General features: G+C 38.2%; 1 protein-coding gene across 1 annotated transcript; it reads right to left on the bottom strand.

The window, feature by feature from the left end:
- Nucleotides 1-31412: 31412 nt before the first annotated feature.
- Nucleotides 31413-67930, bottom strand: CEP135 (centrosomal protein 135). Its single transcript, XM_050895946.1, has 25 exons — nucleotides 67818-67930; nucleotides 66423-66613; nucleotides 65740-65907; nucleotides 64188-64329; nucleotides 62368-62452; nucleotides 60683-60811; nucleotides 58761-58976; nucleotides 57487-57552; nucleotides 56325-56475; nucleotides 55134-55327; nucleotides 54507-54650; nucleotides 53838-53981; nucleotides 51501-51578; nucleotides 51183-51334; nucleotides 48962-49077; nucleotides 48737-48891; nucleotides 48185-48240; nucleotides 46970-47138; nucleotides 43692-43802; nucleotides 41667-41852; nucleotides 39881-40090; nucleotides 38692-38894; nucleotides 34406-34510; nucleotides 33852-33998; nucleotides 31413-32036 (listed from the first exon to the last, which is right to left on the bottom strand). The coding sequence occupies exons 1-25, from the start codon at nucleotides 67928-67930 to the stop codon at nucleotides 32015-32017; spliced, it is 3453 nt and encodes a 1150-aa protein (XP_050751903.1). The 3' UTR covers nucleotides 31413-32014.
- Nucleotides 67931-72089: the final 4159 nt, after the last annotated feature.

Raw genomic sequence — 72089 nt, 5'->3', positions numbered from 1 at the left:
AAGTTTATAACTTGGATCCTGCAAGCCGGAATACGAGACCATTCAAAGACTGTCACCAAGTAGGAACCGCAGATGGGCTTTGCTAGGGCCTCCAATTAGTCTCCTAACAATTTACCGTAATTAGATTATAAAAGACGCTAACTTAGACAGCCCGCCTGCACAACTTGCTTGGCTGCACGAACTGCATCTCCCTTTTGAGTCATCATTCTTTAACTGAAGACAGACATTTGGCGGAAAGAAAAAGCAACGTTAACTGTTCGTGAGCATGTAAACAACCTTCAAATCAGGACTTTGGAATATGGTCCAATAGATTGTTTTGTTTATATTCTGCATTTTGTACAAATAAAGGATAGTTTCTTTAAGCTGAACAGATTTCTGGGCAGTTAACTCATCTTCCTATAATTATTACTGTTATAAGTTTCTCCTTTCAGAAGAGGGAGCAACACTGCAACTCTAAACCATTTCAAAGTATAAACAGATAGATTCCCATGCATCCAGTCTAATAGCACCTCTGGATCGCTTAATCTGTGAGCTTCCAGATTTGTTCTGTATCCTACACAGTGTAGACATAAATGATGACTGCTGTTGCAGGTAATTGAAACTAACAGCGTGATACCACCAGGTAGCATGACATCCTGTATATACTTATTATCTTGGTGAGGACCCATCACTAATAAATACATTTCACATTTGGATACAAAATCAGATAAGACTTTGGACAAGATGATAATGACTTCATAAACCTTCCAAAGACAAACTTCCCTAGTGAATAGAAAATAATCTGCTTTTTCTAATCCAAAAGACAAAAATGCAACACAGCACTTGTTTACGTAAAGGATTTCCTACTTAGGACTGTTTGTGTGCGCAACGATGTAGTGCAATAATCAAAGGCAAAGAAGAGGCAGGAAGAATGATCAGCACAGAACAAGACACAAACTACATACTTCTGCTGCATGTTTGTATTCTTTAAGCAGGTTTTAAAGCTTTCATAAATTTTCAGTAGTTTATTATGCTGGAAGAGCATCATTCTGACACTTTGATTAACAAAATAAAGAAACAAAATACTCCTTTAAGGATTTGTTGTGGTTGTTTTATCATGCATTCGAAAAGGCTTCTATATGCACAGATGGTGTACCCTGGAGTTAGTACATCCTAGCATCCCTTAAGCATAAGAAAAAGCACGAAGTTGTTTCAAGAATAGTTCCAGTTTTGGAGCTAGGCATAATCTAAGTGCAGACATTGTCTCTTAATTATTAAACTTACTGAGCACTTTATTGAAAACTCTCCCACAGCAGACATGTGAACTCTGATGAAAAGAACACACTGCTTATGGAAAGGTAGGCACAGCAACATGCAGCAATATTCAGCAAGATGATCTGAAAGTATATGAAGCCTGTGGTCTGGAAAAGGACTCTCACGTCCTGATTGTACCACTGACTGCCTAATGACATTGGGCAAGTCTTATTTTTACGTTATTCCCTCTCATTTTTACTGATGGTTATGTGGATAAAAGTATTCGTGATGAAATATTCCCACCCACGATAATATACTAAGAACACGTTACTTATCACTTATGTAACACCAGGATTATTTTTTTTAAAGAGGATTGTGTAATATAAAGGATTAACGTTCTTCAAAACAGAAAGTATATGCAGTACAACAACAGTTAGAGGCAGAATGGTGGACTGATCGAACACTTGTTCTTCTGGTAAAAGTGCCATTATAAATCACTTTAACACAGTCAGCACTGAGTAAGCTGGGACTAAAGGAAAGTGCACGAGGCAACTGCTATGAAAGACTGAAAATCTACTTGCTCTGCTAAAATAAATGTTTAAATAATAACAATAATAACGATAATAATAAAACAATGAAACATTTAAACTTTTTTTTTTAACTGCCACTGATGCCACTAAATATTCTGCTGTGGAAACAGGGTTTGGTTAATAAAACATTATAAATTGACTTCTCCCCTCGCATTGTGTGTGGTTATTTCAACATCCTTCCCCTCTGCCAGGGCAGCTGGCAGCTCTGTGCCCATGTCTCACTGGAACTTCAGGAATTTCAGCGGACCAAGAGCGTTACAGTGAACAAGGCTTTATAACCTCTCTGAATTCTTCCACTTTCTAGCAAAAGCTTTGCACTCACTCACCTTTATTTTTGTCGCAGTTGCTAGGATGCCTTGGCGACAGACACTAGAAATATCCATGATTTGGAGACAAAGCTGGAGGCAGGTGTAATCCACGCCAGCCCAAAAGGCGGGCAGGAGGCTCATGCCACCGATCTCTGCACCAGTGCAGATCCCTTCCAGCAGTGCAAGTGCTACCTGGGACAAAGCAAATCCGCTTGCTGCCATCTCAGCCTCTTTGCATCTTACCTGCCTCCCCAGCTGGACGCAAAGAACAAATCTCAGCCTCCCACCACTGGGGAGGGAGGAAAAGTGCCTCTCTTAATTTGGGCACGCACCCCAGCCAAGTGTGAGGAGCACTGGATCTGCCCTGTAGGGAATTCCCCTCCTCGCTGTGGGTCAACGTACCGAAGCAGTAAAAATAGACACTGCACCTTTACTGCTCAGGACTGTGCTTGCTTCAACTGCAAAATCTGCCTCCTGCATGTGAACAGACACCACAAGTCTTTACAGAGGAGCAGAGGTGGCCAGAATCGGCCTCCGAACACCACAGCGATGCTTCCTTGGTGAAGCTCATGCAGATGCTGGCAGAGACTGTGCTAGAAACAAAGCACAAACCATGTATGCACTTGTTTAAAAAGCACACACAAAGAGGGCTTTTTCTTTTAAATGTTGCTTATAGACTTCTGCATTTTAAAAGGCAGTCACAGTAAGGCAATTATTTAGAATAAAATATTTTTCAGGGTGATAAATTAAAATAGTTTCATTAAGTATTAAACATCTGTTCTGAAGGAACTGCCCCTTATTTACATAAAATCTGTGTGTCATTCTACAAAATGAATGCTTTCTCTGCTAACAGTGTTGTGGAGGAAGAGCTTTGTCATGCTGGATTCATACAAACAACCTTACTTGCTTTACTTTCTTATTGAAAAAAGTTTCATTGCCAGACTGACTGTAGCAGCAAAATTACAATGTAGTGTTACAACATAGTTAAAAATCCTTTTGGCCTCTAACGTTTGATGGAAAAATTGTTCTGAGCATAAAAGAACAGATGCTGACAGCCATAGCAATTCTTAGTGTTCATGCCAGTGAGCCATATTTACTTGAAAAGGCTATTCATAATATGAATAGTGCTTCATCCGAAGAGAACTCTATTATACAAGCCTATATATATTTGCAGCAAAAGGGACCCCCACACACACCCCCACTGATTTTTTTTTTCCTTTATCCAGCTTTACTTGTTTTACAACTTCTTTTTGTTACATTAGCTGCTTCACTGCTCTGAACACTTCTTGTTTACATATGTTGCCTAAAACAACAAACACTAAGCAATTCATAATATAAATGGGGACATGTATTAGCAGACTGGTGTAAGAATCCACAAAATGTAAAGTTTTAGAAGATAAAATTCTAAGAAATCTGATCTGTATATCCTTTTACAATCTAGTTTTCTCCCTAAAAGCATGCACAGTTGCTGTCCCCCCATGTCCAGCGACAGCAGCATCAGTTGTAGCACTAGTGTAGATAGACTGCTGAAGCCTTGACATGGCGTTTTCAGTCATGGTGTTCAGCTAGACTAGACAGCAATGACAAAAACATCAGATTTGCCCAGTCTACAAAGAAAACAAACATTTCCAAGTACTTCTTATTAGACGGGGTATCCTGCACTCTGTGCAAAGTATGACCTTACTCTATTACCACGCTGTCATGCCACTGAAAGCATTCCTCCTGCCCGTGTCTGTGCTGTCTATGCTCCTGGCAGCAGAAGCAGCCATTCAAAACTTCTGACACCATCCAGCCGCTGACAACAGGATGGTACGGATCAGACAGCACACAGGCAGCAGTCCAGCCAAGTTCCCCACCCAGGCAGCAGCAGGAGGTTCACCCTCTCGCTGAAAGGAAGAGGGGACATCCCTGTTATGCTAACAGTGAAAATGTCCTGCAACCCTATATTCCCATCAGCTGGAAATCAGCATAGGTGGCCGTGGAGCAAACCAACTGGGCTTGGTCATCATTGCCACGCACACATTGGTTTACAGAAGTTTCAGCAGTTTAGGAGGGCAGCTCCAGGCCTGGTCTGCTCCAGCATCCCTTCCCTAGCCAAAGCAGAATGAACCCCCTTGTTTCCCATGGTCAAACAGCAGAGTGGAAGATCCTTTTCTCCTGCGCAGCCCTTGGAGATGCATCTGCAAGCTTCCACTCATGAGTGCTGCACAAGACTCATGCCTAAGATAATTGCTGAAAAAGGGCTCCTGTGTATAAAGTACTAACAACTTCATAAGGGCTGACTAATGACAGCTGAGACAGGATTAAAACGCATATTTAGAAGAAAGCAGTGTCATATTAAGGTGACATTTTCAAAGAGTCACGTATATGAACTGAGCTGAAATGTATACGATATTAAAAATTCACACATGAAGTCTTCCTCTCTTTTATCTTCTCCAGTAACTCTATGTTTCCTTCTTTACTTCCACACATAACTTTTCTTAGCAGTCGCTACAAACCTTCTGACATGTATAATGTAAATTACAGAATTAGATTTTACGTCATAGTATCCAGAAAAGAAAAAAACTCATCTTTAAAATCAAAGTTTAGAACTTATGTTCTAAATAACTATCAGCTAACAGGCTCCTGAATTAACTAAAAGTGGATTCCCAGGCTGGGTTCAGTTCTTCTGCTTCCTGAGTTTAAGAATCACTACAAAAGCTGAAAAGCACAGAATAACCTAATTAAATATTTGTTTCTCTGCACCTGTTGAAGATTTCTATCCCACTCCTTATGTAAGAAGTACACAGGAAGACTTATTAGAAGGATTTTCCCCAAGAGAAGTAAAGTTGTTTTCACAAACATTTATTATTTTCTTGCATTTTTATGTCTGTTTCACTGCATGTAAAAGGTGCAACATCGATGTTTTGGTTTTAAGAAGATTAGATTAGAAATTGGTCTTAAAATTTGACTAACAGCAATACATCATGGGTCTAGTCCATTCCATCACATGTGTAATACTCTGCTTTGATGCAGGTATGATGAAAGAAGGAACTAAGAGGCAGATTACAATATCAGCCCTAAAATACTGCTATAACACTATGTGGCTCTATTAAAGAACTTTTAAAAAGCTAGAAACTTCCACATGTGCTGAAGCATGTTACTGCTAGAAAAATACTTAACAGATATTTGATTTGCAATATAGGTATTGCCTTACTGCATCGCTACTGAAGGTTAATAGCTTGGCAATCAAGGACACAAAAGCAATTTTCTTTTCCTACTCCTGTCCTCATTCTACTCTTAAAACATGACTACCAGTACTCAAACTAACCATACTGCAATCAAGGCTGCAAAAAGCCCGGGTACATTTATCTTTGAAGTACCTGCTTCATGATAAATGACTTCCGTTACACACATGGTGAAAATTACGCAAATATCAACTCTAACATGAGGACTTTTCTCTGTCACATAAGCATGCATTTTCAACTGAACTCTGAGATACCATATGCACTGCAAAACAGACAGCATGCTTCCTTTTTTAAAAGTTCTTTTGTGGAAGAATAGCCATTTCAGTGTATTAATCCGCACTTGAATGTGATATTTTAAAAAGAATTGATGAAAATCGTCTCGTATTTACCTGGATAGAAAACTGACAATATTGGTAAATTGTTGAGTAAGGCTGATCACCTTTTAAAAAGCTTAGCCAAACACAAGGTTTGAACAACCTAATTGCCCACCAAGAGCAAAACAATCATTTTTACATCGTACATGTTTGATGCCTGTACCGGTATCCTACTCAAGTCCGCAGTCCGTATAAATGGCATAGTGACTTCTTCCTTGGGGTGACAGAATACATTTCTTTAGATCCCAGCTTGTCATACAGTGCAGAGTCTCGTACCCCAGAGTGACTTGATTTATTCTGTTGCCTAGTGTAGCACAATAGCCGCTTTCAACACCGACACTGGTTTCTGACATTCTATATTGTCAACTCCATTTGCAAACAGCCAACTCGAAATGATCGCTGTGGATGGGAAGTACACACAGCAAACTGGAGCTGCTTGACAGCAAGCCTACCTTTGAGAGCTGGGTCACACATTCACTGCCAGATTTTGTAGTTTGTCACGTCTAATCTGTAATGTGCATAGCAAATCACCTAAGCACAAAAAATGTCATAAAACCAGTAACAGCTTATGATGCAAGTTACAAAGTCTGCTGATTCCCCCCACCATTTTGAAAGCTCTTCAGGCAGACGAGCTTCTGTGACTCTGCTTGTTTGTTGTCTTGCACCATTTTCTTTTCATACCTTTGTCTTATTCATTACATACATTAGATGGTTGTCTTGGGCGTTAAAAAGCGAAAAGGAGTGTTTCACTAGTCCAGCAACGCTAGATGCATCATACCTGTGAAAAGTGTCTCTTTATACTAGACAGCAACACTGCTCCACTGAAGTCCTGGGGAGCATTGCAAACCATTTCAGAGCAGAAACAGGTCTTCATAGATCAAGCTAAAGCACAGACCTTTGAATTAATCTTCCAATGACTGGAAATTCTTGAGCAAAAAATAAATAAATCACTGTTATTACTGGTAAGAATCCAAGGCAAAGACTCACTGACCCTTAAAGTATGACAGAATATTGTAGAGACAGGAAAATATATCAGGCTTGTTAGGAAGATATGAAGAGGGGATGCCTGTTCCCACATGGAAATCAATGAATAAGTGAGCTAGGGATTAGTTTTCACAAATTCTGATGCTCTTCTGAGTTTAAGACCCAAAGCTGGTGCTCGAAGTTTTCTGCCTTAATCTAGACTTGTTTACTCAACTCATGAATCCTTCAGTAGGGCAAGAGAATAGTTTCTACAGAGTTGGCTCTTCTGTTTCCTCTTCATAGAGAGAAAGTCAGCTTGAGGTCAGCATAACTAAAACTGACTTCTTCCCAGGCATATCACTGTGACCTCTTATTTATTTTAGACAGTAAATTTAACATCTGTTTTGGACTGTTGTAACTAAGTCATGACTTCTTGCAAGCCCTAGCAAGGATCAGATACCTCTTCATCTACAAACACAGAACTCTTATCTGAGTCAAGCCTCGTTATCTTCCATACTGACCAGAGAAACCTGTGTTTTCCTGGCCTAGCACAATGCAGTTCCAGCCTCATTGCTATTAGTGGCCGTGCTGGTAGTTTTGGACACTACCAGAACAAATTTGTCATGCATATTAAACAAGTGCATGCACAGGCATATACAAATGTATAACCCAAGATGCAAGAACATCTTCAGGATCCTCTCTGCTTTTATGTGTGTCTTCAAGAGAAATTTATTCCTGTGGACTCCAGTTATACACCACCAACATATCGCTTTGTTTAGTCTAGAAGCACAGAGGCATTAAACAATGTAATCAAACTGCTGAGTTACCAGATGAAGTAGTACAGATGTTGCTGCATATACTTTCACGGATAATCAAGCAGAAGAACACAGTGGTTAACTGCTTAGCCTAAAGTTACACAAGTGTGTGAAAGCCAAAACTACAAAAAAAGCATTCAACTCTAACCCACAGTTCTCCATTTGTCAGTCTTTGGTCACGACCAACCTGGTATTCCTTATTTGCCAACTTAATGTCCTGAGTCATTTGCCATCCTCCACTGGGCATTAAGTCATTTGCATTGCTTTTCTTGAATCTACACATAGATAAGCTTTGTCTGCATGAAAAGGAAAAATGTAATAAACAGTGTATGGACTTTAATTTTGGTGTAACCTAGATCAGTTAAAAAACAACTTCAATAAGTTGAGCTAAAACAGAAATAAAAAATATTCATGATACCTTTCAATTAAATCAGCTTTAAAATATCTTCTCAGATCAAACTGTCACTGACTTTTCTGAAAGCCTTTTTCTAAAGCAAGAGAAGATAGATCTGGGTGAGCATTATTCTTCAGGGTGCTTCAGCAATTAGTAGTTGCAGAAAAAAATACAACTCTTGCCTGAGACAGCAGACCTATTTCATGTGATAACCATTTCACTTTTCCCTTTCTTAACGAGGGGAATTCAGCTTTTTCAAGAAGGCCACAGCTGTCAGGAGATCTACATCTCACTATTAAAAAACTAAATATTCTTCCTGGTTACGTTAATAAGAAGAAAGAAAAAGGGTAATGTTTCGAAAACAGCTCTTTATGCACACACACACAAGCACAGGAGGACTCCAGCTCTTCTGTTAATAGTATATAATAGAATTCTATACCATTTTGTATTTTCTAATGCACTGGAAAACTCTCTCCTTGACTCCAGATATCAACAACCTCCACGATTACTCTTCCTTACTCCAGTACCTGAATCACCAGCTCTTGCCAACAGGAGCTCTGCCAGTTCAGGGAGAGCAGAGTACTGCCTTACAATGCGCAACCTGAAGAAGAAGTGGTGCATGCTTTTCAGTAATGATGTGCACTGTAGTTCAGGCACACAGTGTGACCAGATCCCCTATGCCAATGAAATGCCCATTGCTTTCAGTCCAGAGGAGGTTAGTTACAAAAAGGACATACATGCTCATGCTCCTAAAAGTAAATGGCTGTTCCTGGGGTAAACTTTCCACACAAGAGGAAAGACTGCCATTTTGCAATGGATATCAGCCTGCACACAAACATCAAAGCCACCTCCAATGACTCAGAGAGGACGTGCAAATGAGAGAGACTGTGACCAGGAGGCTGGAGAGCCTGGCTAAGGGGCACATGGCATCCCTCTCACTGCCTCAGCCGACCTGCCCAGCCATCAGATAAGCAGAGAAAGATTCTCTTTTTTGGATAGATCAGGACAGCCCATTGTATTTCCTGTATTTGCTCTGCAGAACAAAGGTCTTCGATCAAGAGTGTTTAATCGGGCAGTGTGAATGACAGGTCCAAATTCTTCCACCTCCTGATGTAGTTTTTAAATGGATCCAACACTTCAGACAATTAGCAGAGTGCTACCCAAAAAATGTCTACATAGCCTTTAAGATCAGTCACCCGTAATCGGGGATGGCACAACGCCAGCCAGCTGCGAACCCAGAAATGTGTGCCCCCCTTAGCACAGCGCCCGCAGCCTGAAGCCGTAAGCCCAGATCCTCAGGAAGACTCTAAGGCAGTCACGCAATTTTTGGACTGGAGCTTTTTTCTGGTGTCCTGCCAACTTTAAGACCAGCTAGAGTTCACATCTACCTACAAGAAACTGCAAATAATCTGAAAGGTTTAATTATCATCTCCCCTTCGCTAGCAATGAAAACGTAGTTTATATTGCTGGGGAAAATATTCCTGTATTGTTTCTTATTTTGCATGATGACAATAACTGGTATGACACTAATGCTATACTCAACTGTTCACAGTTAAAAACAGACACAGATGTAGGAAGAATAAGCACAGAGCAAAAAACCATTTGTTACTTTTGGGAAATAGGGGGGAGAATCTGAATAGGTACAGTCTACTTGATTTTTGAATGAAGTTTATGAACCTTGGCAGGAAAGGTTTTCATACATTAAAAAAGAAAAAAGCTTTGAGAAACAGATGCACCTAAAAAGATGTAAATATATATTTATTTATTTTACAAGACACAGTAATAGTTTAGGTGATCAGGAAACTATTCACAGAAAGCAATGCTGACTAGTGCCTTTGGTGGGCAGGTCTATTATACGTTATCCTGACAATTATGTGGGACTACTAAAGCCAGGCCTGTGTCTTAAATAGCCTGTGTTGACCTGAGAATGCCCTTCGTGTACTTCAGATATGACAACAGTGTATCAAGGACTCACTGTAAATGGCTTTATGAATAGGAGATCTGTCACAGTACGTGAAATATTAAAATGTAGAGTTAGTATCCCCTTAACAGACATTAGAAGTTATAGAGGAAAAAATCTTATTCTCTATATTCTATATTGTTTTCTACATATATTCTATACATAGAATTTTCTCTATTCTAATGTCTCCCTAGCAGACATCAGAATTTATAGAGAAAAATTATTTTTCCTAAAGCAAAATATTCTTCTCTTCTAAACTGTTATCTGGTATAATATACTAGAGTTAGAAACATCAAATCACTGTAGCATGTATTAACCTACAAACCATTTCTTGTTATAATATTAAAAAGCCATGGTACCAGTGTATTAAGTATGGTATTAATGCATTAAGTAATAGTTGAGCAAAAATACAGGCACTAGACAGATAATCAATGAGAGTTAGACTTGCCTTTGCATTCCCCCTTTAGATGTGTTTTATGCAAAAAGAAAGAAAAAGTATCCACTTCGTAAACAGATGTGTATTTTTATTGGCCTTGATCCTTACTGTGAAGTTTGCTGTGAGGTGCAGTGCTTATTTACACTCTAAAGCACTGGAAAGAACCTGAGTTTCACAGAGTCAGTCCCAGTGTTTGCTCCATTAGAAAAACAATTTGGTTTTAAATCAACCCATCTCCCTAGGCATAGAACAGGTGTACACATCGACAATACAAAATACTAATGAACCAGTTTGTATGGCAGAATTAATGACTGTTGATGAACATAAGTTCTTTAAATATTTAGAAAATAAAGAATATTTTGCAAGGCAAATGAGGGACTGTTATTTGTCTGTTGCTAAATAAAAAAATATTAATAATGTTGAACATTACAACACTGGAATCCCAGGGAAGATGCAAAATATTAGTGCAGCTTGTAGAAGATAAAATAAAAACATGAATACCAATTATTTTTTGAGAAAACTCCATGCCAAATAAGGCTAGATTGTATGAAAACTGAAAGAATGAGATAGTATGTATTGCACATTAGCAAAATCTTAGGCATTCCCTCATCAGAAAAAGGAAAAAAAAGGAAATTAGGCACAAGTTACAAGAATAGCAGCAACTCAGAGAAAGAACAGAAGTACCATGGTCAGTCAGGTGGAGACAACACATGTGGCTGACAAGAAAGCAAATATATGTGCAGCACAGTGCCGCTTCTCCTTTTAATCTTTTATAAACTTAACAGAGCATTTTACAGGGAGGATAAAACCCGCTGACCGGTGGAGCCATCCCAGCAGTGGCCCTCCCTCACGCTTGGCAGGGCTTTACTGCCTTTTTATCAGACAGCATATCGGGGAACTGGGCCAGCAGCCGCCGGTGCCAGGACCAGGGGAGCTACGCAAGGACAGAAATGTATCCCACACTCTATATCAGAATTTTTGCCATTTAAGTGAGAAAGCTGTCATGGCATTTATTGCTAACTGCATGCATTTTGCCCGTGTTTAAAGTAAAGATACATTTATCAGGGGGATCCAGGTTCAGCAGTGCAGACTGAGAGGTTACCTTGAGAATCACCTAAAGTGGCAAACTGCTATTTTAAAAGCCCAGCCTCTGTGCCTGCACGCTGCTTTCTCCCTAGCCTGACCAGACACGCCAAATTCACATGGCTGATAGCCACTGCACAAGAAGGCCACATACTTCTCCCTCCATGGGAAGGATGAAGGAGCAGACAGAACATCCAGAATTCATAGCCTCTTTCTTGTACATCACCTTGCGCAGTGAGGTTGTCCTCCCTATTTTTTAAACCTACTAACCAGCTGCAAGTTCATTTATTTACTTTTGGCATTATTTTAACATAACTGACCGAGCAGACTTCCAGATCTTGGTGAAGGATAAAAAAGCCCAGCAAAAAATACCTAGGAGCCAGACCTCTACCCAAGTGCAAAATGCCCCTCTAACCAGGTTCATGAGGCACCTGACGAGGAGTTAAACTAAAGGTCACAGTTGCTGCCACCATCACCCATGTCTAGGATCTGTACATGCAAGCTGTCATACTTGACACCAGTATCAGCTCTGTTAGGTGATTTATGCAAAAGTAACTAAGAAATAATAAAACACTAGCAGAAGTAACTACAGGGAAAAAAAATCATTGCACAGCTTATGAGACATTCAAACTTCTTTAGAAAAGGATGAAAGGGTCAAAATGGAAGCTGGAAAGTGATGCTAAAATAAGTAAGGAACTGGCTAGTCTGAGTCTTCTCATATTATTAAGTTTAGCAATATTCTGCAAAATTCATATGACTCGAACATCCTTCCTGGCAATGTCATTGACAGGGCATGACAGTAGTGTTTTGCTTTCCTGAAGCTCCAAGTTGCCATAAGACATTAATTCCTCTACTAAAATCCAAAAACTCACGAAGTCAGAAAATGCAGCCACTTAACCTATGGATTCACTACGTAGCTATTTCAATGTATTGGTGTGACTCCATTCCTGCTCTAAAAACCTTCATCAGAAGTCAAGAGCTGACTACTGGATACCTGCAGTTGTTTGCAGCCATCTGTATCTGCTTCCCGCTTCACAGGGGATCTCCGGTAGTGTTTAACAGAAATATCAAAGGTAAACATCGCTGGAATGTTTTTGGAGGGCAACCTTTGAACAGTAAAAGAAGAAAAGAGCTCACTTTCTTCAGTTACCAACTCCAGAAGATTACAAGGTGCCAGCACATGGTGTAATCAGTCTGTATTTTCCTGATTTAAATCACCCAATGAAAAGCCTGAAAACAGCCATTGGGCTTTTTATTCCTCACGTTTTTATTGAAACAGACGACTGCTTCCCATCCCCATATACCAAGAGGTTAAAAAAAAATATATATTGATATAAGTTTCTCAAAGAAATGAATGTCTTCAGCTTCTTACCTCCCTAGGAAAAGTCTGACATCAGTTATTTGCTTACCCATCTCATGTTAACCACTACATAATACTAATCAATACAGCTTATCACTTGCCACGCAACACCACTAAATACTTGTTATTATATTATTATAAATTATTGAAATTTGATAGCTTAATTATTGAAATTTGATAGCTTAATTATTGAAATTTGATAATTTATTGTAAGAAGGAGTTTTTTCTGCAACTTTAAAAGACGGTTTGGAAAAAAAGCCCAAGCTGCCTTTTTTCTACTGACCAAGACCAACAATGCACGGTCCTACAAATGTAATTAACGGGGCTTAAAAAAATCACACTTGCAGTCAGGAAAGGGCATAAAACAGAAATCCAAAGGGCCTCTTTGTTTGCAAACTGACAGGTTAACAAAAACTTCTGGGCTCAAAATCACAGGAGAGAGGTGAAACTTTTAAGTGATAAGAGAACAATGGGTAATTGCAATTAATTGCTGAGAAGTGCAAAGCTGGCATTGCAGTCCCCGAGGGCGCGAAGGGCAGAAGCAGAATTCAGCACGAGCTCCATCCATACAGCCCTGAGACCAAAAGCAAACACATACAAAGCAGCACACATGAAGGTCACCAGATAACAGTTTGAATGATTAAACACTGCTAGAGACCTTCCCGGCACCAGTCCCGAAGCACACTTGTCTTGCCACCATTTGCAGGTCTACTTGTGACAGTACAGCTATATATTTCTTCAAATTCTGGCACCAGCAACCTTCCCCGCTGGACCAAATCTCTCAGATGTGAGACCACCAACGCTCTTCAAGAAGCAGCAATAAAAACATAGGTAGAAGAGTAACTCATGGTTCCCCAGGTGCCAAGCTGATCCCACCACCTCTTAGCAGACCTCACTTTTGAAGCACGTAACAGAAACAGATAATCCTTTTGCCTCTTCTCAAGCAAATCTGGCACAGCTCCTGCAAGCACCAGTGACCATGTAGCGAAACCTTGCGTGCGCTGCCTCTGCTCCCACGCCGGTGCGTCCCTCTCCCTGCCGAAATCCCCTGCAAACAGCACTTGCTGTTTGGGATGGCAGTGCAGCGAGGTGGCTTTTTAAGCAGGTGCTGTAAGGCTGATATTTGCACAGGGACTGCAGAACTCAGATTAGGCAGGCTAGTGCTGGTCCATGAAATCATGGTCCGTGAAGTGATTTCCCTAACATGTTATTCGGGATAATCATTAATTACATTACTTATTACATTCTATTTAACAATACACTTCTGTATTTATATATACACACAGACCTTTACTGTGTTATATTTTAATAAATACATTATTATATAATTTAATAGGTCCTAATAATTAGAATCACAGATGTAGACTCTACATTTGGAAAAATACTATTAGTGCTAGAATTCTTTCTGTATTTGTATCTTTGTTGAAGATAAAAAGAACAAAACAAAAAAAAAAAAGAAAAAAGGCAGGATTCTTTGGGGAGTGAGGGTTGTTTGTTCATTTGGAAGAGAGGATAGAAGGGAATTAAATTGATTTACTAAATGACAAAATTTAAAGCCAAGCCAAAGAGTTTCCTAGGGTGTTTCCCCCATTATCCTCATTTTCCTTCTGTTTCATTGTGGACGAAGCAACTTCATAGTCCAAAAGTGCTGAACTTACAATGTTCTAAAGCTTTAAAGTATGAACTCAGTATTGTATCCTAAATCATACAGCACTGCCAAGCTGGAATGAATATTAAAAAAAGCCTTGTCAATAGTTTTCTTGGATTTTTTTTTTTCTTTGCCTACTAGAAAACAAGGTTGAGATTTGGGTTTTGTTTTAAGAAATATTTTTTCTTTAGGACTCTAGTCCAATTTCCTTCAAATTCAGTTAGGGTTACCTAAAATGTTTAAAAAATCTTATTTTAAAATGAAGTGTTTCTGAAAATCTTAAACATGTCCGTTCAGGTATTTAGAACATTAGCTGTCTCTCAAAAATAAAAATGTTCGTATTTTGGCTAACTCATTCTGAGTTTTTGAGGCCTTGATGGCCCAAGTAAAGAAAATGCATAAGATGAAGAGTAAAGTGAATTATAGACAGCAGCTATAAAGAACAGGAGACATCTACCTGACAGCCTCAGATTGACCAAAAAAAGCAAAACACTAGACAAATTTATCCAATGATACACAAACACACATTATATTGCACCCAGAACGTTACTTAAAATCATTATCATTCATGAGATAAGTAGTAACAGGTTAGAGAATAGAAAAACTGAAGCTGACTTAACGGGCAGTTCGGCAACATTTTTCTTCTTGTTTAGAAACAAACGTTTGATTTGCCACGCAGTAGTCATGCTCTGCTCTGAAGACCAAATGATTGACTACCTCACAAGCCTTTCTAGGGCAGTCAGTATTGTCTCATCAGTATGCTTCATGTAGGCTCTAGCCCTGAAGATCTAGATGCAGATCTACAGTATACAAATATTTATAACTTATAGAACATATCTTTCTCTATATGGAAAATATATAAAATTATGTTTATAATTATAGCTGTGCAACTGAAGTAGGGGCAAGCTTAAGAATGACACCTAACAGCTACATAACATGAAAAGACTTAACGGTGCTACTAACGTGGGGAACTTGCATTAGTAGTTTGCATATGGCAAGAGTAATGAATTGAAACTTGTAAGAGCTACACAATAAAAGACCTTAATCAACAGCAGAGTCCATGATACAATCTGTAAAGAACAGATTGCATATATGTAACGGAGCGTCATTGCTCAGGCTTTTGTGGGTTTACTGCTTGACACTTGGACTCCGTTGTGCATTATAGGATACTGTTACGCTTGCCACATGCAATCAAGTTCTGCAAAAAGAAATGTGCACGACAAATTCAATATGCAACTCAGTTGTGTGGCTGGGCAAAACTGAGCGAGTCTGGTCCCCGGGAGAAGTGGGATTAGACACCTGCAGTCAGTTGGGCCCTGTGCCACGAGTGAGTAGCAATACCAAAGACTGTAAATCTCAGAGAGCCAAAGGTTCCCAAAGATCAAAAGTGGCCAGTGAGACAGACTGGTCGCTGGGACAAACAAATCTTGATGGGAAGAGTCAGCACTGCAGAGCACCCTGGAAGCAAGGAGGATGTTTTCGTCCTATTTGGCAGAAGCAGAGCCACACATGAAATTACGGTAAACACATATTCACTAATTTTGGGTGTCCAATTTAAAATATCTGTGCTTGCTTTTTTGAGACTACTTAATGCTATGTGGTTATTGACACATTTAAAACGCAACTGTCAACTGCAGTCAGTTATAATGTTAAGCAATTCTATTAATTGGATTTAATTAAAATTAATTAAAATTAGTTAAAACTCCTAACTGAGACACCTACAAACTGAAGAACACAGAATTTAGGACCCCATGTGAGCAGGTTAGTTTAAGTGATGTAGAAGTACACAGAAAATCCACGGAGATGGAAAGGAAAGTCACTTACCAACAACAGGAGATTTTTCAAGGTATATAGTCTTATATGCACATTCACATACTCAGTGTATATATATAAACAAACTCTTCAGTAAAAAAAACCCTTTGACTCCAGCATGACCCGTGGGCAGTACATTCCTTATCCCTCTGTGTCTCCATGGAAAACAAGACTGACTTTAAAATCTCAGTTCCAAAATCAGTTCTTAAAATGCTGTCCTACACATGGTCCATTGGCTTGAAGTGATTCAGATCGTCTGCTGGATCACGCAGGGCCTGTGAGACAAAAATTGCTGTTTGGTGATCTGGTGCTGGATGAACAGATACCAAGTCGCAATAATTTTTTCATGAAAGGAGGGTGAGGGATAAAGAGGCATTCCCACCAAAATATTGGATGAGACTTCCCATAATCAAAAAAGAGTTCAAATCTGACTGCAAAATTGTGATCAAGCTGCCACCAGGAGTCCTTCTGAGTCACGACAGTACAAAGCCAAATGTAACATTTGCAAATTTGTGTATATTGCAAGGTTCACCTAAGTATGCAGTCATGTTCACATAAGCATAGACTCCTGTCTTGTCCAGTGCTGACAAAACGTCAAGTGTAAGCAAAGAGGAGTGAGCAGAGTATGTCCTCCAGTCCTCAGTGGACCTATCTCCAGGTCAGCTGCCAATCATCAAATCTAGGACAACACTTGCAAAGCCCGCCTTGCAGTGCACCATTAAATGAGATGTTTCTTATGTTCAGTGTGACGGCCAAAGAACCAAAGCTACAGAGAGTGAGCTGCAGAAGCTCTATTCCTGCCCAGGAGAACGGCCCTTCGCTAATCGGTCACTGCTGTAAGGATGAAGGGCCATCCCACGCGCCTGAAAAAGGACAAATGTTGTCACAAATACCCTGGAAGAGAATCTGAGAGCCACCGAGAGCTGAAATGGCCTTACCCTGTACTGGTTTTGGATCCAGACTACAGCAGATTGAAGGTGATTTCTCAAACCAGTCAGGCTGCAATGTGTAACTAAGCACGCTGCAGATAAAATGATGCAAAACGCGGTCTAGCAGCTAATGCCACTGTCACCATTCTGTTTGACAAACAAAAGCATTCAGCGTCCTGTCAGAGTCACAAATGGGTCTTCATCTTCTCTTTCACTCTGACAATGTAAAATAGTTCCATGAAAACACCTGGGCTGAGAAAAAAATACTTCAGTGACCCTTCTGGCTTACAGCACAGCCACCTCTCATGGACGCAGCCTCTGGTTGGAAAGGCTCCTGAAGAGTGCCAGGAAAGGAGAGCTTTCAGGCAGCGGGAATCCATCCTTCAACTGCTGGAAAGGGTGTTCCAGCAGGCAGGTGTCCGAGGGGATGTAATCCCAGGCCAAACCGAGCCTTCGCTTCACATCTGAAGAAATGTTTGTGTGCTCCAAAGCTTACCTACTTTATTTTTCCCATCTTATCTGAGGGAACACAATCACCCGAAGCATGCAGTTTGTCAAATATCAGGTGTTGGTATCAGGATACCAGACCCCAGTAACTCGTGACAGTGTTCAGCAGGCTGTGTGGGTGGTTGAAAGATTAATCTACTTGCCAGAAAAAACATAGCAGTGTCGTTTAGTACAACCCACCCATGCACTGTCAACAGGGGATGTTGGAACAGGGGGGTTGGGAAGAACATCAAAACCCACATATACGAGCTGAGGGTGCCTGTCCTTCCTTCAAACATGAGCAGCGGATGAAGCAATGACTGCCAAAGCTTCTGGGCTGAGAGCAGTATGGCCCCATTCATCATTATAACCCCCAGATGGGACAGCGTAGGCTACTGCAAAATATCTACCAAGCCTGGAACAGGATCCTGCAAGAACAAGAAGAATCAGCCTCATGTTTTTTCTTAGCAACTTACGTGCTCTGACAGCTCTGTGAAGTCCAAATACAAGATTTCTCCTCAAGAAAGGTATGAAAAAGTGCCTTATTTGCTGCTAGAAGCACAAATGGGAAGGAAAAGCTCTTATTTTTTTATCTTCTTGCCATAAGAAGCAGCTCCTTTTCACGTCATTTGCAAGGGTTGGGGAGGTACTAATGCTTCACACAGTGCTAGGTGGGAATGAGGACCTGATCTTTTATGTGCATCACTATTACCCACTGAAGCAAAACCCCAAATATTTTAAAAAGTCAGAATTGCAATAGCAAGCCTTAATTAGTTTTTGGTGCCTTTAGCTGAGCTTTTCATTTGAGTGCATGAAAAATGTTTTAATTAAGCTACCTTCTGCCTCAATTTCTCCAGATATCTTCCTGCTTCCGCAAAAAAATGCCACAGATGCCAGAGACCACAGCTTCCTTCAGTGCACAGGTGTGATTCACACTGAGGGCAGATCCACTCTGTGCACTCAGTAAAGCTTGGGTTATGTGAGCAAAAGAAAATTCATTAATATCATTAAAGATCAAATTAAAATAAATACATGCAAAATCCTTATAAGGGAGCTTTAGTTCTGGCACTTCCTTTCTTTCACTTGCAAACTGGGCAATCCCCTTCATAAAAAAAAAAAAAAAAAAAGATGGAAAAACGCTTCTTTTGCATCTTCTATTTTGCACACCCAACCAGGAGCAGTATGGTGCAGTATGGTCTTTACATCCCTAGTACTGATCTCTGTTATCTGAGGTAACAGAACAGCTGACTGCAGTAACAGGTGGTCATTCTCCACTTGAAAAGACCAAGAAATCACTTATGATGGATCTCGCAAAGCACGAACGCTAAGACACAACCATGGGCTCTCAGCTAAGGTTTAGAAGACCGTGTAATCTTCAGAAGAAAGACTCTTTGCCATTTTCCTCCAACCTTTAATTACCTCTGTCCCATAGTCTCCAACATGACTTTCTCAGTTGTGTGATTTCATCTCCCTTGGCTCTTTGTCGTCTTCTCCTTACTTTCGCAATCCCAGTTTCCACTTGTCAAGGCTTCTGGTATATTGGGAGTCTCTGCCAGCAACCTGACTCTCCACCTACTAGCTTACTCTATATCCTACTCCTTACCAAGTCCCAGTCATCTGCCCCAAAGTCTTAGCTCCCCTTCACATTCTTCATGTCCCGTGTTCATGTACTATCCTACTCATCACATAGTCCAGTTTCTTGTGAAATCTGTACCCATGCTCTCCAGTCCTCCTCTTCCCTATGTCACTTGGATCTCAGATTCCTCCCAAAGCCACCTGGCCCTTTGATCCTTCACACTTTCTGCCCAAGCACTAGCAGAGGAACCACTATGAAAGAAGAGAGGAGTAGATGTCAGACTTGGTCCTGAACAAGAGATTACAGGGAAAGTTCTGAACCTCTCCATTCACACACCTGCTCACTTTGGAGACGTCACACACAGGCAATCCTGCCAGCCACAGCATTTGTGAGGGGACAAGGTACAATCTGGTCAACACCAGGGAGCATAGATGTTGAGGATTCATACAGCCAGAAGAGACCTCAAAGAGTGATCTGTTCCACCACACTGCTCCAGAAAGAATTCAACTACATCTATGTTGTTCCTGACTAATACTCACACAACTTTTAATGATGCTAAAATCCTGAAAATCCCCAAAATCCCAATTCAATTATCTATTCCACTGCTTCAGTTTCATTAATGCTGAACCCATTATGTATCATCTGGTTGAGCACAGGCATGGAGAACATTGCTTCACAACGGCTTTGTGACATTTGAAAGTTATCATGTCTTGTTCACCCTTGCCCCTCTTCTTTCGTTGGAGCTTAAACAACTCCAGACCTTTCAACCCTCCTTCATAGGCCGTATTTTCTAAACCTTTAATTATTTTCATTTCTCTCCTCTGGATTCTCTCTAATTCATCCACATCTTTCTTGAAGTGTGCAGCCCAACTGGATATGGTGTTACAGCTGAGGAGGACTATTGCATGGAGTGGAAGTATCACTTCTCGTGTCTTCCATGCTGGTGCCCTATCTATATATCACAATACAATGTTTGTCTTTATTGCAGCAACTCCTCAGGTAATCTACCATAAACCACAGCTCTTCTAAAGAATTACTACCCAATCCCTTCCTTATACAGTTGATAACTACAATATCTTTGTCCTGTTGAATAACTTAATTTTAATTCCGTCTCCAGTATATTCACAGTCCCTCTCCAATTAGACGTCAACTGCAGATGCAGCAAGCACCACTGAGGTCACTGTTGAAAATACTCTGTAGTACTGGGTGATGAATAAACATGTAATCTCTCATTTTATTTGCTAAAGTTTTCACAGGTGAATGTGTAAAAACTATAATATTCTGAAGAGATAAGACAGAAAATTTGGGCAGGCTTTCATGAAGACCATAGAAATGTAGATCTTTGACAACAGGACACTGCCTTAGCAGGATCTGGAGCCTAGATACAAACCAGAATGACTATACCATGCTTCCAAAAGGTCTTAGGATTTTTATTATTTAACAAGGCAAAACAATTAGTCTAATTCTCAATTAATCATTTGGCTGAATTAAAACAAAAATTAGCCTGAGTCATAAAGACATGTGATGAACTACAGCCCACATGGTTAAAACTTGGCAAAGTTATAAGCAACAGAAAAGAGGTTTTACAAGGGGGAAGCCAGTTCAATTTTGTTGGCAGATGGTGCCACTCAACCCAACTATATCACGTGTGCGCCAACAGATACCCACAGATGCTACGGATTCACATGGGTTTCTATCACTGTTTTTCTCTTCTGGGCCAAACTGTTCCACAGATCACTGTAATTGTACCTTTTTTTCCCCCCGTGCTAAAGAGTTTCAAACGTGGCTTTATTCAAAGCCACAGAGAAAGACAGCATGTTACTTTGAAGAAAATCAACTTTCTTTGAAGAGCAACATGAAAGTCAGTATCTTGTACGGTTCAGTTCACCTTAATTCTTTTCATCACGCTCTCTCCACATTTCAACTTAACAATCAACGTAATCTCTTACATGCAGCATCCTCCTACAGAAGCCTCACCACAAATCACTAGATTGAGCTGCTTTATGAAGCTGCCCAAGTCCGACTGCTGACTTTCAAAACATGCTGAGTAATGAAAGAGATGTTCAAGCAGGTCAGCAACGTGCACAGCATTTTGCACACCCGAACACTGAGGTGCGAGGAAAGCTTTTACTTATTTGGATCACTGTCATATTGTTGTTCTTAAGGCAATAAATGGGAAGAAAATAAAGCTTGCATATGTGTTATCATTAAAATGATAAGCTTAACCATTCCAAAGCTTCGTTGGGATGTGAAGTATTCGACTTAACTGATTTGACTATATGTGTTGGTTATCACAAATGAAGGTAGTCAACAGAAAAGTCATAACTACCCTTACTCGGCTACATCACTCAGTCCCATGAACTAAAATCAGCTGAATATGACAGCATTTCCTTAAATGGCCTTGTTGGAGGCATGAAACTTGTATTTCTGTAATTTAGCATACAGCATGCATATACAAAGGAGAAACTGAACTATGTTTAAAAACGTATTGATGTACTTTATACATTTATAGTAGCATCTGAATCATCTTCACTTAATGTGTTGCGCAACTGCAGCATAAGCCACTTACCCAGGATAACATGCAGCAAGATCTTTACAGTTTTCTCCCCGCTGAACTTAATTAACAAATCACTGTGATTCAGCCCATGTGACACACTGGCTCTTGAACCGTATTAATTAAAAATTATTTGTTACAAGTCAGTTTTATTTCTTTGGAAGACTTCATCAGTATAAGTGTAAATGCTGAATGTAAAGTAAGGGTAAATGCTGTATGTATGCTTCTGACAAAATATATTTTAGTCCTTAAACAAAGAAATCGTGTGATATGCAATGCAGAGAATCAAAAGGAGTGAAAGTCCCTTCAGGAAGTGATGGGCAACAACAAGCGTAAGATCTACACAACAACTCATTGTTTCCTAAAGACAGAACTCACAGAATCTCCATGGAAACAAACACACTTTTTATCCATCACTAATGGATTTAAATAATAGATAAACAAATAGAATTTGGCCCCTCCAGTGCAAGCACTAATGTAATTAAAGTTAACACTGTAACTTTAGGTTGCTTTCTAACACGTTCTTCAAAGCCGATGAATTCTACTCTAACGTGCACTTCATACAACTTTATTAAATCTTATTCAAATACATGGGATCAATGACAATATGTAAGTGTTTAGAGCATCTCAACATTTACATCACACTGATGGAAGCTATTATGCAACTACATTGCCCTGAGTCTGTTGACTCTAAAGAAATCGACTGTACTTTTCTAACATGCCAGTAGTAGGCTTATCCATATTTGCTATAACTCTCCTATTTGGGCCTTTACAGAATAAAGACTGTGCATTGATTTTGTGCTAGGGGAAAAAAAAAAATCCCTCCTAACAATCAGAGTCAGCAATTTTCAAATATGAATCATTCAGAATATGAAAAAAAGAAAATCTTTTTCTTCTCTTGGCTTGTGAGGAAAAAAAGTCAAAACACAGTCATTTAAGCTTACACTGTCTATATAAAAATTCTGTTTATGTTAGACTTCATTGTAAAACAACAACCAAATATATTCATATTCATAAACTCATCATCACATTTCAGTCAACACTTATTATGCCATGTATTTCTTATTTAAAAAGAGCTTACCTGACACATCTACAGTAGGAATACATTGAAATAACCCTAAGCTGCATTACTCACACAGATGTATCAATTTTCAGTGACTGAGATACCTGGCAAAACAGTATTCAGAGTGACAGGCAAAGCACAAGAAACTGCAGAAGTTATTCTTATTGCTGTAACCAGAAGTGTGAAACTAAAAAGGCTGCTTTTTATTATCTGCAATTAAAATGAAATATCATTGGCAAAGTAACAGTCCCTTTTAAAAGTAAATATATTTTGTTTACTTTTTCAGGAACTGGATGCTAAAAAAAAAAGATTTTACCCAATGCACTACCAATTCACCACTGCTACTCCCTGCATAACCTCAGAAGACAACAGACCAAAATAAGATCTATAAGGAACAAACTTAGAAAAAAAAGGAAAGAAACAAGTCAATGTCTTAGCACAGAACACAGCAAGCCATTCATACTTTACACTGTGTTTGCTACCAGTGCGCTTTTAAAAATCCCGTTACACAGCATATAGGAAAAAATAATCGTTGCTCATAAGAGTGAAGCAATTCTCTCGAAAACGCAGGATTGCCCAAATGGAGATTTGAAAAGAGTCCTTCATTTTGGAACAGGATGCTCTGAGATACATTCTCCTATTGGAGAAAAAAGACCCAATAACAACCAGCAGCAATCTCTTTGCTACGTGCCATATTTATTAATAAAGATTTCAAGGTAATTCTTGTAATTATCATCAAACTGGGACATAAATAAATATACAAATCGCTTTCATATAAAGTTTTGATACACTTCACAGTGTTAAATTGAAGCTCATTGTTGCAATGAAATATTCAAAACCAAACACAACCTCTAATCTGAAAAATTGATAGCAGCCAAGGAAGAGTTGGATTTGTCAATTTGATGAATTCCTGACCTGGATTCAAACCACGTAAAGTAAGTTATATGCAGAACTGCTAACTACTGCCTATATTAAAAAATATCAATGGCTTTGTTGAAGAAACTCACAATAACATTTATGCCTACCGATCAATGTTTTGATATAGTTAAAAGACTTAATTGTCTATGCAAGGTGCAATTAGAATTATTTCGGTGATGGGAATTTCTTGAGTGTGCATTACTAAATACCAAATAAAAGTCAGTTCTGGCTCCGATTTATCATCTTTAATCTGTTCAAATATAGGACCTGCTACATGTTACTGCTATCGGGTAGCTCAAATAGCTCGGATTTGAAGAAAAGAGCTCTTCTCATACAATTGCTATACGCCGTTTAAGGTATGTACGGAAAACCTGTTTAGGAATATAATGAGTTATATTATCTATATATCTGTTATTGACAGAATATCTGTTATTAGGCCTGTGGTTGCAAATTACTCTTCCCTTTCTCCATGCTCCCATCCCCCCAACAGCAGATCACTTTCAGTGCCATTATTGTCAGGCATATTAAATTTTCAGGATGCACAGTTGTGGTTTCCAGGTCTCTATTTACCCCTTGAACTGTGTTTTCAACTGGGCATTTCTACACTCAAAATGACAGAGCAGAGGCATACTAGTGTTTTCCATACTACAGCTACAGAGAAGCAGATTTGTAATTGACTCATGGTAATACCAGCAAAATTAATTAAAAAAACCCAAACCTTCATTCGTTAAAAATCTCTTAATGACATAGAAAAGATTTGTGTTACACATATTTCCATCTCTAAAGTAGACATTTTCTAAGTGACGAGATTGTGCAAGACAACAATTTCCCATGCAAAATAATATTACCTCTAGCTTACCTGCTCCAGTTCTTACGGAAAGGGTAAGAAACAGAAACGGTGTACCACTGCCTTTCAACCGTGAAAAGCAGCAGATTTCATAGCTCATTAAAACGTGACGGCAGTTATATGATAAATGGCTAGCGGGAGCTTAAACAAAGCAATGCTGCTCTGGAGAAGCATCGTGTGAAACAAAGTCATCTTCCTGACAGCTCCCGCTTTTCAGCGAAGCTGACAGAATACAGGACTCCCTGGGAGAACGCTAACAAAGGAAAAATAGGAGGAATTGGAAAGAACCAGCCCAGCCATTGAATTCCCCGGCAGCGATAAAGTAGCACCTTCCGAAAATCACCCGCACGCCTCCTTACGCCTTTCACTGAACAAAGGCAGCCGAACGTCGGCAGGTAACTACTTACACGGGGTATTTTTTTTGGCCGTCCTCCCGGTGCGTCCGCCTGCCGCCGGCGTTGGGCACCGCCGCCGGTGCCCGCCGTCGGCCTGAACGAGCGAAATGCCACACGTGGCAAAAAACCGGCTCGGGTGGGCGACACAAAGCGGCACGGACACAGGCGCCCACCCACCCGCTCCCACGCCCACCCTTCCCCTGCAGCACGACAGCAAGGCGGCCCCGCACGGCGAACGCTCCCGGGGCACGGCGGGCGCCGAGCGAAGGCAGAGCGCTGCTGCCGCCCGAGGGACGCGGTCGGGCCGCGGGAGGCTGCGGCGCTTCGGGCTGCGGCGGGGCTCCCGCCCGCTACGAGCACCGCAACGGCGTTTGCGCGGGGTGGGGGGGGGACGGGACGGGGGACGGCGGGGGTGGGGGGACGGCAGGGTCCTTCCTACCTGTTCTCCCTCTCCGTGCTGCCAGAAGGGAAGAGCCGGTGGCTCCCGCCGGCGCGGGGTGCCGCAGCCCGTCGGATGCCGCCCAGCCCGTCGGATGCCGCCCCATGGCAGTGCGGCCGCCGCCGCCGCCGCTCACGGGCGCCCCGCAGCGCCCCAGCCCCAGCCGGAGCCTCTCCCGAATCCCTGCCTTCGCCCTCCAACGAGTAGCGCTCGCTCGGCTCCTTTTGTTGGGAAGGAAGGGGTAAGGCTGGGTTTACCCGGATTCAGCGGGATCCCGCCGACGTTTGCACCGTGTAGCGCCCCCGCCGCCCATTCCGCTGCCCAGACGGGAGTGATGCGCAGCTCTGCCTGCACCCCGGCTCTGAACCCCGATTTGTTCTCATCTCACAGCACGACCGAAGTCTGAATCCAGCGCCTGGCTAGCGCTATAGCCAGACAAACATTTATCCCCTTCATTTGCTAAAAAATGGGAGGAACTACAAGAAACAAAACAAAAATCAGCAGTTCCCCAACACAGCAGCACAGAAAACAGCCTCCCTTCTTTCCCACGTCCTTAAATCCGGTGTCAGTATCAGCTCTTCTGGGGCCCCACTCTTCTGATTCAGCTGTCCACACCAAGATTTTGCCAGTGCTGGACACTGGCTTCCCGAATTTCCCAAGGAGAACGCAGTAAAATCAGATGCTGCACTTAGTTCCATCGAGACTCGGCCACTTCTTGAACCTGAATTGATTATGTGATTCATGATCTTCCACTGCCGGGAAAGAAGATGTGTTTCGCCAGCCAGCTCTCCAGATTCAGATGCTCCCTGGACAAAAAGGCCGTACAGCTTTGGATCCTGCCTGCTCCTTAACTTTTTGGCCGAGTCAGAAGTGGTCCTTCTGCTATTCTTAAAAGGAACTGAGCCTTACAGAAAAATAACGCCCATGCTGGGTCAGACCAAAGAGCCATCGCACACATTTCTTTGTCTTTGACTGTGCCCAATACTGGGTATTTTAAAGGAAGAATGTAAGTTTAGGCAAGCATCTACTGATACTCTCCCACTCCTTAGTGATTTGCAGTTCAGTGAATTCCTGAGCCAGAAGTGGTATTTGTGCAAAAAACTAGCTAGATGACTCTGGGATAAACATTAATTGCTAGAAATCACTTTTTCACCTACAGTGTTCTAGAGATGACCAGCCATACAAGCCAAGAGAGGTGCAGTCCGTTCCCTTTTCAGTCCCCTCATGACTAAAGCCATAGTATACAGGGCGCAGATAACTCAGAAATGAAGCTCATGCACCAGATCTAGTATTTAGATGGCTGTTCACTATATTGACTGCTATCTTTACATTAGCAATTACATATATATATATATATTTGTATCCAAAATATATGGATACAAACCACCTCAATTACCAGAGCTGAATTTTGCAGCACCTCTTTGAAAGATTCAGGGGTTTTGCTGTGTTTTGCTTTGCTGCTATTGCACCGCTTACTTACGCATTTTTAGGCAGTAGAATTGGGTGGTACAGATAGAAAACTTCAAAAGTAGCCACCAGAACAGAGGTGAATCCAGCCTTTGCCAATTCCTTCAGATCAGTCAAATTGCTCAATTACATCAGACCTTTCTTGACAAAGGTCGATCTTTTCACTTTCCTGGAGGAGAAAATAAGTTAAATGAGGGGTTTTTTTCCCCTTTCCTTAAGAACTGACAATTTCTGGAAAGCAAAGCAGTCACAAACATGAGTAGCAAAGTGATGGATGGGCTTCAGGAACACGTGGGTTTATTAGCAGTTCTTTCACTTTGAGTTTGTTGGATGTACCTAGAATTTCTATGGAGAAACCCAAACCTGTTAAGTATGTGCCAGGATCGCTAGGAAAGACATGGGTCCACTCAGTGGCACGAATACACCATTTAAAAGCAAGGAGCAAGCCAGGGGGTGCCTACCTCCTATTCAACATGTTTTATTTATGCATTTATGCAAAGTGAATGGCTACAGATAAAGATTGCACACACAGCTATAGTCCAGCAACCCACACATCGCTTTTCAGATAAAAACAAGCTCAGATGTCAACATGCTCCTTTGGACTTGGAGGCTCGGTGAAAATCTCCCCGAAGAGCAGTATCTGCTCCTGCAGACCTTGACTTACTCACGGCTGACTAACCACGCTGCAACTCATTTCTGTGTTTGCACTCAGGAAAATAGGGCTGTCCCTGCTCAGCAGTATTAAAACCGAGGACAAGAAGCCACTGACATTCTAATTTTTCCCACTTTCTTCCATTTGCCATCCTGCCATCCTAGCTAGTTTAAGCAAACAGTCTAATTCCTGCACCATCACCTTGAAACGGTAAAGGACACACCACTGACAAACCTGGTGGAGCAACTCTGCTCAGATGATGCCGAGCTAGCAGCACACACAGGTGAGATTATCACATGATAGTTGCCTAATTCCAAAACTCACCATCTACCTGAGCTATAATGTAGATAAATCTAATATTGAGACAAAACAATGGCAATACAATTATTTTTATACTCATAATTTTTAAAAAGTCAAAGACCATAATATAGATAATAAGGGACAATTTCACTACAGCTGGATAGGCGCTTACCTAATCACAGTACTGTTAGGAAAATTTCCCAGAGTCACAGAATTGTTGCCCCACTGGACGGCCCCTCTGGAGACCGTCTAGTCCAACCCTCTGCTTGAAGCAGGGTCATCTACAGCAGGCTGTCCAGGACTGTGTCACGTTGGGTTTTGAGTACCTCCGTGGATGGGGACTCCACAGCCGCTCTGGGCAGCCTGTTCCACTGTTTGACCACCCTAACGGAAAAAAAACCCAAACCACTTTTCTTGTGTTTAAATGGAATTCCCTGTATTTCAGTTTGTGCCCATTGTCTTTTGTACCTTTCCTGGATACCACTGAGAAGAGACTGTCTCAGTCTTTTTACTGTCGCCCATCAGGTATTTACGTACGTGAAGATGTTCGCCCCCAAGCCTTCTCTTCTCACGGCTGAACACCCCCAGCTTGCTCAGCCTCCCCTCACGTGAGAGATGCTCCAATCCCTTAATCATCTTCGGGGCCCTTTGCTGGACTTGCCAAGAACATCCATGCCCACGTCGTACTGGGAGCCTTACGGAAGACACCGTGTTTGGGGAGTTCATTACCTTGGGCAAGCCGTGTCTGCTCTGCGGGGTGCGAGCAGCCGGTACGTGGGCACGGGTAGCCGCTGTGCAGGGAATCTGCTGGAGAGCCCCGTGCCGGCCTGTGCTGCGCGCTGGGGGATGTTGCGGCAGAGATAACATCGCAGCCTGCCAGAAGGGACGTGGGGTTTTTTGCCTTCGTGGCTAAACCAGCGCTGGTAACACACCAGTGTTTCAGCTGCTGCTGAAGAGCGCTTGCACAGCATCAAGGCTTTCTCTCTTCCCCCATTTGGCTGACAAGATAATTATACTGGAGGATGAATAGTAGGACTTTAGGTCTGGGAATTAATGCTGCTGCAGCTTATTATGATCTTTATGTTGCCCAAGAAGGGTCAGATGAAATGGAACCGGAATGCCTGTATACATAAAGCTAAAAGACTAGGGCACCAAAACTGTGCACAACCGGTTTCTTACCCTGTTAGCAGAGAAAAAGAGGAAGCATAAAATTCTGTCCCAAAGAATGGTCCAAAAAACCCCCAAAGTCTGTGGTCATATGGTTTCATTTAGGAATAACAGCATTTGAATAGGTCAGGCTTGCCACATGTGCACCAATTTCTGTATAAAATATTTTAAATTGAAAGATTTTAATTAGTATCACATAGGAATCTCAGTGTTTCTCAGATTTAGGGTGACAAAAAAAAATGGGGTTTTCCAACTGAACCCTAGAATTGCTTATTTAACTTCAGGTTAATTATCTAAATTTTAGGAACATACTGTAAGACACCCCCCCCCCAAATTAATTCTAAGAATTTCTTAAAAACACATTATGATGAGTTTAATTGAGCAATTCAGGTTTTAATAAATTGATAAAAACTGCCCTTTATTCTCTCCAGATTCCTCTGCTTCTCACAATACACTTTCTTTGTTTTGCAGAGAAACAGCCCCAACAATTATTGCTTCTCCTTTATTATTTTTCTAATGTTATTTTTCCTCCATCCCCAACTGCAGACAACAACAGAAGACAGACAACTTGAGTGTCTGGACTTTTCCCATGATTTAACGTCTGCCCCACTCTGCTTTCAAGTCATCCCAGCTGAGGACGAAAACAGGTCGTGAGGCTTCCATGATCTTTTGATCTTCCAGAAGGTGAGGACAGCACAGAAGCTTCTTGGAGCGGAGTCCAGGAGAGTCATGTTAATAAGGCTGGTTTCATACATGATGTATATGGCAGTCCCCAGCTTTAAATCTTCCACAAACATGTGCTTGTTTTGTACTTCATGAATTGAAATACTTGATTTTAAAGCAAAGTTGTATAAATATTACTTTTCTTTTACTCTAGTTGCTTACAAAAATGTATATAAAATAATAGTAACAGAAGGTAAAATGACAGCTTTACTGTAGTCTGAATATTAGCAATGTTTTAGTTCTAGAAAGCTGCACAGGCTTTGGTCACCAAACCGATACCAGTTTTATTATCCCACCTGTGCTCAATGATCCGCCAAGTCTTCATAATTGCTATTCACATAAGAATTACTATTAATTGAAGTGTTATGGTTTTAATTGCAATGTCAAAATGTATGGTTTTTGGTAAGATGAAATACAGTATTTTCAATAAAATGGAACACTCCCTCTTTTTTTTTTTAATTCAGATTCCAATTTTAAAGGGTTTATATACAAAATAAGATGTTTAAAAGTCACCACTGAAGACATCAAGAGCAGAACATGAGTTCTTTTCTCATCCTTACTGAACTGCTTCATCCTGAATAATTAATGTCAATTAGCATCAGTGGAAACTCCTAACTAAATTACAAACAGTATTAATACGTAAGTCACATTTAGAGACGACAATCTCCCCCTTCCTGTAACTGGCAAATGAGAGATCTAAAAAGTAACAAGTACGAGATGCACCCACTTTAAATAAACAATTCCTTCCGATGGCTCAGAAGCCTCATGTGGTACAAGTATCTTCAGGCACTTCTGAATGGGTGTTCTAAGTTGATTTTAATTAGTAAAATTTAATACATACGGACACATATTAAATAACAAAACTGACAAAACACAATATATGAAAAATAAAATATATCTATATAGCTTGCAACAGCAATTATTTATCTATGAATATATGAGACAATATTTCCAGTTAACACAATATTCTTTATAATTTCTAACTGTAACAATCTTAGTGCAAAACAGACAAAATCTAAAAGCAAAAAAAAGTATTTTTTTCCCCCATGTCATTTAATATGTTGTTTACACCTTAGAGATGCTTGTAATGTTAGCTGGTAATCACAGTTTTTTATTCAACATTAAGCAAGCAGGACACTACCTGTTGCCCACTGCGAGGATGTACAACAATACATCCTCCCACTTCTAGCCCTCTGCACAGTACCTATGAACACACGTCATGTCAGCCTGAGTGGCGTGTAATTATTAGAAAACTGTATGTTCTTGAATAGAAGAATGCTTTGATATACCATTACCTGCACAGATGGACTTTAAGAGCATATCGTAAGATTGTGATTGCTAACGGCATCTTACTTCATAGCCTAAATCTGAAATGCTCCTCTGCTAAATACACCAGATATTTTAAAGATTAGTTCTCACTGCATTTACCTAATATGTGTGTCACCTCTCCAACAGCTTGAGCTTAACTGTGCAAAAAATTCCAGGTTTTGTTTTGATCTTTGAAAACCAAAATTTGAAAAATACCTCCAGATACAATTTAAAAATTTGAATATAAAATACTTTAGAACTAATTTTATAATATTTAAAGGATTTCAATACATCTTTAAAAATATTATTTTTCTCTTCACTTTTTATTTAATATTGGGATAATATTTAAAATGCAATTTCACACAAAGATTAAACAAAAGGACATGAGTAGTTGTTAGATGACAAAAACATTAATAAAGAATAACTGATTTTTTTTTAATTAAGAAAAGGTACAGTAAAAAAAATGCATTCACAAAACAGATAATCAATACTTTTAAATACCATGAAGAATGACCTGTAAACAGAAAACACTTGTGAAAAGCCCAAACATAGAAAATCGTCATAAGTATAAAACATACACTGGCTCAGCATCTTTAAGATAATCATGGATGTTATTCTATGTTAGCTCACACAAAGAGGAACAAACTTCCGTAACCATATGAGATAAGCAAACAGAAATGAAATAGTAAAATGAAAACAAGAGATTGTCATATCAAGTACTTGTTTCCTTCTTATAATTATGTTTGCAAAATAGTAAAAAACTTGGCCAGCCTTGATACAAAACCCATCCAACAGCCAGCAAAAACTAGTCACCCCAGCCAGTTGGGAAAGCAAAATTTTCCAAAGTTGATGACTTCAGCGGTTCTCAGAAATTTCAAAGGTAATCACCAATTTGAAGAAAACAGAGGTAGAACACAAATCAGCCTTCATAATTTTCAAAAAAAGAGTCCTTGTAACAAGGTAATGCTTCAGTTGCTCAAGTACTGGTTATTCCTTGAAGCTCACATTTCTGGTGGAGGAAGAAAAAAATCTCAAAATAAAGCTATCTATTATATTTTACTAATGAATATTAGGATAAAAAGTAGTAATTAGATTTAGCCTCCTCATATTCTCTTCTGTTATTCCTGAATATCACCTATTCGCATATTATCTAAAACTCTACATTCAGTTCATTGACTCATTGCTCAAATGCTTAACAAAATAAATGTGAGACGAGGAGGAAGAGAAAATTTCTTGAGAAAATTAAATCAGATTAGAGAAAAAGACAGTTGTACTACTACAGAACAGTAATTACAGAGTACACTTTACTGTGGTAAGCTCCCAGGAAGGAATAAATAAGTAGGGTGAAAGATGGTGATAGTACTACTGAGATCATTCTAATGTAATAATCCATTGATTGGTTTAAAAGGCAAGATAGTAAAAAAATAAACTGCATATCAATTCAGTTGTTAAAACACACTTTCTTTAAAAGTACATATTTCATGAAAATGGGATATTTTCTGATAAGATACGGTACAGAGCTGTCATTGTTAAAACTAAGTACGCGAATAGTAGGATAAAAATAGTTCACTACGTGGTATTCTTCAAGTATAGCAACTGGACTATTTTTATTGCTCTTGGGACTCACTGTAAAGCAAGGAAGACTAAAGACAATTCTCTACTGATGATACTCATTCTCAGAAATATATTATCTATCATTTTTTCACTCAAAATGTTGATTTGCAATGTAACAGGGTTTGCCTAATGGCTCACCAGTAAAGCAAATGTCGCAACTGCTGTTTCATCCCCACTATCAATATCTCATTTGCTACAGTTTCCTTTTTTTGCTTTGCCCGAAAACTCGCAGAAGAAGAGGAAAATTGCTGACAATGTGGATCATGCCATGCCAACCTCAGTTCTCAGGCAGCCTCTGTTTTTGTTAGCAAATTAAGCTTAAGAACAAGCCACATGTATTTACCAACAAAAATAAAGCTTAAAATCATACCAGTTTGGAATTCTGTTTCTTGGAATTCAGCAGTTAGATAGATTCATGAGCTGTTACAGTATACTACATAGCTGTTACAGCACACATATTTCCTAAAACAATCACTGTTTATCTATCCCTGTCCTTCTGCTCTTCACCGCAATTTATTATGCAGTATAGGACAGACAGGATATAAAGTCAATAATCAGGCCTCTAACACGTAACTAACATCATCTAAACCAACAATGATCTCTAAAAGAACAAAAACGTCAGTGAAAATGAACAGGTGAGAGGTTGATTTTGATTTCTTTTTTATGGACTCTAGTGACCACGATCTTAGACATTCATAGCATTCAAGCACTGACAATGAAAAATGCATTAATTATTTTTAGGCACTTGTTTTGGAAACAGTTTCATCGAACGTGTAGGGTTCAAATGCATTTTAGTTGGACTCTCTCCTATGGAGTGTCTTTCCTTCATTGTTGTACTTGAGAGAATTTCATGGCATTTCTCTTAATATGAACCATTAGCTGTTTGAAGATAACTATTAACAATAATAAATTGGCAATATATATTTGGATATAATTAATGGTAATAATAAGCAGGCAATATATATTTGGAAGCTGGTGCAAGACCATTAACAAAACCAGGAATGGGAATCCATTACATTATATGGTCTTTGGAGAGCACTTTGCATCTATCATTTCCAATCAATATTTTATAGTAGGAAAGTCAACAAAAGAAGAACAGAGAAACACCTAAAGTGTGTAAGAATTTCATATAATTAAACAAGTATTATTTAGAAACAGTTTAAACCTAACTCTTAAACAGAAACAATCTGCTAAAATCAAATCGGCTTACTTTTCAGCTGCTGCTTGATCAGTTGTCCTTACAATGGTACGTTCTGGAGAATGTGAGGGAGACCTTAATGTTGAACTGAGAGGAGGTGAAGCACGTAGTGATGATGTAGAGAGACCATGTCGACGCATTTCCTGAATTGCACGCTCTCTACCAACAGATAGCAATTTCAGTTACTTAACACTTTGGTACTGCAGGATGTTAAAGGAAGAAAACATAACCTTTTTTTCCATATTTTTACTTGGTGATTTTCACAATACTTTGCAAAGAGCCTTGTTTTCTTGTAATGTCACTCAACTTCCTTCTTGTTTTCATGAGAAGGGAATTGTTTTTTTAGATGCAACAGTAAACTCACAAAATTTACAAAGGGAATTCAGAAACTGTATAAGTTTTTTTTCTTTTTTAATTAAGCAGTTTTCAAGATGAGAATATTAGATTTTGCATGACAGTAGGAACGCAATTTTCCATAAAAGTTCCTCACTATTGAAAAAAGCAACAGTTTTAAAAGTGAGAAAGAAGAAGTGAGAAGTCACCTCACTGAAAAAACAGCATCTTACCGTTCAAATCGTTCAGTTGTCAGTTGCCTTTTTAAAACATCACAGTCAGTCTGCAGCTGTGCAACTTTACTTCGAAGTATGGAAACCTCTCTATTAAAGCTGCCTCTAAAAAGAAATCATGAGAAGCAACAAAGTTTTCTTTGAACACCATCAGCTAGGAGCTTAGACAAACTAGAGCAAGATAAAACAAAACCAGGTATTGAACATGTTGTTTCACAGACCAAATCAAAGACAAATTAGAAGCAGCGAGAACCAAGTGAATGCAACAGAATGTTTCTGGTAGAACCTAAGGTGAGAAAGACGTGAGAAGCTGGCAAGCCTCTCACTATATCCTTACTACAATACATCACATTCTTTTTCAGACAAAGGTGAACACAAACATGTTTTTTAAAAACAGACAAAACAATTAAATCATTAATTTATTAATTTACTATCCTCTGTTGCAATGCGAGATGGTCTTTATGTGTACACTTAAAAAAAAGACAAAAAAATGCAATAACTATCCACAAAAAATACAAACATAAAAGATGTGGCTTCAGCAAAAATTATATCAAGTAGGCTGGAACAATCTGGCTAGCAATACACACAACTGAATCAAATCTAAGTAAAAGCTGTACTAATGCAAGCTCAGACCAGCAAAACCCAGAGTCTGAAAGCTTGTCAACTACACCCTTGGTGTTTGGGCCCAACTGTTTCAACTGCAAGAATCAAAAGGAAAAGCAGCCTTGAAAATCTTCAGTAACAGAATTAAATATACTTCTTAGCAAATCATCAGCTTGGACGACTTAATGCTTGGTTGCAAAACACCATTAATTGCATTATAAAGCAAGGAAAAAAAAAAAATCATTGAGCGTAAAATAAGTTGTCTAAACCAGAATCTAGACAGCTACGTAATGCCATAGAGTCTTCAAAGCCAATATGAGGTGGAGTGCTCAAAAGTGACTTCTGGAGAAACAAAGATGTACTAGTTTATTGCTAAAGCACTGGGACTTGAATTCTGAAAAACGAGTTCCACTCCTAGCTCAGTCACAGACTTCCTGTCTGGCATCCGCTGGTCTCTGACTCCAGGAAGATGCAAACTACTCAAGAGATTTGATCCAAAAAGAACCGCAGAATATTTTTTCCTGTGTTCCCTATTCATCAGTAAAATTCCTAGAATGGTATCTTGATCCAGTATGTTGAGAACAGACGCAGAAGACGAGGTCTCGATGGTATCTTATTCTAAGTCCTTCAGAGACAGGCATATGCTTTCAGGATGGAGGTAAGAATTCAGGCCCCAATAGCATTATTATAAAATAAAGAAAGAAAGCAAACAGTTTTGTGAGTTCTGAGGTTATTCCATGTCAATGACATTTAAACAAAACTAAGATCATGAAGTAAATCACTCAAAAATTAAGAAATATTTTAATTTGGAATCCCTATGCATGGTAATCATCATATAATAAGATTACATGATGATATACTATTTTTTCACAGGACATCTGGCTCTTTCACAGTAGATACAGATAGCTCTCAACAAGTAGTTTAGCTATTCAATATTCTCTGTTTATACTTAGTCACTGTAGAGCCTCAAGATCTCATTTACTGTACTATCACCCAAATAGCACTCTGAGTAACACAACTACTCGCTCTTCACAGAGCTCAAAATTACAGCACTGGAGAACTTCACAAGTTAAACTTAATTTTGAGAATCCTTCTGAAGTCAGAGGTTGTATCAGTACCATTTTATAAACAGAGTGGAAGTGCAGGCACAATAAGGCCAAAACTGTAAATAATGTTCACAAATATTGACACACGATTTTTGTCAGTTACAACTGAAATTTTGCCAAGTCAAATGAATTCTTATATTTCGCAAGACACAAACATAATTGTCACATACTTCAGTCACAGCTGTGAGCATTTAAAGCTCCTGTTTAGACTGCAACTACTACAAACCAAATAGTAGAAAATAAGGTATATACAACTAGTTCTCACACCTGAACATTTGCCTAGCAACATGCAGAACCTTTGAGATAAACAGAGGAAAACAATTCAATAGAACAGCCACTATTCCTCCAAGAGAACATTTTCCTTCTTCCTGCATTATCCCATCCTATTAACAATGCAAGTACTGACATGTACAACAAACAAGAAAGGAACCCTACAATGTGTGTGGAAGAAAAATTGTGAAAAAATTACTATGAAGTTATTTAAACTGAGTTTTATAATGTTTGTACACAAAGAAGCTAAATTAAAGTTAAATGAAAACCTCCTTCTTTCTTTTTTGGGGTTTTTTTTTTTTGTGGTTTGGGTTTTTTTTTTTTTCTTTTTGTAACTTTCACATTTAATTTCATGGTCAGGACATTCCATTAGTTTATTTCTTTGTATGCAATTAACTTTTTTCCCCCCAAGTAAACAAAACTCAGCAACTCTAAAACATGAAGCAATGAGTTGCACAGGGGCGATTAATAGCGTCGTCATCTACAGATTCATTGAGATCACTGCTACTTGAGGTGGACCATCGTCAGTGGTAAGTTGTAGCCTTTACGTAAATCAACCAAAAGCATTTTTCTTGCACATTTGCGTCACCAAGTTAGAGATAGCTTTTAACTGTTTAGGTATGCTATATTCTATGTCTCATAAGGAAGCATTATCTGTCCTTCTACCTTCCATATGTTTCCTTTCTCTCCCTACCTCAGTGTTTACTAAGTGGGTGTATCTGTTTTTCTTTTTTTGAAATTCTACTTTGACTTTACTCTTCACCACCATCTACATTCAGCTGCTACTCCTCCTTCTTGCTATTTAATGCAGAGATACCACTACAGTCACTGGCTAATGTATCCCCAGGAGAATTATCATGTCATGACACATACCACGGAAACTTCAAACTCCCTGCTCCATATCATGAAGAAAATTTTTTAAGTCCCCTACTTCTCTCATACATTGATTTCATATACACAAAATATCCCCCCCTTAACTTCATTGTTCCAAACAGATTAGCCTTTCTTCTGTAAGAGTGTCAAAAAGTTATTTCTACTCTAGGCAGATGCAGAGCATAAGAAGTTGCAGTTAGCTATAATGGAAAGTGCTGGCCACATTTAGCATAGGTGTCAGGTTCAGTTCCGTTTATATTTCAAAGGAACAATAAATGATACAGGACTTTTTCCTTAACAGTTAATATTAATAGCAGCAAAAGTACTTTTGCTTTTTTAAAGCACTGTGACTTCACTATTTATTATGTAAGTGATTCTTACTTTAATCAAAGTAAGGACAACACGCATCTTCAGTAGGTACGCAATTCACATTTACTATGGATTTAATCTACTTGGTATTTTTTTGTGAGCAGCACACATATGTTAAAGTTTTACTTTCAATTTGCTTCGAGATGCTTGATGAATCCATGTTGTTCTAAAGGAGTTAGGACTTCAGAATACTCTCCAATATAAGAACATAAAACATAGTTCAAGACTAAGAAAATTTGTGTTCTATTAATAATTAAACTCATAGTTAAACTCTTCAAAGCCAAATAAAAATATGACATTTTGCTTAAAAAGCAGAGTTGAATTAGATTGCTTTCTGAAGCTAAGAAGAAAATCAGAACCTGTGAGAGAGGTGGTTATATATTTTGAGAACTGATACATTCTGATGCAAAGGTTAAATATCCAAATCATTCTGCAATGCATACATACATTTCTAGATGTACTCAACAGCTAAAAAAATTTACAAATTATCATGGGTTGGCTGGTTCTGTAGTGAAAATAATGTCTGCAACAGATCAGCTACCTCGCCATTAGGTAGTTATGTCCACTAAGAGGCTCAGAAGGAAAGGATTTTAGTGATTGCACTGAAAAGATGGCAGAGTTATATCAGACAAGTGAACTTCAGGAAAGGTATCACCTCCTGTGCCTGACTGATGTGAGACAGTCATGACCAGCAGAGAAAGTGAAGCAAGCTTTCTGGAGTCAGACTGGGGACAAATCCAGAAAGAAACTGAGCACTTATGCTCAAGACTGTGAAAACTCGGCAGGGTGTTCCTTCCTTTTAGAGTAGGTTTCCTGTAGAACTCCTGTTTAAGTTTACTGCTTGTACTAAACTGATGTCCACCAGAGTGCTCCTTAATGAAAGCAATATGAAAGATCTGTAAAGAAACTTTAAGTAAATGATGCCATGAAAGGCCAAAAGACATTGTTGCAAAAATCTGCTCAGCCATACTGAACATCAAGAATTTTACTTTGTGAATCAGTGTTGTCACACAAAAAGTTTCTTTGTAAACCACATAACACATACATACACTTGTTAAAACTTACAGTTTGCTCTCGGCGAGTGTTAGCTTGTCTTTCAATAACTGAATTTCAGCATCCTTCTCATGGGATGTTAAATGGTTCTGAAATTCTTTGTCTCTACTAGTAGCCAGCAATGTTTCAAGATTCTGAACTGTAAGTCTCTCACTGGATAACTGCTTTTTCAGCAACTCTGCTTCTGATTTTCTATCTTCTAATTCACCTAGAACCTAGGGCACAAATTTTATACATTATTAATACACTGGTTTACAAACACACAGAGTTCTGTTTCATGAAGAGTTGTTATAAAAACTGAAATGATCGAAGTTTCATAGAAGTGAATAGGAAACTGAGCTCACAAAACAAATTAAAGCCTATAATTATTTAAAACTATACTTAGTTAGAAACTATTCAAGCTGTTCAAATGTTTTACTGGGAGCTGGATTACTGAGTGCTGGAAATGCTTAGGTAAGTACCCGGAACACTAATTGGCTTTTAACAGCAGCAGGCTTTTGCACAAGTAGAAAAATATTATTTACTACACTTCGTTCTATTCGACTAGCTTAGCTCCCAATTAGCTTCTTGACTTTTGCTGAAAATGTAGGAATGCTTGTTTTCCTCATCAGTTCTATGAATATAAACAAATTCTGTGGGGATGAGAAATACTGTTCTCAAGGTCTTGAATATTACAGTAACATAAAGTCTGACCAAGTCACTAAGTAAAGACACAACAATCAGCTGTAAAGAAAAAAGTTCAGAAGTTATGGATATTTAGAACTGTTTAAACTATTTCAAAATATTTAATGAACTTCAGCTGAATCTAAATTTCAATTTAATTGAAAAAATCCATTAGGGAAAAGTCTTTAATATCTAAATAAGAAGTGCGCTATTCACTTTTTATAAAAGTTGAAAATTTGAGTAAATTAAACAACAGTACATAAAACCAAATAAATACAACTTGTCTCTGTGGTATAGCAAAAACTATTACTGCCACATTTTGTAGTGATAATGAGTGAAAAAAACTCCCTCTTTTTGTACAAAAAACACAGATATAGATCTGGATACTGCAAAATTTATAATTTATATATAAATGCAAAACTAGTGATGTAAGTTAACTCAGCTTGCTCTCAGAAGTAATTTATTCTTTTCTCCAAAAAACATTAAAGCAAAGGAAGATATTTTATTGTAGCAAATTAAATTTGCCTTTGCTGCTTACCCTTTCATAATCCATGCTTTTGGATGTCAGCTGTCGAGATAGCAGTTCTTTGTCAGACTCAAGTTTCACACAGAGTTCCCTCACAGAAGCCAGGTCCGCCAACACAGAAGACTTATCCCGATTTTCACGTTTAATATCCTCTTCCAGTTTGGACATATTTTTTGTAATAGAGGAGATCTGAGATTCATATGCTTGATGTGCAGCGATATGCTAAACAAAGACAAATATGGATACCCCTTCAGTGTTAAAAGTTGAGTTAACAGCTCTCTGTTGGATAACAGGGTTTTTTCAAATACTTTCTTTTCGCTTCAAAATTAACTTTCCCTATAAAATTAATTTTATATTACATTCCTTTCCTCTCCTCTCCCTAAATCACAGCGAAGAACAACTAATAAACCATCTCTGCAATTTTTAATCACCATCTTGAAGAATTATACAAGGACTATACAACAGTGGAATGAGGCTGGATTCCAGCTTCAGAAGAGAATTAAAAGCTTAAAACCCCCAAAATACAATCTATTTTTTACTCAGCTTACAATATTAAAGTCTCTAACTCTTTTTGGCTAATTAAAAGCATGAGACAAAATATGGTTGTCCTGGTTTCGGCTGGGACAGAGTTAACTCTCTTCTTAGTAGCTGGTACAGTGCTGGGTTTTGGATTTAGTGTGAGAATAACGTTGATAACACGCTGATGTTTTAGTTGTTGCTAAGTAGTGCTTATCTTAAGCCAAGGCCTTTTCAGTTTCCCATGCTCTGCCAGCAAGCAGGCGTGCAAGAAGCTGGGAGGGAGCAGAGCCGGGGCAGCTGACCTGAACTAGCCAAAGGGATATTCCATACCATGGAACATCATGCCCAGTATATAAACAGGGGGAAGTTGGCCGGGAGGTGCGGCTCGGGAACTAACTGGGCATCGGTCAGCAGGTGGTGAGCAACTGCATTGTGCATCACTGTTTTTTTCTCTCTCCCCCCCCCCCTTTTTTTTTTTATAGTCCTTTTCATTACTATTATTATTATTATATTTCATTATTACTATTGTTAGGATTATATTTTACTTTAGTTATTAAACTGTTCTTATCTCAACCCACGAGTTTTACTTTTTTTTTTTTTTTTTTCTTTCCTCCTCCTCACCCCACTGGGAGGGGGAAGGGGGAAGCAGCTGCATGGTGCTTAGTTGCTGACTGGGGTTAAACCACGACAATGGTCAATCCACAACTATTATACTCTAAAACTTCCTTGATCTCCATGAAGTTATGGCTTCTAAAATATAAACCTCATTATTTTCTATGCTATTGGTCTATGTTTTGGTATTATGGAATCCTGATTCTGGATTTGGACTTCTACTACCAGATTTTTACCTTTACTCCAGCCACCAATGCTTCAAATACTTCATTCAAAGCTTCAAAGAAATGTAAGAACTAAGCTTACAAAATACTCATAAAGCTAGCTGACAAAATACTCATAAAGCTATATGCAAATATCTTGAAGCAACTAAACAAAAGGTTCTTACAGAGACAATAACATAATAGCAATGATCACCCAACAGAAGAGATCTAAAAGTATTAAAATATACGCTGTGATTCTAATTGTGGGAAGGCAGGGAAGGGAGAAGGAAAGCATGTCTAACCAAACTCAGTTACTGTTTCAAAAACTCAGTGTCCACATTTGAAACATTCACGTATAGGAATTATTTTCCATTAAAGCATTAAAAATAGTATGTTAACTTTATTAATAAACACTTGAATGTATCCCACTTTCCTTGACAGAATTTCATTGCACAAGTTATTACCCCTTGAATCTCTTTTTCTAGAAGTTCTACTCTCTCTCGAAGATGTCTCCGATCTGTATCTACAGAAAGGAGTTCAAGTCGTATTGAGCTGCTTTCTCCTTCAGCTTGATGAGCCTTCATTTCCCAGTCTTCAGCTTGCATATGGAGCATTCGGAACTTCTCCAACAATTCTTGGTTTTCTTTTTCCTAAATGAAACAGTAAATCACTCTGCAATGATCAACATACCTTCAAGTTGCTTGATCTTATTTCATGCCTACTCCCTACAATATCTTTTTTTTTTCCCCCAGAAGAAAGTAGATCTTTCTCCATTTTCTTAATCCCACTATCTGGCAATTACTAAAGGGCATCATCCCTTCTGCAAGTCCAAATAATAAATAGATACAGCGATGGCATTCAGTTTTATTAAGTGGAAGTATTTACATTTAGCAGTTGTTAATAAGTTTCAAGGCTCCCAGGGGAGGGGTTATTTTGGATCTCTCTGCATTGTCAAGGGTCACATTACTGAGGTGTACCGATCCTAGTGCTGCCCTTTCCAAGAAATTCCAGCAGGAGTCCATTTTCAGCTCTTTTACTTACTGCGCTCTTACAAATATTTATATTACAGCAGTGCCTGAAAGACTGATAACCTATCCGGGCACATACACCTAAGCAGTCTATCATAAAAGTACAAAACTGCAAGCTTTAGTGCTTACAAGTTATGCAGTGACAGAACAAACGTTGCTTGTGAATTTTAATTTGGCCCAACTGCAAGTGCATATTATAAGGCAGTGATTAATTTTTCTTCTTTATTTAGCTCCATTCCCTTCTTCCCCTGTTCAGGTACTGCACAGCGGGATAAGCATGTTGTTAGTATGAATCAGATTTATCTAATGAGGAAGTCTACTGGTTCTGAAATTCCTTCTGTGTTTCCTGCAGAACTTGGAAGGTGCAGACAGAATGAGGCAGGGCACTCGGAAACAGAAACTCCTGATGAAGCAAGTGAACACTGTGCAGAAAAGTAAATCCTTGTCTCCACAGGCAACATCCAGATGTAATACTAGACAAATCCCTGAAATCAACCTTTCATAATTGGTCACTGGCTGTATATTCTACAGCTTCTTGGTACCTGACTTGAATAACTGGATTCTCATTTGCCAAAGATGTGCAAAACATCTGTAGCTGAAGTGCTTTGGACACATGATACATTACAAAATTCTTAAAAACTAAACTTCAGGTGTTTTAAATTGAGAGTTCTAAGCTAACATACTACTGATCTTAATTTTTTCTCTATGCTTCAGTTTATACTTGTAAAAAGTGGTTGAATTGACATGCATTCATCTAGACATGCAAGTCAAAGTCAGATCAAAACTCATTCTTTCCTATTCAAAGTCACATAATAAATTTGCCAGTTCATGTTGTCTTGACATAAATTCTGTTTGTTTTAAACAATTATAAGTTTTAATTCACACCCGTCACACTTTGGAATCCAAGTATCAGGATAAAAGACACTTAACAAGAGCACTGTTCTGTCAGTACAGCAAAAACTCTGAACTCTTATCATTCATAAGTGTGCTATTTTTACACTTTCCTGCAGAACTACATATAAAATTTATCTTTTTTAAAAAAAGTGTAAAATATGAAAAACCATCGCATAAGCTGCTTGTTGCCTACAATCATGAAATGGTACCAGCTATTTGACTAGTTGCCTTGTCAAAACTCAAAAAGCAAAACCAAATCATGTTTGAATGTTTTTGTCATTCTCCAGTGTTATGGCCAACTGAAACATAGTCAAAGAAATTGTGATGTGCCAGAATTTATCAGGGCTTCAGATCTACTCAGGTTTTATATGAATCCACTAGTAGCTTGAAACATTGCAGAGGAAAGAAGAAGAAAAAAAAAAAAAGGAAATGGGACAGGCAGGGAGAACGGGACTCAAACCATACATTTCTTAATTTGTTTATTGTATCCTAGTGAGCATGTGTTATACTCTAAAGCCAATGGATTTGTTGAAAACAGTAATGACTGCCTACAGATTATACTTTTACCTTCGAAGCCATCAAGGTCTCAAATCTGGAAACTTCAGTTATGTAATTATGAACCCTGGTTTTCATTTCTTCTTTTTCATGGAGTACATCTTCAAGCTCAGTACTGATAGCCTAAAGAGATTACATAAAGGCAAAACTGCATTAGAGTAAATTAATCGCTGTATATTACTGTATCAGACTAAACCAAAGTAACTGCATATGCCCTAGATTTTATTCTATTCTACCTGTAAGTAATTCAGTCAAAGCCCTTTGGGATTTGTAGGGTTCAGAAATATCCCCTATTACCTTAGATACACCAAAGAGTTTTCCAGGCAAGAATAATCACAGAAAACAATGAATACCATACCAGTTCGTAAAATCTGCAGCTTCCCTGATGACACACCCTACTGATCTTTGGAAAATTCAACATACAGATGTTTGGGAACTGGGATTTTTCTAGCCTTAAGATTCACTATCCCTGAGCGAGGGCAAGTTTTGTGTCACTAGAAAGTCAACTTTAAAATAAACATTCTTTTGTTATAAAGTAGAATTGCAAGATAAAATAACTAAATGCATTATTGAGATTATATTTAGACATCAAAAATGCACCATGGAATTTGTCTGAGATGTTGGAACAGCTAACTCTGTCCCTCTTAGGTTCAGGTCTCACCTTTCTCTGAGTCCTCTAGCCCAGAGAGCCAAAAGGCAAGTATCTTCTTCTATCCCCACTATCAAATGTGGGGGAAACAGAGGATATTGCCTTATTTCTTTCCCGTCTTCTTTTTGTGATTTAATTAATATTACTGTGTGCCTTATTTAGCATATGCTGAAATCAGTCTGCTTGTCTCTGTGGTAGCCTTCCCCAGCACACTGGGAAAGCTTGAGTCATCACATTATGATAAGACTTAATATTTCATCTTATTAGATACCTGTGAATGTCATCTCTAATTTCAATAATACACCCACATATCTATGTATTGTACCATAGGTTTTGCAAGAACTATTCAGGGTACTACATCACTTACTTAAAACATCTTGCTATATTGTACTTTGTAGCTTCAGACTCAGCCAGGTTGACCGAGGGAGACTGAAATAAATTGTTTAGCTAACAAGGCCCTGATTATTTTTAGTGTTGGGATTTACAGTGAATTCAAACAACCATTTGTATCTCGGCATCAAAATTGTACAAGGCAGCTGAGTCTCCTGATGAGCTGCAATAGTTGTATTTGCTATACAAACTGAATGTAATGAGTTGCAACAAAATTCTGGGCTAGCTCTTTGAATCACATTCACATATTCTCTACAGTCTTTCTAATGTTTAGGCCAATAAAAAACGTTACGTACCCTATAAAACACTGGACATTTTTGTTATATATTGTCCATACGCACACTCTATTGTACAGGGACATCCATGTCATGCACTTGGAGCTGGGAGGCTTTTGGTCAGCAGTAACCAGCTGGTGCACAAAACCAACTCATTATTCCTCTGAACTATGTGAGGGATTAACAAGACTGAATGCACTTCAGGCTCTCCAAGCCATGGATCCCAGACCCAGAGAATCCCAAGGAAGAAGAGATGGAGCAATGATGATTGGGAAGAGTGCAAATGGACATATACTATATAAGCCCCTTATGCTCTTGAAAGAATGAGCCTTGCACACCAGTGGTTGGTTTAACTTGAGGACCCCTGGAGAACATCTCAAGACGAAGATGCCACAAGAATAATAATGATTATAACCAAACAGTTTAATTCACTGAATCTCTCAATTATTTCTGTCTTGCAAAATTTTTACTTAACCTACACCATTGACTTGAGATAGCTCGTCTTTCACTAAAATATTCAACGATAGCCTACGGAAATAGGTAATTCCTCAAGGCATTAAAGACGTTATTTCAACTTTGATTCCGTAACTGACATAAGTTTAAGTCATGCCTTTATAGCATGCCCTTGACAAGGAAATGTATTTAGCCATCAGCAGCTGAGGGGGACTGTATAGCTCCCAACTGGAAAGCTGACCATGAATACACATGAACCAGCTCACTGGGCAATCACAACCCACTTCCCACCTGCTTTTTGGCCTAAAGCTACTGACTGGCTAGCTGTTAGCAAGGAGATACATTATGACTCTGAACTACTAGAGAGCTAAGGAAAGATGAAATCATATAAAACTAATACAAGTAAAAATATATAACATAAAACTCTGCAAGCAGTCAAAGTACCTGAACAGAATCTCCACAAAAAACAAAACCCACACAGAAAAAAAGCTGCAATATACAGCTGAACTCTCAGATACCACCTCACCATGACACCTACCTTACCAATGCAAAGACAATCCAATAAGAACATTTCTCGAGGGAAATAGATGGCACTTTTGAATTCACCATCTAAAAACCCCACACAACCTCGACACAATGGAAAGGGAACCCCTCCTATTCCCATCGACTGTGCATCCTTATCCATTCCTGAAATCAGGAAACAAATTCAGACTATTCAGGACTATCATACCTTAAAAATAAGTTTTCTTCAATACCTCTGTCTTGTAGCTTTTAAGCCCTCTTATATTTTCTCCCCCAACATTAACCCTTCCTAATTCATCAGCGAAAGCAAAGTTCCTGCAGAGCAACACGCATGAATGGCAACTAACCTTGCCAGAACTGGAAATTAAAACCTGCCAATACCTCTTTACAGCCACCATTACCAAGGCTCACAGAACACAAACATTAAAATCTACATTCCAAAACATTCTAATCTCAAAACGTGGCATAGCTCACTCAATACATCCAATGCTTCATGGAAACTAGATTGATGAAACTAAGAATCACTATGAATGAATTCAGATGTGCTAGCAATCTCCTCCCTCTCCCTTTCACCTGACCAATAACCTGCTTTTGTGGTTTCTTGCTCTCTCTCAATAATCCCTGTTCCACAGATAATAAAACCCAATTTTTACCAATTAAATACCAACTACCAAGTGATACAAGCAAGTAACATAATTTCATTGTAGTAGAAACAATTATGTCCTAGGTTTATTTTCTTTAGATTTCTTTTTTAATCTGGGGAAGGGTGACTAAACTGAAAGCTTGTCTATTTCTCCCCCACTGTATTGACTATGCTTAAGTATCTTAAATAATTGCTTTTACAGTTTCTGCCCAGTCATTTTTAATATCCCAGTGTTCAAGAAATACCAATAATTAAACATACCAAATCAAAATTGAGGATATAGCTGTTTTGATGTACCACTATATATAAGCAAGCAATAAATAGTTTAATACTTCACTATTACGTACTGCCTTCATACCTGGTTTTCTCTGGCCATTGTAGCTAGGTCATCTTGCAATCGTCTGTTTTCCTTCAGAGCCATTTCCTTTACTCTTCCTGTTTCTGCAAGCTCTACGTGGGACGTATCAAGCTGGTGATGTAAGCTAGATATCTCACGGTCTCTGTTGCTTAGCATGTCCTTCATCTGGCTATCAAGTGAAAATCTTATGTAAGTTGTCCCTTCTTATACTATACCACATACTGCTGAAAATGATCAGACCTGGATTTTGGATATGCAAAACTTTGTTTGTTTTTTTTTTAAATGGTAAAATTCTTGCTCTCTGAAAGCTGACAAACTGAGTCTAAACATAAACATAAGCTAAGGATGTAAAATGTCAATGTGCACAAATAAAATGGAATTAATCTTCAACTTTGAAGATGTATCTGGTAAGATGTATCTTCTTACGCAAACATCAATTACAGATACTTATGTTTATCTGTGTTTGGTAGTGGCTACGGTATGTCAGCCATTGCATATTTTATAAACCATAAAGGAAGAAGATAGATAGCTTACACTTGAAAGACAACAATCAAAAGAGTAAGGAAGAGATTAAACAAAAAAGTAGAAATGTAAATATGTATGAATTTAAGTAAACTTTTGCATTAGTTTTTTGCCACAGATACTTCATGCATCAATGTACCAAATATTCAGTTACACTGGTCTTCAGATATTTAAATATTAGTGTTTCAATATTTTCTTTTAAAAAGCTATAGTTTGAAAAGTCATGCTTAATAAGAGGCAAGAAGGAAAGATCAGATGAAACCCAGCTAAAAACTACATAAATATATTTTAATTAAGACTGTACTGGCAGCTTAAGCTGGAAGAATTAGCTTGCCAATAATTAAGCATTCAGCTCTGTGTTTTACTTGGGTCAATCTAACAATATCTAGTGGAGTACTTAGAATACTAAAAAGCTACTTCTTAACTGAGAATTAAGAAATGTTACCAATTTAGGAAAATAAATATAGACAAACAGTTGTTAATGGCTGTCTTAACAGTATCTTAGCAGCCTGCAATATAATCGCAGTGGAAGTCTCTTCAAAAGTTGTGGACATCCTTCTCAACACACTACGCTCCTTTACTTGACTTAAACAGAATTAACTCCATTTCACCAAAATAACTAAAATAGCCATCTACTTTAAAACCACTAGATAAAATAAAACCACTGAAGAAGGCATCCTAGTCTTTACTTACTCTGTTGAGGACTCCAGATCAGAGAGAGTTAGACGTAAATGAGTAATTGTTTTTTCCTACAAAAATAAAAGCCAAAATTGTATTAGGTATTATTATATTGCAACATAACAGGATACTTCAAGTTAAAGAACTGTACATTTAAACCTTTATTTTAACCCTTCACCAATAAGTAATTGCATCTTTGCACATTCAAATTTCCAAGCTTCTTTTCTTTACCGAGAAAGGACTGTCTTGTCATGAAAAGATGGACGTCAGCTGTAGATTCTGTCACCTCAGGGTAGAACCTTATATCCCAATAAATACCTCCAAGTGCAAAATGCAAAAAATACTTCTTTATTTTCTTGGAGTGTTTAGGGAATACACTAACAATCATAATTAAAATGCTATTGAGTTGGCAAATGACTCTTTGTATTGGCTATGTCCAAATATAGCATTTATGTGATGCCTAGAGCTCTGCACAGGCTTTGTTGTCAAGGCAAAATGTCTCCCTAAAACATAACTGCTTTAAAAATCCCCAGATGGACTGCAAAGTAGTACTTTTACTGCACATACCTTGTTAGCTAAGTTGTCATCTAAGCATGCAATTCTTTCTGTTTTTTCATCTACGACTTCTTGAAGACTGTCCTTTTCTTTGTCCAAAAGAGTAATAGTATTTCTAAGCACATTGACTGCTTCATCCTGTGAAGTGCTCCTCTGGTTTAACCTATCTATAAATAAAAGAATAAGTACTTTCTATTTTAAAAGCAGGAAATAAGCATAAAAATAACAAGTGATTACCTATTTCCTCCTCTAGCTTTACAATTTCTTCTTGAGCTGATTGCAGTTCATCCTTTTTGAGGGACAGTCGGTGCTGTAAATCTTCAACAGACCTCTGGAGTTGGTCATTTAAGAGCCTGGAAAATCAGTATACAGTTGAAAGAAGTTTGAGACCTATTCAGGGTCAACAACTTATGGCGCTCAAGTTGCCTGAAGTGCTGGAACAGTTCCAGTGTAACCTCATGATAGGGTTATGTCATACCAACCAGCAGGACGGGGTCGTGTCCTACTAACCATCCCTCTGGGAGAGAGGGGACCATTAAGGACTGCTGAGGCCAACACCACTTGGTTGCTCTGGACCCCTGCAGCAAGTCCACCTCAACACCATTCCAAAATGGAGCAATGGAACCTTGGTGGAACCACCATGATAATCTGAAACATTCACTTCCTCAGATTTCTGTTACTCTTCATCATGTAACTCTTGTTACTTGTGTCTTTTGACTCTTTGCTTTATAAAGATACTGATATGTAGCTCATAGCAGTGATTATCAGCCACACCACATTTTAAGCAGCAACCAAATTGACAGCTACAGTTCTGATCCTACTTTTAAGAAATACAGAGCCTGAAAGATATACGAAAGCATCTACCTACATAGTTGTTTTGCTTAGCAAGAAATATCAGTGACCTGGGAAAAAAAATGCAAAACGAAACTCCAAAGTAATTAAATGGATTATTTACAAAACAGGTCAGGAAATTAAAATCCCTCTGAAGTGGGATCCCACAAAAGCTAGAGATGCTTTTCATTTAAAAAAAAAAAAAAAAAAAAAAAAAAAAAAAGACACCAATGTGGAATACAGCATGTCTGCAGATAAAGATTGCTCTCACTCAGTATAGAGTAAAACTTTAGAGGGGGAAAAAAAAAAAAAACGGGGGTGGTGGTGGCCAAAAACAACTATAACAAACTGCCACCATGCACAAAGTAGAACCAAATGCTGAAATGACTGTAGCCCTACTCCTCCTTGTCTCCTCCTTCTTACAATATCAGTGCTTTCCACTAGAATTACAAGGAACCTAACAAGATACTTCACTTTTATGAATGTTGTCACAATTTTACCAAAAATATACTAATTGTTTTACTAACAGCCTTTTTTGTGCAATTGGGAGCATTAGATGAACTCCCAAGGCCTGCTTCTCAGCTTTAGTTCTTCATAGTTATCCACTCTGCTATTGTACTGTTATACAGTGCAGTACAGTACTGTTCAGGTGTGCGGGGGGGGTGCGTGTGCGGGGTGTGAGCCACAGACCCTGGTTTCCCTCATAAAACATCCAAGGGATCTCATCTACAGCATTACCTACCCTGTAGTGATCTCTTACATCAAAGGCTCTCATTTCCACCTAAACCAAATACAAGATTGCCAAATTTCTGCCCAGATTTATTCAATACTCTATTTCCACTTTCTCTAAGCTGCCTTCTTGTTCCATCACATCTAGATAGCTGATGGGAGCTCCTTTCTAAAACAACTCTAAAGGAGTGCAGCAATGATCCTGCAAGTTTAAATAGGCCTTAAAAACACATGGGTATACTTCATCCTCCATTTCTGAGCAAGTTGTTCAAATCCCCACAGACTGTGTCTATGGATCGTAAGATGTCAACTCTCAACACTGTAGTATGCGTGTGACAGTATTAGCATACGAAAGAGAGTGACACAAGAAAAACAGCTCAAGTCAAATGCCATTACAGAATGACTCTCCATGAACCACTCAATTGGGGAATATCAATGCCTAATGCTTGGCATAGAATTTTCAGTATTACTGACAACTCTGTAAAACTGGCACAATTTGGTCCTACTGCTGCAGTTTGCAAAGGCATCTGTCTTCCTTTTAACAAACAGCATTTGGAAATCCTTTTAAAAATTTTATGTTCTACTACATTCATAAGCAGAGAACATGGTTGTTAGAAGAAACAATTCTAGAAAGAGGAGAGAATTTTCATTCACAATTAGCAATAAAAATTATCAGTATATCTGGTCACCAAATAAGTCCAGGAGGACCTTGCTGTGAAAAGCCACCACAGCACTTTCCTTACTCATGTTTACTTTTCCTTAAGACAAAAACAGTACCAAGTGATTTTGAAAATATTTTATGGTCTTTCCCAGGAACTCAACTCTGCTATACAGTCATAGAACAAACAACATTATGTTAGCATCTGTGAAAGACCACCATATTTTGTATTAGACTTACTGAAGTGAGCAAATCTCAGCTTTAAATTGAGAAGAATCATCAGATGTCTGGGCAAGTTTACTGGACTTCACTTTTAACTCATTTTCCAAAGAGTTTATTCTTTCTTTCAGGATAGAGACTGTAGTCTTTAGTTCACACCTTTCCATCTCAAACTGCAATTTAAAAAAAAAAATAACCAAACATGTTATTGTTGTAGAAAGCTATCACAACTTGGCTTTTGAATAGATTTAAGTTGAAAACAGCTAACAAATTTAATTGCTTGAAAAGTCGATCCTATTTTAGAAGTAATAAAAGCTTACTTCCTAAAAATGCACTTACTCCTTGAATATTATTCTCCAGTTCTGAAATATCATGCTGCATCTTTGATTTTTCAAGGTTAGCTGCTTCTTGCTGAATCTGAGATAGAAATACAGAATTACATGTAATGAGATACACATTTTTAGATTTAACCATAGAAATTTAAGCTTAATGTTTCAGAAAACATTGCTCTACATTCTCTACAGACAAAATGATTTGTCTGTTCTCTGGCTTCTGTGCATAAGTACAGTGAAATTATTAAACAAACTCTCAAACTTCCTAGAAATGCCCAAGATAAGTGTTTTTATGCAGATATTTCAAAGGGGCACACATACAAAATGTTGGTAGTCACCTACAAGAAGAAAGGGTGCAGCTGGAAGCACATCTCTTCCACTGCATGCACATACGTTAAGCAAAGAAGTCAGTTACTGCCACTGCATTCAGATACACTACAGTTTTCTGTTTTTGTGGTAGTAAATCAAACTATGGAAACATTCATCGTACAGTCAATCTTGACATACGTTGTCTTTGGATCAGTCCATTAATACGATTTTAAATTTCTGAATTTTCAGGATGTTTTAAAAACCTATATACATTATATTCATGTGGGTTGACCCTGGCTGGATGCCAGGTGCCCACCAAAGCTGCTCTGTCACTCCCCTCCTAAGCTGGACAGGGGAGAGAAAAATATAACGAAAGGCTCGTGGGTCGAGATAAGGACAGGGAGATCACTCACCAATTACCGCCATGGGCAAAACTGACTCGACTTGGGAAAACAAATTAATTGATTACCAGTCAAATCAGAGTAGGATAATGAGAAATAAAACCAAACCTTAAAAACACCTTCCCCCCACACCCCCCTTCTTCCCGGGCTTCACTTTACTCCTGATTTTCTCTACCTCCTCCCTCACAGCGGTGCAGGGGGATGGGGAACGGGGGTTGCGGTCAGTTCATCACACATTGTCTCTGCCACTCCTTCCTCCTCAGGGGGAGGACTCCTCACACTCTTCCCCTGCTCCAGCATGGGGTCCCTCCCATGGGAGACAGTCCTCCATGACTTCTCCAATGTGAGTCCTTCCCACGGGCTACAGTTCTTCACGAACTGCTCCAGCGTGGGTCCCTTCCACGGGGTGCAGTCCTTCAGGAACAGTGTGGGTCCCCCACAGGGTCACAAGTCCTGCCAGCAAACCTGCTCCAGCGTGGGCTTCTCTCTCCACAGGTCCTGCCAGGAGCCTGCTCCAGTGTGGGCCTCCCACAGGGTCACAGCCTCCTTTGGGCATCCACCTGCTCCGGCGTGGGGTCCTCCACGGGCTGCAGGTGGATATCTGCTCCACCGTGGACCTCCATGGGCTGCAGGGGGACAGCCTGCCTCACCATGGTCTTCACCATGGGCTGCAGGGGAATCTCTGCTCTGGTGCCTGGAGCACCTCCTCCTCCTCCTTCTTCACTGGCCTTGGTGTCTGCAGAGTTGTTTCTCTCACATATTCTCACTCCTCTCTCCGGCTGCAATTGCTGTTGCGCAGCAGGTTTTTTTCCCCTTCTTAAATATGTTATACCAGAGGCACTACCACCATTGCTGATGGGCTCGGCCTTGGCCAGCAGCGGGTCTGTCTTGGAGCCGGCTGGCATTGGCTCTGTCGGACACAGGGGAAGCTTCTAGCAGCTTCTCACAGAAGCCACCTCTGTAGCCCCCCACTACCAAAACCTTGCCATGCAAACCCAATACATGACCAAATAAAGAAGTCAGAGAAACCCCCCTGAAATCATATGCTCTTGACTACAACCAAATAAGACGTTAATGCACATTAATACCAGACATCAAAAGGTCAGAGTAACAGGACAATTATTGCATTAACAAATTTTTTTTTAAGGTTAAAAACAATGAATCTTGGATTGTTATGAATTTATGTTTGATGGTTCAGTTATATGCCATTTAAAATATACTCTGCTACAAAATGCAACAATAACTAAAGATTAGTTAATATGAAAAAGTTCATAAAGTCCCCAGTTTGTGGGGTAAGAACCATATGTGACACATAAGCATCTTCCAAGTAGTGCATACACACAAAAACATTCTGTGGTTGGGGCTTCCTATTGAGGTTCTTCACACAAGATGATGCCATGCTTGCCCTCAGACACTTCAAGCATGTTCCTCTCCCCCTATCTGCACATAGGAACTGAGTTTACAAGGATAATTCAGACAATTCATTGAGCTCTCTCAAGGGAGTTTGAAATCAGGTAAGTTCAAAAGTTATTGAAGAGGGGAACTGACAGACAGCCAGACACAAACACAGCATTATTGTACAAGCCTTCTCTATGTGCCACCTCACTGTAAACAATGAAGCTATAAAAGCTCACCTTTATTTTTTCTCTGAGGCTTTCTTTTTCTGCCATTAGTCTTCTAAAGTCAGTCAGTGCAATGTCTCTTTCTTCTTCCATGTGACTTTGAGAAACTAAACTATGTTTTGCTTCTCTTCTCATCCTGTTCAATTCACCCTGAGACTTTAAAAGATTATCGTCTGTTAGCATACGTGGATTGCAATTAATACAATTGCAATTATAGCCTTATTTTTCCCTAGATAACTAAAACATATTCCCTAAATCACGCAGTGGCATGACAACTTATGCTGCCAACATACTCATCATCCTTTTACTGTTCCAAGTATAGCCTAACTTCACTCTGTTTTCTTATCAGTTAACTACTACTTCTTCCTTGCTTTCTAGCCTGTATCCTTACCCAGCCTTCTCATGCATTCTATTGATTTTTTTTTTCCCCTGATCTTTCTCATTTCCAAATGCCAGTACAGTAAGTTGTAATGGCTTTGAAGTTAATACACTAACTTTGGAATATATAATTTTATTAACAACTAATAAGAATAGGTATATATTTTATTATTCTTGGTTGTATTCTAGTAGGTCTATACTCCTCAAGTTCTTTTACAGAGAGAAGTTTTTTAATTTTAAATAAGCAACAGTACAAGTGTGAATCAGTTATTGCAATGCCAATTATAAACAATCTCTTCTTACCTGCTCATAAAGAACATTTAATCTATCTCTTTCTGCAGTCAATAACTTGACATTGGATTGAATTTCTATCATGTGTTTTTCAAATCTGTCTAACATGGACTGTAGCTCATCTCTTTCTCTGGTGATCAATCTAAGATCTTCACTCTGCAAAGTGATTAATAAAATTTATGTTAAAATATACTCATTAAAATATTTGGATAATTAATAAAAAAAAAGAAAGAACTCACACTATTAGTAATACCTGAAAAATACATACATAATAAATTTTAATTGCAAGAAGTAGTCTGGCATTGGTGGTATAATTTAAACAATAAGAACTAACTGTTAAGGAGAAAAAGCAAAACAGCTGACAATAAGATTTCAACCTTTTTCTGTTTATCATCTAGTTCTATTTATTTCAAACTGATCAATAATTAATCAATATGTTACTGTAAAATGTGAATAGGAAAATAAAATTGCAGTTCCCTGGAGTTTCTCTCAGTTAATTTTTTATGTTAAGAATGTAATTTAAAAAACTACTACAGTCCTTTACTGCTACTGAATTTGAAAATATATTTGATAGTTCCTTAAATGGTTCTACGGTATTTCCATTATTTTTTCAGCTTGTCTTGATAGCAGGAACTTTACCTTCTCTGGAGTCCTACGGCTTGGGCTAGGCCTTCGTTTTATCATTTTCTGAAGATATTCTAATTCTCGCTTATAATAATCTCTGTCGTCTTCTAAAGTCTTTACAAATGCATCTAGACGAGATGGAGATTTGTCTCCTAGGGCTATACCATATTCTAATCTCATTCTTTCTATTTCTAGGACAAGTTCTCGTTCTGCAGAAAAAGAAATAAGAACAACTGTATAGGAACCTCATGAATTTCCACAAAGACATTTGCATTTGGGATGGACTAACTCCCAGCAATCGTCTGGGCAGCAAATCTGCTGAAAAGGATGTAGGAGTCCTGCCTGACAGTAGGCTAAACATGAGTGAGTGGCATGCTTTGGAACCAACAGAGGCCTAACAGCATATTGGGCTGTATCAACGGAGACACAGACTGAGGGATGTGATTATTCCCCTTTACTTAGCACTCATTAGATCGCATTTACAATACTGTGTTCAGTTTTGTCCCCCCTAGTACAAGAAAGATATTGATAAACTTGAGTGAGTCCAAGGGAGGCCCTCCAAGCTGGTGAGGGAGCAGAATACTTGTCCTGTGGGGAATGGCTGAGGGAACTGGCCTGTAGAAGAGCTGAGGACCCAAGAGCAGACTGACAATACCAAGACAGGGTTATAGATAACATGGAGCCAGTTTCTTCAGAGGTGCACGGTAGGTAAACAAGGAACAATGGTGATTAACTGCTACAGGCAATTACAAGCAATACAGGGAAAAATTTTTTTACTCTGAGGATAAACAAATATCGGAATGGGTTGCTTAGAGATACTGTGGAATCTCCATCCCTGGAGGTTTTCAAGATCCAACTGGATAAAGCTCTCAAGAAACACAGTCTGAATTCACTCACGCAGAAAGACAGAGAACAAAAACCGTTTCGGACAAAAGAAATTATTTTGTATGAAACTGCCATAGTATTAGTATTAGGATGTCCTGTGGGATCACAGTAAAAAGCTCAACTTTCACTTCTCACGTACAGAACGGAAACATGTTTCCATGAGAAAAGTTTTCACTTCAATTCTGACCAAAGACCTACACTCTTCTTTTAATTTACATATATCAAGTCTTTTAGTATTAACTGTATCTTAACTAGGTAAGGTTTTCTATTTAAAAAAATTATAGGAAGATAATTTACAGGAATCTATATTTGATGCTTTACCTTTTATTTCTAAGTTGTCTGTTTTTTCTGTCAGCCTTTGTTTCTCTTGTTCAAGCTGGTTTAACAACAGTTCAAGATTCTTTTTATCATCCACTTTTCCAAAGAGTTCTTCACTCAGTCTCTCGTTCTCCCTACGACATGAGCACAACTCCTGAAGTAACAAGTATTATTACAAAAATTAGAAGTGCCAATAGACACATTTGGAAAAAATTATTTAACAATTTGTTAAACTTCTAATATTCAACACTGTTTACTTCTGTTTAACCTGGATGTTTTATGCTTTGACATTTGTTAAAGGCCATCATTGTTTTTATAGTACTTTTTATTACATCAGAGTAAGCATTACTTTTGACATGGTTTGCAATCAGTAACAAAACAAGCAAAATTAACTCTTGTTTAATTCAAGAAACCAACCAGAAGGATAGTGGGATACAAACATGGAAAAAAGTAAAAACTAAAGCAAGAAATAATTTTTAATGGCATTTAGTAACACTGTTGGTGTTAAAGTACATCACAATACAGTATCTCAGTCAACCCAACCCTGCAGCTAATCAAATGCTATTTGGCATGTCTTTGCTATAATCTGGTGCCCTGAAAATGAAATATTTTTGTATTTTCAAGTTCACTAGAAATACTAAAACAAAACACTGTACTCAACTTGCTCACTCAACTCACAACTTGCTATATGCTGGAAAGAGTTTGGTCTTCAAGGAATTGATAATACTGATGTTTTTCATCTGGGCTACTATGCTTTATTTCTGAGTGAGCCAAGTATTGCATAATTATTCACATGCTGATTAAGAGACAAAGTAGTTTCTAAATGAAGAAAATCCTCTAGCATGTCATAACTCATTTGTGGTAAAAATGATTATGTCTTGGAAATTACAACTTCAGACAGCAGAAATACGGAAATGTACAATAAGGACATAGTCAACCATACTGTCTACAGAGGTTTCTTTCCGTTTATTTTTGCAGCAATATGATGAAGCTTCTTTAGCTCTTTCATTTATTAATTAGTAATTTATTACAATAGAGTTTTGGGGTACTACTAAAGTTCTCTTGTTAATTGTTAAATTGTTAATTTTTATAATAAATGAAAGATTCATGTGAATGACAGTATGATAAAAATGCTACAACAACAACTGAAAGTATTTTTACTTACTGATTTAAGCCTTGTTATTGTTTCTTCAAGATCCTGTATTTCACTGTGTTTTCTTTCAATTTCTTTCTATCAACGAAAATTAACCTATATGTTAGAAGTTACATATTCAAAATGACAATTCCTTTGTTACAAAAAAATTAAGGAAATAGACTATTTTTGTAAGAAATAAAGTATAATTAGTTCCTTGTCATCTGCCAAATTTTAAGTAGTAACACTCCTATGAACTGAAAGCACAAAAAATTTGTGGCATACTGTCACGGTTTAATCCCAGCCAGCAACTAAGCACCACGCAGGCGCTCACTCACTCCTCCCCACTCCCAGTGGGATGGGGAGGAGAACTGGGGAAAAAAAGGTAAAACTCGTGGGTTGAGATAAGAACAGTTTAATAACTAAAGTAAAATAAACTATAATACTAACAATAATAATAAAATATAATAATAATGAAATATAATAATGATAATTGTAACAAAAAAGAATATTAAAAAAAAGAAGAAATAAAACCCAAGGGGGAAAAAAAACCCCAAACCACCAGTGATCCACAATGCAATTGCTCACCACCTGCTGACCGATGCCCAAGCAGCGATCCGCCCCTCCCGGCCAGCTCCCCTCAGTTTATATACTGGGCATGACGTTCTATGGTATGGAATATCCCTTTGGCTAGTTCAGGTCAGCTGCCCCGGCTATGCTCCCTCCCAGCTTCTTGCACACCTGCTTGCTGGCAGAGCATGGGAAACTGAAAAATCCTTAACTTAGGATAAGCACTACTTAGCAACAACTAAAACATCAGTGTGTTATCGACATTATTCTCACACTAAATCCAAAACACACTGTACCAGCTACTAAGACAACGATTAACTCTATCCCCGCTGAAACCAGGACATACACACACCCATGCTCTTTTGGAGCACAACAATTAAATAAATCATTGCATGACTCCTCAGAGAAGAAAACCCTCCAAACACAGGCATCACTGTTGCAAATATCTATTACCTATCAATAGTTTTAAGTATCTCAGAATTTTACTTCATACTAAGCTAACAGAAGGAAGACAGATTGCCTTTTAACTAAACTCATCTCACCTAATACAGTAGAGAGACAAAATTGCTGTGATTAATCATCTTTTAGTGAGAAATTCTGTATAATATTAAGTAAATTGGAAAAAATATAATTTTAATATTCCTTTACAAGCCAATAGGTCATTTGTTGCAATTAAAAGATATAAAGCCATCTAAGAGCTGAGCAGATCCTTCACACTGTAACACGTTAGCGATTACCTTTGCTTCTCCTATTTCCTTATCTGCAGTCTCGAGCACAATTTCCTTGTGTCTTTCCAACTGCTGTGCCAAGTGGTCTATTTCATTCAGTTCTTGACATAGTTCTTCATTTTTATTGCTTAAATGCACTACCTCACTAGTCACATTTTGTTTAGTGTCCAAGAGGTCTTGAATGCGATTTTCAAGTTCTTTGTTCGTTTGCTGAAGATATTCAACCTGAAAGATATTTTTCATTAAAATGTTAATATGTATTGTTAAACTAGGTAGCAAAAGTTCCTCCCAGTCTTCTGAAATATAGTATCTCTATATCCATAGTAAAAAAAGGGACATCCTGTTAAAAATGGTAAGATTTTCTATTTTTAGAACTTAATGCTTATCAACATGAAAAAAATATGATTTTGCAAAGGTGCGAAGTGAAGGACTTCATTACTACACTGTTCTTTATCTACTCTCCAAAACCTGAGGTTTATTCTAAAAACAAAGTACTGAAAAGCAGAGATCTGTATAGAAACCTGTCATGGGCATCAGTCCAGTAGACCCAGTGTACTCAGAGTTTCCCTAAATTTCACAAGATATGAGGACACATTCTTCTCTCCACCTTTGTATTATATTTGCTAGGCTTAGTCTCACTGTTACTCCTTCATGAAAGTGAAGCTTTACAGATCAGATTCCCAAAACCTATCTTGCTCCCAACATATCTCAGCACCTTAAACACAACATCCTCCGAAGTCCTGCTCTACAGACATTGTTTTTCCCAGCATACCTTTCCCTGAGAGTAAAGGGAAGAGAGGCAGGGATGTAGAGCAGGAATAAAAAATATACACAATAAGTTACACTACCCAGGAAAATTGGAGCCTGGAGTATCTTGAAAGATTCAAGAGTGCTCCACTTCCATCTCCACACAACTTTCCTCAAAACTCCAGAGAGAAGTATTACTGTAGACACAGAAGAAAGTCTGAGCCTTCTCATAGCCATCAATACGACTACATAGAGATATCCATCCATTTACTGTCAGAGAATAAAAGTGGTATATTGGCACTGAGCCTGAACAAATAGTCTTGATGGCCCAAAACCAGCTTATGCAGCTCTGGGCTCACTCTCTGTACAATCAATTTGTCTTCAGCATGACTTACTAATTCAGGATCACTGAACGCAGCTGTACTGCATAGCTCATTCTGTATTTTTGCAGCACTGAACCTAAGCTAATAAACTCTGCAACGTGGCTCTCTTGCCACTGTACATTGGGCACAATCAGTATACAAAATGTCTAACTCGGAAAAACAGAGAATTGATGGTATAAATCCAGAGATGGGCTTCACTTGATCTGTACTCCAGCCTGTCTTGTATTTTTTTTTTTAAAATCTTCATTCTGAGACCAATATTGAATGCATGCTAATATGCACAGTAAACACAAACATCTTTATCCTAAACTTATCCTTTCCTTGCAAGTCTATGTTGGAGTAAAGGTGGGGACCATTTGAATTCAATGAGGAAGATTCCCCACTATCTGATGAGATTATCTGCAGGACTACTCCTTATCATAAGTACATATACCATTGTTAGCTCCTAAAACATAAATGGTATGTACCAAAAAAAATCAGAAAAAAAAGTTAAAATAAGTATTTTCAGACTTGGTGAAAACAGTGTATCATACAGAAATTTTCTGAATACTCTCAGATTAACATTACTATGTACAGATGTGAGCTCATAGAATTCTTTATCAAACCATTCTAATAGACTTTTAAAACAAGAAATGAAATTTCCTTACACAAGAAACACTGCCACCTAAAAAGCAAAGCAAGTTAAATTGATTGATTTTATATCTAATAGTGATTTTTTTTTAAAGAGCTAGAAGTTTTGTGTTGTTTTTTAGATTGCTAGTATTTTTAGTTTTGACTAAACAACAGTAATAAATCCATTACCTGCAAATTCAAATGGGCGATAAGCTTCTCATTACTTTTACTTCTCGATTCCAGAGAGAGAACCTCATGAGAACGCCCACCATCCAATGCTAGCACTAGGCGCTCTATTTCTTTGTCTCTTAGCTCAACCTTTGAAGGGGGGGGAAAAAAAAAAGTTCTTTGGTATCTTCTATACCATTTAATAGAACCTTTGTTCAAATAAACACCTATGTAACATTCAGTAAAAAAGATATGCACCTAATAATGCAATTTTTATCTTTAATATCCTTTTTTTAAATTCTGAATTTTTCTGAAAAAAGTTATTTCTTTGAAAGAAAAATAAATGAATCAAATAGAATTTGTGGAAAGAAACCCTGACAATTCCTACTAGATTATTTTCTTGAAGAGAAATCAAAAATTTTCATTTAAAGTGAAGTTAATGAATGTTGCAAATTAACCATCTGAGACTAGCATTTAAATTTAGGGAAGAAGCTTTTAAATCAGCTAATTCAGTGACTATTTCAGTCACTGAAAACCAGGGAATACTGCAAGAGGAAAACCAAGATGTGAAGAAAAAAAAGAGGATAGTGTCCACTAATCCCCAGATATTGAAAGATATAACAACGTATGAACAATTGATGCAATTCCCTCACTTAAATATTATATATATCTGTCGTGGTTTAACCCCAGCCAGCAACTAAGCACCACGCAGCCGCTTCCCCCTCCCCCCTCCCAGTGGGGTGGGGAGGAAGAAAGGAAAAAAGGTAAAACTCGTGGGTTGAGATAAGAACAGTTTAATAAGTAAAATAAAATACACTACTAACTAATAATAATAATTGTAATGAAAAGGAATACAACAACAACAAAAAAAATAACACCCAAGAAAAGACAAGTGATGCACAATGCAATTGCTCACCACCTGCTGACCGATGCCAGAGCCGCAATCTGCCCCTCCCAGCCAACTCCCCCCTGTTTATATACTGGGCATGACGTTCCACGGTATGGAATACCCCTTTGGCTAGTTCAGGTCAGCTGCCCCGGCTATGCTCCCTCCCAGCTTCTTGCACACCTGCTTGCTGGCAGAGCATGGGAAACTGAAAAGGCCTTGGCTTAAGATAAGCACTACTTGGCAACAACTAAAACATCAGAGTTATCAACATTATTCTCACACTAAATCCAAAACCCAGCACTGTACCAGCTACTAAGAAGAGAGTTAACTCTGTCCCAGCCGAAACCAAGACAATATCTTATCAATGCACTCTAATTAAAATATTGTAAAATCTGTTGTTCATAAATTAACTTTCAATAATTAAAAATTAAAAAAATATAACCAGTCCAAACAGTGAAAAAAATTATCCTAAGATATCTGTAGATCAAATTACTATTTTGGACCAGTTAATGCTTCTGCACTAAAAACCCCTAGACATACACAAATTCTACTTATGATCATCAAGTTTAGCTTATTTAATGTAATTGTAATACACAAAAGGTATCAGCAAAAGCAGTGGGCAAGTATTTTATTATCATTGCTGCTGTCTCCAAAAGCAGGGGAGAGAAATAGTGCAATGTAGGCAAGTTAGAATAATTGTATTTCACAAGCCCTACAATGCTTTCCCAATGAGATTAAAACACAAATTATAATCAAGGCCATTGCAATGGCTGCTACAGCCAAATAATAATTAAAAAAAAATAATCTGTAAACATACCTGTTTACTATAATTTTTCATTCCACGTTCAGATATCTCCAGTTTTTCCTGTAGCTCTGTTACTTCTGACTGAAGTTCATGAATTCTGAAATGTAGCAATATATTATTTATGTGGATTCATGGAAGAATCGTATGTACACAATGATGCAATATTAGTATTTTCTCTTTGCTCCTGAATGTAAATATTTCACAAAAAAATAGCTGTGTTCATGCAAAGTATTAATGAAGAAGCCGTTGTTTGAGATATTGTAGTGGGTTGACCTTGGCTGGCTCTCAGACCCCCAGCCAGCTGCTCTCTTACTCCCCTCCTCAACAGGATGGGGGAGAAAATAAGATGAAAAGGCTCATGGGTCAAGATAAAGACAGGGAGATCATTTACCAATTACTGTCATGAGCAACACAGACTCGACTTGGGGAAGATTAATTTAATTTATTGTCAATTAAAAATTGAGTAAGATGGTGAGAAACAAAGACAAACTAAAACCACCTTCCTCCTACCCTCTGCTTTTTTCCAAGCTCAACTTAACTGCTTCACTTTTGACTCTTATACCTCCCCCCTACACCCCAAGTGGTGCAGCAGGGATGGGGAATGGGAGCTGCAGTCAGTTCATAACACTTCGTAACACTTTGGCTTTGCTGCTCCTTCCTCCTCACGCTGTTCCCCTGTTCAAGCATGGGGTCCGTCCCACGGGATACGGTCCTTCAGGAACTGCTCCAGCATGGGTCATCTCCATGCGGTACAGTCCTTCAGGAACAGACTGCTCCAGTGTGGGTTCCTCACGGGCCACAGCTCCTGCCAGAAAACCTGCTCCTGCATGGGCTCCTCTCCACGAGCTGCAGTTCCTGCCAGGAGCCTGCTCCATGGGCTGCAGCTTCCTTCAGGGCATATCCACTTGCTCCAGCATGGGGTCCTCCATGGGCTGCAGCATGGATATCTGCTCCGACATGGTCCTCCATGGGCTGCAGTGTGGATATCTGCTCTGATGTGGTGCTCTCCCCAGGCTGCACAGACAACCTGCATCACCATGGTCTTCACCACAGGCTGCAGGGGAATCTCTGCTCCAGTGCCTGAAGCACCTCCTTCCCCTCCTTCTTCACTGACCTTGGTGTCTGCAGGGTTGTTTCTCTCATATTTTTCTTACTCCTCCCTCTCACTGCTGCTGTGCAGCATTGTTTTTTACCCTTTCTTAAATACATTTTCACAGGGGAGCCACCAGCTTGGCTGATGGGCTCAGCTGTGACCCATGGCGGGTCTGTTTTGAAGCCAGGTGGAACTGGCTGTGTCCAGCACAGGGTAGCCATGGGTCTCTTCTCAGAGAGGTCACCTCTGCAGTCCCCCCGCTGCCGACACCTTGCCATGTAAACTCTCTACAGATATATTCTAAATAAGAAAAAAAAAATTGACCTGAACCTTTCATAATACAGGTTCCCAAGTCAAAAATAGTACTACAAAAATCAAGAATATTTTAATCTTCCAAAATAAATAGAAAAAATCAGTTTACTCCTATGCAAAATATTATACCTTGCTTTTTTTCCAGAATACCCAATCTAAAATTAGGTATAACAGTAAAACCAGTATAGAAATCTTAAGAGAAATCCTTTAATAAGCAGCTTATTAAATATCCATTGCAACTTTGTCACAGGCAGCACTGTCAATCACTAAGCAAAATCCTATTTAAGAACTATAGTGCTCTTAAAACATCATGAAATACCATCTTGTTTGAGGCAAATTTGAAAGGCAGAAGGAGAGCGGGGGTTGGAAAAAATCACTGCAGATATTTAACACCTATATTTCAAAATTTAGAAGTTCTTTAGATTACCGATTATCAGCCACCTGAAGAAGGTCTGCGATATAAGGGTCCTCTGGCTGAGGAACTGGATAGGCACTAACACCTGATGGAGGGACAGGCTGGTCTATCTGCATGCGTTGACGCCTGAAGGGAATGCTTCTTTTTCTGCCACCTAAAAGCCCAAACCCAAAGGTCTGTTACTTGGAGTTAAAGCAAGGGAGTCATCTTCTTTAATACAAAATGAAATTTCCTATTTATTCCACTGCTTCTGAACTGACACTTTTCACCATTTTAATCTTACTGTAATAAGTTGATAAAATTTGTACATTGTAGACAACGCCATTCTTGCAGGTTAGTATCTGCTTTGTCAAAGTTCAGTTTTATAATAAGGAAACATGCAAAGATCAGTATACGTAATTTTCCCCAGTGTTTAAGACCCTAAATATTCTACAGTTCAAATTTGTTGAATCTGTTAGTGATTCACCTTACTAAAAAAGCTAAATTAAAACATCACAAAAGACATTTTGTTTTCGCATTTAAGAACTATTTTATGACTGGACTAACCTCTGCATTGTTTAGTAATGTTTTTTTTTTCTTTCTATCCTATTGTCAATTCAGTGAATGAATATCATAAGCATATCAAGTACAGTAGGTTATTTGCTTGCATGGTAACATTATATTAAAAACAAAGCAAAACATAGTATTACTTCCAGAGGGAACAATTACTCTTCATCACACGATTAAATAAGAACATACAATATTTGATGATGTAGTATAGAAAAATCCCAGAAGACTGGTGACCAAGTGGCAAGTATGCAGAAAGACAGACAAAAGTGTAACATGGCATCTTTGAAGCGAAGGACATGAAATGCAGAAAGGTGTGGAAAAATAGAGAGGAATTTTAATTTCACCTAACTACCTATTAATTTCCCTTAGATGCCAAAAATACATCGGTAATTCAATGACTTGGAAAGAAAAGAAAATTTCACAAAATACTTCTCACTATTTCCCTTAGCTTGGGAAAAAAAAAAAAAGAAGAAAAAGGAAACCCTGGAGAAAGAAATTAACCTGAAAGTAACATCCAGAACATTTTAAGTTATCAAAAGACCCTTTAAATACTGTAAGCTTTCAGAGGGTTGGAATATTTGTTTGTAGACATATTTTGCGTCTTGCTACTTTTAGATCTTTGTTACAAAAATCTTAATTAGTCACTTACACATTAATTAGCTGTCAAAAAGACTGAAGTGTCAAACACAATGCTTCTGACTAAATTAGGTGCAGCATTAAAAAAATAAAAATAGCTGTTGATTAACAGTGCTTTCCAGTCACATTTTAACTTAAGTCTTCTATTGAATCTAAGTTTGTATTGAAATTTGTCCTTAACAAGTGATGTGCTAATGAAACTTCTTCCATACAAAGAAAACGACTGAATTCAGAGCCAAAACTTTCAAAAGGTTTATTCTATTGGATAGTTATTTCACTGTAGTAACTTCTCTTTCTAGAGGAAAAAAAAGGATTATGTTCTGAAGAGCCAAAAAGAGCCAAGAGAAAAGTTAAAATATCTGTGATTATTTACACTTACCAGGTGTTTGTACCACTGCTTGCAGATTCTTCTCCTGAAGCTGCTGAATTTTTTCAGTCTTGGCTTTGTTCTCTTTTTCCAACATTTTAGTTTTATGTATGTATTGGTTATTCAGAAATTTCAAGTCAGCTGTTTCACGTTCAACCCTCCTTAAGGAGGCTTTCAAATCTTCAAGGGAGAGAAAAAGCAATATTATTTTTCTTATTCATTATTATTTCTCCTAGGAGCACCAAAATAGGCATAAAGAGAATCCTATATTCTTTTTCCATAACATGAAATCTTCAAATACACATACATATGTGTATATATATACACAAACACACAAAAATATATATTTATCCATGTTATACAAATAAAACCCCTTTGTTTTATAAGGCATATTTAACAGCAGTATTTAATTTTAAATTAAAAAGTAGCATTTCAAGGTATGAAAATATATGTTAAAAAGTTCTAACATTTTCATGTTTGATTAAAACAGTGATTTGCAGGTCCTCAGAAGCTTTTTAACTACAAAAGAAATGCCTGTGCATGAGCCTTAATTCATTAAAGGCACCAAAGTCACTGACCACTCACACTCACTTATAAGTACAGATAAATGAATCTCTGGATCAAGGATTCGGACGCAATTTTTTTTTTTGGCACAGAAGGATTAAAAAAAAAATGTATCATAATTTTTATATTACCTTTAACATGATGATCACATTGCTCTTTCAGTTTTAATATTTCTAAATGTAGTTCATTATTTTCCCTGGTAAGTTTAGCATTCTCTGTTTTATAAGGTTCCAAAATAGCATCGTAATTGCTGCATTCTTTTTCAGTTTTTCCAGCAGATAACTTTGCACTGCGCAAGCTCTCAGTTGTATGAACTAGGTCACTAGAATAAAGGAGCATCAGACATGTTAGAAATGTTATCAGCCTTTACACTGCAGATGCAAATATTTATTATGACCTGAGAAACAAAACCCTTTCCCTGAGACCATGTTAACTGTATAACAAATGGGTTCAAAGAAAGGCAAAGAGAACATTCATGTAAGAAAAACTGAAAGACAGAAATCATTCACTTAATAAAAAGTAAATAGGAAAGGACAGGGCAAATATAAAAAATAAAGATATTTAGAAAGCATATCAGGAGTTTACATCTGATAATACAATAAACTCTTTTCTACATAAAGTAAGATATTCAAAAATTGGCACGATGATTTTTTCCTCCAAGTACTACATAAGTTGTAGCACTACTTACCATGGAAGAAACTTGAAGTAAAGAATTAAAAAGGCCAGAAGGTTACTAGTACTTACATGGAGATCAGAAGCTCCATAAGAGAGATTAGTGGTAAGGGGATATAAACATTTTTGTGAAAATAATATCAAAGTCAGTGATTGAGAGATTAAACCTATCTGTTAAGACACCAAAATGAGACTTAATGTTGAAGGCAGATTACTCCACATCTGCCCACCTGTGGTTCTTCCATCTGTATTAGATGCTAGAGAGCAACAGAAGCAGAATACCTACATTTGCATGTTTAGCCAAATATAACTGGATTACTATGGAAATTACTACGTTCGTAATCACATCAAAGCCATGAAATGGCAGCTATATTAAGAAGGTCACCTGAAAATTTATTTTTCTTCTCTTACATGTCCTGTAAAAACTGCAGAGATGGCAAATTTAAATTTCTCCAAATGAGATGATAATAAAAAACAGAGCTGTGAATGTTTTATTTTAAGTCACAGTACAGACAACAGGGATTATTTTTTTATACAATCAGTTACAAGAGTGTGTCCTTTAAGCACATATCAAAAGTGACTATTCTTGGCTCTCTTATGAGGTTAGAAAAGTTGAATTTTCCTAGACCATAGATCCTTAGAAACAATTCTACTGAATTAAATGAAATCTTAAGATGTTCACATCACTTAAGCAAACCCATTTGACTTCATCATATACAGGAATTGAATGTTAGCTCTGAAATAACATTGCTGGAAAATAATCTTCAGACTAAGCATTCTCCCTTATATGTCAAAAATCAAACAATACCACTATATGATTACTATGTTTTTTTAATGAATCTCCTTTTGAATACCTAAAAAGCTTTTCCACCAAAGGTAAACTCTCCACTCCCAATGGTTGCCGATAGCCCAGTTGATCTAGACGTTTCCTGAGATTAATGAACCTTCGCTCTGCAGTTGTAGTCATTGTAAACACACCTCCAAAGCAGCTTTTGTCACAGTCAAGAAAAATAGGACACCTGCAAAAGATTGTCTGTTAGAGCATTTGTCCTTTAAAGGTGGAATAATACAGAAAAAAGCAACGGGAAAACCATTTTTTGTGTAGGAAATGCAGTGCATAAGCATGTCCTTAAAATATAAGTAAACCAAAAGAGAATCATAGAGCAACTAAAAAGTTTTAAACACATTTACATATTTATTTTTTAAAGAAATATTTGCCTTGGCAATTAGTTTTCTCTTTCCTAACATCTTAGAGTACAAACATAAATTTTTCTTTCCAGTATGCAAGAACTGAAGTCTGAAAAGATCTTTCTGTGGGCAGACTAAGAAGTAGATTCTGATTTTTTTGAATCATGGTCATCATGGTTATCTTCCACAACGCAAATTAACAGATTATTCTCAAAAACTCCATATACTTTTTTCTTTCATATATAAATCCTACTTTCAAACTTTACAAGGCAGTACTTAACATAACTTATGCCAACCATTTGTAAATTGCATAAAATGTGTAAAATTTTAAAGACAGATTAACATCTTTTTTCTATGAGAGAAAACAGGAAAGAAAAAAAACCACCAGTGTACTATAGTCCTGCCTGCATTGTTTTCTGGAAAATATAGTTCAAGGATCAGAGGAGTTTTTTTCTTTTGACTGATTAGTTATCTTTTTATTACTAACCTGATCTAAAAGGGGCTGGATCAGCACTACTGCATCTGAATCCAGATGAGAATTTTGGTTTTGCCATGTACGTTTGAGGGAGGAAGAATTTTTACATTGTTATGTCCTTCTGGATTTAGAGACAGAATGAGAAAAGAAATTGAATACTAAAGTTGATGCTCCTCAACATGTGAAAACATCTCTTCAATAGTTAGAAATATTTTTGAAAAATAGTTATTTCTGTAAAACATTTTCCCTCACTTTTCAGAAGTTTCAGTATTAACCTACTGGCTGCAAAGACCTCAGCAGCCAAACTACCAAACCAAAGAAGCATTGTTTGCCTCTCATATAAAGGGGATAGAATATAGACATCATTTAAACCATGCTGTTTCACAATCCCCCAGATTTTAACAAGATATTAAATAAATATACGCAGGTATTTGAAAGGAAGATTATTTATGAATAATAAAATGAGAAAACATGCAAACTTCTCTCATGTCTGAGGCTGGAAAGCAAGATTTCATCTCATTGTATCAAAACACTACAAATAAGTCTAGCAATGGGACTGTGCTTGCCAGGCACTGCTCCACAGATGAGAGAAAATCACCAGTCTTATGAGCATCTGTTCCAGGTACTGCCAAAATATTTGTCTGAAGAGGTTCAGGATGTTGAGATACTAACTAAGCAATGGCATGGAGAACAATCCCTTACACACTGTACTGGGATGGTTGAAAGAGGAGGCGGCGTGCTTCCTTCCACTAAATGGTAACTGTCAATGTACTAAGTGGAAGTCAATGTACTAATGTGTACCAAATGCTCTTTGTTCTCCTTTGGCAGCCAAAGATTAAAGCTAGAAGTGACGAGACCTTGGTATTTCTGCATCAATGTTGAGGATTCTGTGTTGAATTCAGGAACACAGTGATTGTGTTACTGTGTCTAGATTTAGTCTCAGGAATACATCTTATATTACTACAGAAGTAAGCTGACAACTCTTGAGCCCATCTTCTCCTTAAGAAGAACCAGATCAGTTAAAAAGATTAAATTAGTTTGAAATCGTTCATCAGACTTGATTTAACAGCTTGTGTTTTGGAAAGAGAAAGGATTTTTCTACTGATCACATTGAGAAAGTTTTATAAAGAAACGTCAAGAACAAAACTGTGTCACAGCTTGTACGGGAATAAAGTTTTTCTACCATAACTGTGGAGAAAATAAATGGAAAGATGTTAGCACTCCAGTAACTGTGGCTAGGAAGTAGCTACAGGTCTTGCTAAATCACTGCAATGGATGTTTAAGTGAGGTGTAGTTACCAAAACATACCCTAATATTGAGAGGTACCAACAGCTTTCTGGTTGAATCACTCTCCTTCCTAAAGACTGGAAATTTTTAATTCAAGACATTATTGCCACCAGAATCAAACAAGAAAGGGTATTATCTTATACTCCCTAGAGCCATATCTGATCCAAAATTAGTCCAGGAAACGAGTAGCTGGAGTATAGGTCCAAAAGATGTCCAGGAATGAAAGAAAGAAGAATTGGGAGTCATTATTTCAGAGAGCTTAACACAGATATTAAAGTCTTCAAAAACAATAATCATTGTACACTCTTTGTTAGAAAGAAATTATGTGTCAGTAATTCCAGACCTCTGTCATTACAGACAACCATAGCATAAATCTCGTATCCTAAACTTAAAGTCTATCACTAGTCTTATCATGACATCAAAAAGTATCTAGTAACTTCTCCATCAGGAAAATTTGGTTTTCTGGAAATATAAAATGAATATACGAACTGCTGTACTGATGCAGTTGAATCCAAGATCAGTTTGACCCAATACCTCGTGTCCCTGACAGTTGCCACAGCAAGAGTATAAAAACATAAAAAACACGAGCCAAATGTTACTCCTACATACCTTCTCTTTCCATAAGCTTTTCAGGGACTTGATGGGCCTAAAGTTGAACTTAAATCATTATAATAGTACCTGATAGACCTTTCTTAGACATGTCTAATTGTTTTCTTGAATCTTTTGCACTTTTACATCGAAATAGACTGTGGCAATGAATTTCTGATTTTAACTATATGTCTGCAAAAGTACATCATAAATTCACGGGGGTGTGCGTCGTCCCCCACCCCCTTTTTTTCTTTTTATTGTAAGACATACTAAATTATCATTCCTTATTCATGCTTTTGGTCATTCATTATGGCATCTTTAGCAAATCTATTTTCCAAAATTTTCTAGTAGCTTGTACAGCTTGTCCCTCTTCCACGCTTTTTCTGAGATTGAGATCACTCTGAGCAGCCATACAGCAGCCATAAAGATTCTTTGCCGTAGCCTTCACTATTCATAATGATTCCTAACTCATCATTTGCCTTTCTGATTGCTCTAAAGCATCAACTAGATGCATTCACAGTGACACTAACATCTCTTTTTCTGAGCGGTAACTGCCACTTTAGAGCCCATGATGTGTATTACTCTGCCTTTATTAACACTGTTCCTTAACTCCCACTTTATTCCTCAGTCCAGCGATACTCTTCTGCAATCCTTGGACTGCTCTTAACACGTCCATATAATGAGCAAATTTTGTCCCTCACTGTTTAACCCATTCTTTCAGATCACTGATCAGTGTTAAACAGCAGAAAATCTTCTGCACATTCACTGTCAGGTAGTACTTTCTAGCCTTTCTTTTAACCACTTAGTGAGCTGTTAAATGACCTTTTCTCCATTTCTGAGAGAGACCTGCTTTCTTAAAAGCCTTTGGTAAAGAACCTTCTCAAAAACTTTTTGGAAATCTGAGTTTTCTACATCATTCTTACTCCGTCAACTCAATCCAGAATATCCTTTTCTTTAAAGACACTTAATAGCCTTGTGAATCACGATTGAGTCACGATGAAAGGTATGTTGAACTTACTAGATTTGTCTGTAAATTTGCAAAGTACTGGAAAGCACTCTTAACAACTTCAGTATTTCCCACGAGATAGGCTACAGGCTACGTTAGCTGCATAAATCATTCACATCATTCATTATCTAAATACTTCATGTAATTTAGTGCCACTAGGAGGAAAATACAATTTCCATTTTAGATGAAAAACAGAAAATCAAACAAAACGGGAAAATTAAATGGTACTTTAAATCAGGCATTTCCAGACAAGGATTTCTCAAGATGTCTAAAGGAGTGCATCTTTCAGTTACTCACAGAAGAGATATTCAAAGACAATCGCCTCCTTTTTTGTTCCTCCTTTGTTCACAAAGACTGCTAAAGATGACAACTTTCATGTGCTTCATTTTGTGACATGCCTGGATGGTTCTGAGCAGTCTTTTGAAGACCTAGGTGTTTATGAAATAGACATATTTAGCACCTATGAACCGTTCCCTATTGTTCTAAGTCACCAATGACTGAAATGGAACATTGACATGAAAGATGGGCAATAATGGAACTTCAAATCCAGTTCCTTTAGGCTATAAGTATAGAATCCATTGC

Source organism: Gymnogyps californianus, chromosome 4, assembly GCF_018139145.2.
Source record: "Gymnogyps californianus isolate 813 chromosome 4, ASM1813914v2, whole genome shotgun sequence".
Taxonomy (NCBI): Eukaryota; Metazoa; Chordata; class Aves; order Accipitriformes; family Cathartidae; genus Gymnogyps; species Gymnogyps californianus.
The sequence above is the reverse complement of the archived record's forward strand: the minus strand, read 5'-3'. Positions and strand labels throughout refer to the sequence as shown.

Excerpts from the sequence above, each read along its gene's own strand:
- CEP135 (XM_050895946.1), bottom strand. The coding sequence starts at position 67,930 with ATGACTACAACTGCAGAGCGAAGGTTCATTAATCTCAGGAAACGTCTA. Across the intron at positions 60,812-62,367 it reads TGAAAAATTATAGTAAACAG|GTTGAGCTAAGAGACAAAGA; the intron begins GTATGTTTACAG and ends CCCCCTTCAAAG. Across the intron at positions 58,977-60,682 it reads TCGCCCATTTGAATTTGCAG|GTTGAATATCTTCAGCAAAC; the intron begins GTAATGGATTTA and ends AATATCTTTCAG.